Source organism: Benincasa hispida, chromosome 5 (assembly GCF_027475165.1).
Source record: "Benincasa hispida cultivar pf3 chromosome 5, pf3_genome.v1.1, whole genome shotgun sequence".
Classification (NCBI taxonomy): domain Eukaryota; kingdom Viridiplantae; phylum Streptophyta; class Magnoliopsida; order Cucurbitales; family Cucurbitaceae; genus Benincasa; species Benincasa hispida.
The window spans coordinates 68,992,230-69,064,318 of NC_143482.1; the positions used below are offsets into that span (position 1 = coordinate 68,992,230).

The 72,089-nt window shown below is 33.4% G+C and overlaps 3 protein-coding genes across 4 annotated transcripts in view; 1 reads left to right on the plus strand and 2 right to left on the minus strand.

The window, feature by feature from the left end:
* LOC120077945 (putative LRR receptor-like serine/threonine-protein kinase At1g56140) overlaps positions 1–89 on the minus strand; it is a 10,661-nt gene extending 10,572 nt beyond the window's left edge. For both annotated transcript variants that reach the window (XM_039032078.2, XM_090313915.1), the window contains exon 1: positions 1–89. This exon is cut by the window's left edge and continues 349 nt beyond it. The gene's annotated coding sequence lies outside the window, so the exon portion shown is untranslated.
* Positions 90–45,713: 45,624 nt separating this feature from the next.
* LOC120078131 (auxin-responsive protein SAUR71) lies at positions 45,714–46,557 on the plus strand. Its single transcript, XM_039032350.2, has one exon. The coding sequence runs from the start codon at positions 45,916–45,918 to the stop codon at positions 46,306–46,308; it is 393 nt and encodes a 130-aa protein (XP_038888278.1). The 5' UTR covers positions 45,714–45,915; the 3' UTR covers positions 46,309–46,557.
* A 4,484-nt stretch (positions 46,558–51,041) lies between these two features.
* LOC120078206 (binding protein) lies at positions 51,042–59,693 on the minus strand. Its single transcript, XM_039032432.2, has 14 exons — positions 59,473–59,693; positions 58,691–58,919; positions 58,349–58,518; positions 58,072–58,265; positions 57,113–57,321; positions 56,676–56,778; positions 56,239–56,402; positions 55,755–55,893; positions 54,683–54,859; positions 54,439–54,575; positions 53,483–53,806; positions 52,827–52,966; positions 52,641–52,738; positions 51,042–51,802 (listed from the first exon to the last, which is right to left on the minus strand). Exons 2-14 carry the CDS (start codon positions 58,858–58,860, stop codon positions 51,335–51,337), a joined length of 2,493 nt encoding a protein of 830 aa, XP_038888360.1. The 5' UTR covers positions 58,861–58,919; positions 59,473–59,693; the 3' UTR covers positions 51,042–51,334.
* Positions 59,694–72,089: the final 12,396 nt, after the last annotated feature.

Here is a 72,089-nt window from a genome sequence, read left to right on the forward strand (position 1 = left end):
ATCAAATGGCATTGGGAGAGGCAGGTGGCGAAGCAATTAAGCATATAAAAAAATGGAAGCCCATGTGGTCGAATTGAATTGAAACAGATAAACGTTAGCGTACAGTGATAGACGAGTATTGTTGGGTTGCAGGGAAGCTCCGTTAAAGCGCCGGCGGGGGCGGGGTTGACAATCAGAGCATAAAATTATGAACAAAGGAATGTTAAAGTAGAGAGTAGGTGAGGATTTGAGGGTTAAGTGTGAAAAGAGAATAAAGATTTAGTTTTACCTGTTGTTGATTGCGTTGACAATTCAAGGTTGGCGGCAGAAGTGGGTCGCCGTGGCCCCTGCTTTTATCCAACTGGGCTCTTTGCCGGCGGTTGTCAAAAACACAAGAATTCAACCTGACCAACGGCCACCTTTTTGCCTTTTGATCGTCCCCGTCTTCTCCGTACATAGAGATGGCCCAATCTTAAACAAACCCTTTGGCCCACTTCTCCATTTTTTTCTACTCCATAGCGGTCTCAATTTTACCAAAAATGGCCATAAAAATATCATTACAATGCTGATGTAAATAGATATTTTTGGAAAAATAATAAAAACAAAAATTCAAAAATAAACTAGTTTAGTAAATATACATTTTACGTTTTTAAAACTAAGTGAAAATTATATCATATTCAATTGCTTACTTATTTTTTATTTTTTATGTTTTTTTTTTATGAAATAATGAAAATATTGATTCATTGATGTCAATCTCACAAAAATGTGTAAATATTAATGAAAATATTTACATATTGATGAAAATTTGATTCCATGATCTTTACTCTTTTTTCTTTTGAAGTTGAAGTTTTTTTTTTATTTTATGCATTAAATAAACAAGATTGAAGGGCATTTGGATTTGTTATATGTCATTTTAATGTGTTATTTTTTTAGTATAATTAGGGCAAGAGAATTTTAATCATAAATCTCATAGTTACTAATACACATGCCAATTGAGCTAGGTTCGTTTTGGATATTTAGTTATGTATTCTTAAAAATGCTTAGTGCCAAAATATATAGTTTTACCATTTTCATTCAATTTTGATATGTAAAAGTGGCGTTTTGATTTTTTTTTCCAAAAAGTCATTTTCATTTTTAAAAAATTATAAAAAAAAATTAAAATAAAATAATCACGTGTTTGGTTACATTTTCTCAAGAATATTTTTATACACTAGTATGTTTCGTTTGCTATACACTCATACAGTGGCAGGGCTAGGAATTATATATAAGGCCACTAATTTATTACATTATAATTGCCCTCTACAAGTTTTCATGTTTTGAAATCGATCCTGACTTTTCACCTACTTTTGATTTGAATAGATAGCAACATATCAAAATGCAGCATCCTTTAAAATGTTATATTCTAACTAATTAGAATATTCACTTATCTAAGCTATTTTAAATCATCTTGACTTTGTACCAAAATTCTTAAGTGAAAAAATATAATTTCGAGGTTGATAAGGACCTTTTAGTAAATATGTTATATGAACTTGATCTCGAATATTATGATTATAATCAGAAATTTTGGAATTATAATCATAAACTTTGATTCTTAGATCATGATGTGTAGGTAGTTTTTCTAGATTAATTAGAATCCAAAACTTTTTTCTTCTTTGAAGATGATACCACCTCTATAGTCTCTATTTTTGTTTTTCTTAATATCTCTCCATATTAATTTTGAATTAACTTTACAAAAGTATTAATAATAAGAATAGTATATTCTATTATATAGATTTAAAGGCATAAAAACATAAAGTCTAAGAAGATTTTAAAACTTACTTGTTAAGTTTGCATATCTAAACGATTGACAGCAAATAATCTTCTTGCTTGAACTCTAAAATTAATTTTAAAATCCTATATGAGTAAATATGAATATAAAAATAACATGGAAACAAACAAAAACATATAAAGTGTAATGTAAATATAAATTATGTGAAAATAATCAACGATATCTTTTTAATATGTCACATTGTTTGACCTCCTTTATTATACTTTACATGAGTTGGGTTTTAAAAGCTCATTAGAGATGAAAGTTTTGGGTAAAAACTCATACAAATGTCCAAAATAAAATGTTGCAAGTAGTAAGAGTCAAACTCTTATATGTTGCCAACCAATCAACACTAAACACCAACAAGCCAACACTATTTTTGTTATTTTACTTGAACTGTTTTATATATATTAATATATATTACTTTATAATTTATATTAAAAATACAAAAGACGGATAAATTGAGAGGGGGCACATGCCCATCCCTACGTGGCTCTGCCCATACACTCAAAGTGCTTCCGTTATTATCAAAATACTATATAAATACTAAAAACTAATCATTTCAATTTTGTGTATAAAATATTTCACCAACTGGATTTTTTATTTTTTTTGTTATTTTTTTCGACTGAGTTGGTCATTTGAGTTAGTTGTTAGAGATAGGCGACGGACTTGGTCGCACATGTGGCCATGTCGTAGTTGGACGTCAGAGATGGTCATTATAATTTATCACCATTTATGGTCTTCATTGGAGTTAGTTGTTGAAGTTGATCCCCAAACCATGTTATCGATGTGAGGCAACAATAGTAACCAACAATGGTTATTGCTGGAGTTGGTCGTTGATGGATGGAGTCATGGGAAACGTTAGAGGGAGAGAGAGTTGGTTATTTTACCATTGAGTTGTAAATATTGTTAGTGTAGCAAAATGAATGTTAAAATAACATTTACCCCTATCTTCTTAACACATACCTCAAATGCTGAGTGAGTCAACCCATTCCAAATTAGAGCCCAAACAACCCTTAAATCTTCCTCATCCCCTTTTTTTCTAGAAACTTCATATTTATAGACATGAAATCTTTAGAGTCCAAATAAAAGGACTTTTCTAGGCTCTTCTTGCTTCTAAAACATCTTGGATAATTTATAAATTTAACCCTTATTTAGGTTGTAGAATTCCTTGGGGTGTAAAGAAATACTAGGATTTTGCTAGAGTCTTTCTTAGCTTTTGAAATATGTATTTACAATATATAAGATATAAAGGTAATCTTATACCTTATATATTGTAAATACATAAGATATTGCAAGAACAATCAGAAAGTAAAGAGAAAACTAAGATAGACAAAACACAAGGTTTGGTAAACTAGTTCGGTGAAATGCCACCTATGTCTGGGAGGCAATATGCTTGTAGAAAGATACCTTTACTAATATGAGTCAAATAATTACAATATTGTCTTTATCTGTAAACATATGGCAAACACAGTGACACACAAATAGCTCAACTCAATGAATGAACACTTAGACTCCCCTAAGTGTGAGTGTAAACCCCGAACCCTACTATCCCTACCTAAGTACGTTAACTATGGTTACAATGTTAAGTAGGTTTACTTATGAGGAATATTACATTGTAGGAAAAAGTTGAAGAATGAAGGAAAAGAAGAAGGCAAAACTCTAACTGTTTTGTTGAAATGCCTCGGGTAAACTTGTGAAGTTAGCCAAGAGTGCTTTTGGTAAGCCAAATTTTAAATCTTTATGAGATATATTGAGATTGGGATTTATGTTGAACAAGGGTGGAAGAATATTATTAATCATAATATGATTAGTATTATCTTGTTACTAAAGGTTGAATGGAAGTATGGAACTAAATAATTTTTTGATTATTTGAAAAAAAAAAAAAGAAGGAAAAGAGAAAAAGGTGCAAGTTGGTGGGAAGGTTTAAGTGGGATGAGAGATCACTCTTTTCCCATTTTTATTGCCAACATACCTCCTCCTCCAAATCAAAACAAGTGAGGATACATCGGCTAGGCATTGAATTGGAGAAGAAGAAGAAGGTTTAGGGTTGAGTGGGGTAGAATTTGAAGAAAAACTTGGGGAAATTCAAAGAAAAATTGAAGCTGGTCTGGAATTTGAGTAATATGGACAAGGTATGATGTTCGAAGGATAACAAGTTGTAGAGACCGAGATTCGAGCTGAATATTTGAGGTTAGTAAGTTAACTCATTTCTTAACAACTTTTTGAAGGATGCTTGAGCTAAATATGAAAGGAAATGGGTGAAATTCGAAGAAGAATTGAGGTTGGTCTGGAATTCGAGTAATCTTGGAAGGATAAGAATTTCGAAGAATAACAGGCTGTAGAGACTGAATCTGGAGTTGAAATTTTAAGATAAGATAGCTAACTCAATTATAAACAAGTTTGTAGAAGAAAGTTTCTTGAAATGAATTCTGGATTTCGAGTTATAAATTTTTTAATTTGAAACAAGAATTTGTTGCATAAGCAGACAACTGGTAGGGAAGATCAAGTAAATAGCTCACCCAAGGGAGTAAGAGCGAGATAAAGATGGTGTAAATCTAGTTGGTCACTCAAATTTCATTGATTTTCTGTCTAGTCTTGCTAGAATTTATGCTAAATCTCGCTAAGAATGAAAAATCTCGCTAGTTTGTGCCTAATCTCGCTAATTTTCATGCTAAGTCTCGTTTATAAGATGATCTCGCTAGTGATGATCTCCTTGGTGATAATCTCGCTAGTGATGATCTCATTGGTGAAGATCTCGCTAGTGATGATCTTCTTGGTGATGATCTCGCTAGTGACAATCTTGCTAGTGTTGGTCTCACTAGTGATGATCCCGCTAGTAAGGGTCTCGCTAGTAAGCAAACTATTTGAAGCATCTTGATGAGAATTCTAAGGAATCTAACAAGAAATTGCGTTGCTTAAGGCCAAAAGGAGCTAGAATAAGCCTATAAACTGTTAAGAGCCCAGACGAGTAGTGAGTGACTAAAATAAACTTAATTTTTTCAATGTTTTGTGCATAAAAGACCATGCGATTTCAATGATGTTTGATGATAAGTTTATACATTTTCAAGCATCCAAGTTTTATGAATTGTATAACATTTCTTCTCCAGCATGTGTATATTTTATCGCATGCCAAGGTTATATGTTAATTCATTATAAAAGCTAAGTATCTATGATGAAGCATGCGTTTTTAAGATAAAAGCTATGTTTCTACAAATTCCATGCTAAGGGCTATGATTGAATGATTCTTAATGTATATGTTTTTTCTTAAGCATGATATGTTTAGTAAGCTGGATACTGAAGGTATAGAAGGTATCCAAAAAGTATCTAAGGTGTTAACGGTACTTAGAAACTCCATGTACACGTAGGTAGTTCTAAATGAGAGGGCGAAGTATGGGTCTCCTAGGTCATATACCAGCAACCTAAGGCCAAAGTATGGTCTCTTGGCTGGATACAGAGGTTGGGAGCTAGAGCGATGTATGCTCATTCTCAACTAAGGTTTAATGATGTTTATTGATGTTTAATGAGTTTTTTTCTCAAAAGCTTGATACTATGACTATGTTCATGTTTTAAAGGAGGTTGCTTGAAATGTTTTCCAGTATGTTTACATGCCTTATATTAATGAAAAGCGTGGTATGTCCTGATTTCTAGTTGTCACTCACTGGACGAATAGCTCACAGTTTCTAAATATTTTTTTCTTTCCTTGGGTAGCAGTCAGATTCCTCGAGATTGATCCTGTTGCTACTTGCCACACAAGACCCAGTTAGTTGAAGAGAAACTAGGTTAACTATTGTATATATTGTAGGAAATCGAATTCGAGATTTTCATGAGCAACAAATTATAGATCATTCTAAATTATAATCATGAATGAATATTACAAATTACAGTCAAAACAGAAACATGCGGTTATACAATCAATACAGAAATTATAGCATAAACAGCTACAAATGAACAAGGAGAAATCTCTACGTACATTTGTAGACTCATCTTCACTCTCCTTGCTCACGAACGCTCAAACACAGTAACCTCAAACGCTCGAACACCACAACTGCAACACTGCACGAACACTTCGCGCTCATCCTCAGCGATCGCCTCAGTCACAAACTCTTCAGCAGCACAAACAGCCTCCACAGAACCTCGGCGGTGTCGAGTTGAGTATGACACCACCGAGAAGGCTACCTTGGTATTCTCGATGTGAGAATCCAGAGGGTGGGCTCTGTTCGGACTTGGATTGAGGCAAACGAAGGAGGAATGAACAATCGTGTACACAATTGGGCAAATGGGAGATGGCTGAAACCTATTGTATAGATCGATGCCCAATCGTTTAGCTAAAGCTAAGCGATCGTCTAGCAAAAGCTAAGCGATCGTTTAGCTCAGTGTCTATCGCCTACAAAACACACACGATCGTTTACTAAAACACGTTGTCACTTAGTAAATCCGTATTTACTTGATAAGTATCGTGAGTTTCTTTTTGCGAGAGAGAAAACTCAAAACAATTTTTAAACCTTTTGTCAAAACCTACTAAAATTAGGAAAATAATTTTCCTTTTATCTCACGGTTACTATGAACCACCAATAACCTCTCACTCAATTAATTATTAAAGAAAAAGATTTAATTATCCAATAATTAATATTATTATAAATATAAATGATAACTAACTTATCATACTATATTTATAACCTATAGTTTTAATATTTCATCTCATGAAACATATAAACCATAGTTCTTTTTCTATTCCATGGTACTTAATGTAAATCTCATTTACATCAATCCTCCACTAGATATATCTCATACATCATACCGATTATATCATATATAATCAAAATACCTCTTGTCAATTTGAACATTTCAAATCAACACCAAGAACTGATCCTCAACTGAATCCATTGAGCTACCAATGGGACCTTATGGACCTATAGCTTAAAGCTCCAACGATACATGAATAACTTACTAAACTCTTTAGTCACGAGATCCACCATCCGTTAACTGCCAGACACTCCACTAAAGATCGACAGTTGAACTCTTCTTACCACAGATATATTATGTATCCATCTTAACCAATCAAAAGTGCGACAACCCTTTACAGATCGCTCGTAAGTACAGCTGGACCAATAACCGTTATGCCCCTGTAGTTACATCTAACTCCTTAAGTACCACTGATCCCTCTAATGAACATAAGTCATATTCCTACTATGACTGAGTCCTCTCTTCTAAAAAGAAGCTGTGGCCACTATGTTCAAGCCCTGGAATCAGCCCTTAAGGGAACAATCTCTCTAATTATCCCTGCTTTGGGAAATGAGTGAATTCCATCTTATGGATTGAGTTCCCAACTCCCAGATCAGACAAAACCCCAAAATGGTAAGCATGTTGAGTTTGCAATTTGGCCACTCTCACCCATACTAATCAAAGGACCGCTCTCAAAGGCAGGAGTTCCCAAAATACTCAGGATTGAAGTCGTGTACCTATGGTCGTTTAAGTGAGATAAAAGTCTTTAGTATCAACGCCGTTATATACAGAGTCTAATCATCTCGTGGTCCAGGTCTTATACAAACTCTTTGTATAGGACACCCCCGCTCGTGTGTCTCCACATGAATGGTCAGGATCTACTATCTGTAGTAGTTTACAACACTTGCAAACCTCTACAAAGCGAGTCGTATCCGTAGTGTCACCAGGATCAGGTATCCTACCTTAATCCTTATACGACAAACCTATTTAGGTTATCACTTAAGTCATGATCGACTTTTATATCACATATACATGCTTAAGTTCACATAAGATAACCAAGGAGCTTTGTTTATTGGATATGAGTAAATGCCAAAATTAAATAACACTTATTTTATTCATCAAACAATGTGTATCTTTACAAAACAACGAGACTCTGGGAGAATCAGGACACCAATCCCAAGAATGTACACATGTTGTGAGAAGTGTCAGGGACATGTTAGTGAGGAATGTCAAGGACTTGTTAATATCGTTTTGGGCCCAACTGTAAATATTTTATCTGTGGATATTATGTTATGGTTTGTTAAGCATGTGATTGTATGGAAGTTAATGTTAAGCCTTCCTGATGTGGGCTAATTGTATAAGTTAATAATGTTTATCAGGTTGGCACTAAAGGAGTTAAGTAAGTAAGTAAAGGGAGTAAGTGCTGGCGATAAGGCTAGTAACTGCTACCGTCACATCTTCTTCCAGGATGAAAGGGTAATTTGGGAGACGATGTGACAGTGAGACCTTCTCCCAAGAAACTTTAGACTCTTTCTGAGTATGAGAATATTAGTAAGTATTAGTAAGCAATCACTTAGCCTCCCTTATGTGTGAGACCCTTTCTCAACTATAAACTTTCCACTTTCTTGTGAAAACCTCTTCACATGATTCTAAGTTAGAGAATCTCTGTCAACTAATGATGAAATCTTAGGCTCCCCCTAAGACCAAGAACAACCTTCTAACAAAACTCACTTCAACAATGATCACAAGTACAACTTCAAGATCAACGATGATTCTGAAGCACAATTCTCATGTTTGGCCACCACAAAAATAAAAATGTTCAAACAAAATACTAAAGAGCAGCAACCCTAGCAAGACAACAATTAGCTCTTAAAAGGGTACAATAAATAAGGTAATTAGACTCATTCATTATCTGTAGAGCTTAGATAAGGAAAGAATCTCATGAAAATAAGGTCAGAAGAAAAATAAATAAAGAAAAAAATAATTCATAGAATCAGTAACCCAAGAAACGTTTTGTAAGACTTTTTTGAGACAATCAACCAGCATTAATCACTCTTAAATACAAATACAACCCATTGTAAACATTAACAAGATAAATCTAGAGAAGATTATATATACACAAAACAAAGTATGGAAACAAATAGAGAAAATGCATGAAAGAAACTAATTCAAATTGTGTTCATGCAGTAATGTGGAAATAATAAATGAACTTCTACAAATAATAATAATAAATAAATAAATAACCAACCATTAACACACAATCTAAACCACTAGCTTTAACAAATCTTTGTAATCATCTCCTAAGTTATTATACCACATCTTTTCTAATTTGAACTCATTACACTAAGGGGGTGTTTGGCTCATCAACATGAGTTGAGTTGGTGTAATATACCAACTCATTGTTTGACCCACTAATTTTAAATATTGGTGGAGTTGAGTTGGTATATTTTACCAATTCACCTCAACTCTCCCTTCTTTCCATGTTTTCAATGGCTCCACCCATTGACTTGAAGGAAATCGGAAGCGAGATTTTCATGAGCAGCGGAAAAAGACTATTCCAAATCACAATCATGAATGAACAAGACATTTATAGTCGTCTTCAAATAAACGGTTATACAAATAAAATGCAGAAATTACAGCATGCACAATATAAATGCATAAAGAGCAAATTGTACAAATAATCGAAGAAACGTCTCCATGCTTCATTGCGCTACTGCTCGAATAATCAGCAACCACGAAAGCTCGATCTACACGATTGCAATACCGTAACGAACACAGCACGAACACTTCGCGCTCGTTCTCAACGATCTCCTCGGTCACGAACTCCTTCGCAACACGAACGACCTCCATAGCACCATGAACGACCTCCAGAAAACCTCGACGGTGTCAAGTTGAGTCTGACACCGCCAACAACGCTATCTTGGTATTCTTGGTGTGAGAATCCAGAGGTTGGGTTCTGTTCGGACTTGGTATGAGGCAGAGGAAGGAGGAAAATACCGATCGCGTACATGACTGGGCAAGTGGGAGATGGCGGAGACTTATCGTATAGGCTAATGCCCAATTATTTAGATAAAGCTAAGCGATCGTCTAGCAAAAGTTATGTGATCGTTTAACTCGGTCTGTCGCCTACAGACTATACACGATTGTTTACTTTAGGAAAGCGATCGTCTAGCAAAGCTATGCGATTGTTTAGCTTGACACTGCACGATCGTTTAGCTTGCCCAACCGTCGTTTAGTAAATCTGTATTTACTTGACGACCTCGTGAGTTTCTTTTACGCGGAGAGAAAACTTAAAACTTTTTCAATCTTTTGTAAAACTTCTTTTTAAAATAGGAAAACCATTTTCCTTTTAAACTCACGGTTACCCTGATTCAATAACTATCAACTACTTTGGTCATTTAAAAGAAAAAGAATTAATTATCCAATGATTAATATTATTATAAACATAAATGATAACCAACTTATCATACTATATTTATAACAATCATTTATTCATTTAGCTATCACTTAAGGCATGATCTAAACGATCCACTTGTATATTTCATCTCGTTTTGATAACTGATGATGGGCAAAAACTTAAGGTAATAGCAAAAGTTTCTACCCGTCATCAGTTATCACTTAAGGCATGATCCACTTGTATATCACATATACATGCTTAAGTTCACATAAGATAATCAAGGAACTTTGTTTATTGGATATGAGTAAATGTCAGAATTAAATAACAATTATTTTATTCATTGAACAATGTGTATCTTTAAAAAACAACGAGACTTCGGGAGAATTAGGACACCGATCCCAATATAACCACTGTCACACTTCGAGAACTAATTCCAGACTTCAACAACCACCTAATTTGATGACAACTCCGACAACCAACTTTGGGCTCCGACAACCACCTTTGATGAAAATTCCGGTGACGAAATTTGGACTCTAACAACCACCTCTGATGACAGCTCCGGCAACCAACTCTGAGCACCAACAACCTTCACGCGACCAACTCCGACAACCAATTCTGGCCTTCAACAACCACCTCTAGTGACTTAACTTCGACGACCACCTTCGCGCTACCAACTCCGACGACCAATTAGCTCCGATGACCAACTTCGACAACCACCTTCATAGGCTTCGACAACCAACTACAAACTTTGATGAAAATCACCTTTGATGATCACCTTTGAAACAGCAACTCCGACAACCAACTCGAGGCTTCGCCAACCACCTTCGATGACAAACTCCTATAACCAACTCTAGTATCACCTTCATGTGACTAACTTCGGGCTCACACATTCACCTCCGATTACAATCTCCAAAGAAAATCATCTTCGACGACAACTTTCACCGACCAACTTCGGGATTCGAAAACCACCTACGATGAAAAACTTAAAAAACGAACTCCAATACACCTTCATGCAACCAACTTTAGACTCCAACAACCACCTCCGACTACAAACTCCAGCAAATATCTTCTTTGATAATCAACTTCGAAACCATACTATTATAAGATTGATGACTGTTAAAGTATGTTGTAGGGTTGTCGATTATATATAAAAAAATATTATTTTATCAACATTAAGTGCAATGATTATACGTAATGAATTTACATATCAAATGAGCGTTAAGAATAAAGACGAAAATTATAAAATATAATTTTTTTTCCTAAAACATTTTTCAACAAGAATTAGTGAAAAATAGAGATTTATTATTTAATGATCCTCCAAATTTAGAGAAAATGAAAGTGAAACTGTTGAAGAAATGTGATGACATTCTATTGGTTGTTATGATGATGTGAGAGATATAATTAAAAAATTTATGACATACTAAAAATATAGAGCTAACAATAGGAAGAAGAAGAAGAAAATGAGAATGAAATTCATGGAGAAAAATTAGTTAGAATCAAAAGTTTTGATTTCACTTTAGTTTCTCATTTTATTTACCATATTTCTAAAGAAATGTAATAGGTTAATGGTTGTTAATGGCTCAAAAAAGAAAAAAATTATGAGAGTTTTTGAACTTAACTTAGATGGCCAAACAGAATAAACCAATCTGTAATTTAATATCCATCCACTGATACCGAGAGATCTAGATGTTGTCTCTGCCACCGAGAATAACCCGCTACAAAAAAGTCCAAAACAGTGCACTACCCCCTCTGACTGGCGAACCACGTAAACCCGCGGGTCTCTCTCACTGTCAACCTGCCGAACGAACCGCTCCTCAGACATGACCTTCCCAGACCGGACCGCAGGACACCCACGCTCGAACCCAACAGACACCCGCCGGAAACCGAGACCACCTGTCTCTCTGTCGATCTGGCCGGACGGAAACCAGTCGCCGCCTCCTGATCTGCAAACACCACCAGACGGCTGCTACAGACGGCTTTGATACCAGCGGCGTTTTCTTCTCGGACGGATTGCTCACCTCAGACGGCTGCGATCTATCTGCTCCCAGGCGGCTGCTCCTCACACTCAGGTGGCTACCGCATTTTACTTCAGCTCCCCTAGGTGGCTTCCGCGTTCCTCTGTCGGCTGCTCTCTCTTTCAGTCGGCCGCCTCTCTCTTTTCTTCAGTTCAGACGGCTACGATCTATCTGCTCCCAGGCGGCTGCTCCTCACACTCAGGCGGCTACCGCATTTTTTCCTTCAGCCAATTAGTCACACGATTTCCAACACTAAGCGGAGAAGAAATGAATAATTACCAAATTGTCATTTGCCTATAATTACAGTTGGACCTTTAATTTTTCAAAAATCCAATAAAACTCATTCAAATATCTTGTTATTTTCTACGAAAAGAAAGAAAAGTTTTAAAAATGAAAAGAAAAAAATATAATCTATATTTTATTCAAACAAAGATGGATAGAATTATTGAATAAAAAAAGTTTCAAAACAAAAATAGTAATCATAAAAACATATTATTTAAAGTTACCCAAACATATGAACTCAACTCTGTACCTCAAACAAAAACATATGAATTTAGATCAAATAACTTTGTACAAACAGAGACATATGAACTCCACAGATCCACATACAATGAATTTCAAACATCCTATCTCAATTCAACTCCTCAAATAGCCCATAAATAATACTAAATAACTGGCACTGACATTTATTGAAAAGGACTAATTTAAACTACTTTTCAAAATAAATTTGCGCTAACATTCAGCATCATTTATGTAGATTTACTTCTAAGTTCTTAGATAGCATAAAGTACTTTTAGTACTCCATCATCAAATACTTGCCTTAAACTTGTAAGTACTTTTTACATTATACAGCAATATGATCTAAATCATCATTGATTTCCTCCAATGTTTCAATTCCGAATCTCACTGTTTCATTCTTACTTCTTTTCTTTTCTTACTAACCTAATTTAACTACTTCAATATATTTACGATATTTTAATTAATTAATCAACAATATAAGTCATTTTCTTATTTTAAATATGTCTCATTTAGTAACCATTTGATTTTTTTATTTTTTATTTTTAAAAATTACGCCTATATAAAACTTCTTTCCCCCTCTAAATTTCTTAATTTATTATAAACTTTTTATCAATATTTACAAAAATCAAGCCAAATTTTGAAAACTATAAATGACAATATTTAAAATTTTGTTTTGTTTTTTAAATTTGATTAAGAATTCAACTCTTATACTTAAATATGTAAATCACTGTAAGAAATTGAAAGAAAATAGATTTGATTTTCAAAAACAAAAAACGAAATTATTATCAAACGGAGTTAAGTTCCATTTAGTAATTACATTCATTTAATAAGCTTGGATTAGTAAATATGAACTTAGCATATATTTTGATAGTTATTATTGATTTATTCTAATGAGAGAGTTAATTATATTGATTTTGGAAAATCAATATCTATTAGTTAGTTACCTAATATGCTAAATTCAAAATAAAATTACATATGAAAATGAAAAGCAAAGGAAGAAAGTTGGACAAAAGAAAAAGGTACAAAATATTATTATCTATGGGTATAAATTATACAAAAAAAAAAAAAAAAATACAAATATTTTCATGCCCATCTCTATAATTCTTATGCCAAATAAGAATATCATATCACATTATTTTTACCAATTTACATCTCTCGATTTCTTGTACCAAATAACTCTTCCTTAAAGACTATAAAATTAAGTATATCGTGGAGAACCCGCTATACATGTATTTGCCTTTATTTTTTTATTTGGGATGACAATCCATATCCAAACAACTTTTAAAATATAGAACTACTTTTCTATCTTCGTCATATCCTTGAATTGAGCTTTTATTTCTTTTATAGATAATAGATACAGCCTTTGATTTAAACTATTGGGTCCCATGATAGTTCCGCAATGATTATTTATATCATTAATATTGAGACATAAACATTACTTTATAATAATGCACGTTCACCTCATTCATAGTAGTGTCACATATATACTATCATTTTATCTTTACTATTTTTTAGATCAAGAGCTATTAGTTAAAAGAGTAAGGTAAATTGTCTGCATTTGTACAAGCATTCAAATATATCTAGATAACATGAAAATGTATGGTATAGTAGGAGGTTAAAGAAGGCACCTAATTTGAAGCTTCCTCTGTCCTTTTCCCTATGTAAATTTTGGGGGTTCATCTTCTTCTATGGTCATTGATGAGCACTATTTACTACATATTAGACTTGTATATCTTGTAATTGGGCTGTCAACATGAATGGATAACAAATAATTTTCTTAGTTCAACAATTGCGACTATCGAATTTTTAAGACGATAGTTTGTATCTTATTCACTGATTTATGTTCAAATTTGATAGTTAGTGGTTCTTTTGTTTAAGTTTTAAAATTTAACCATGTGGATGGTTCAACTAAAGATTCATAGTTGGTATTTCACCCAAAAGGAATTTTTGTTGTAGAGCCTACAAGCACTTTTGTTTTTTTCCTAGAGGGTATTCAGTTTAACTTTTCAAGTGTTTAATTTTGAAAATAAATCATTTTAGAAAAAAAAATGGAATGTTTGACAACCACTCAAAATAGCTTTCGAAATGTTTTCAAAATATATTTTTAAAAATTTTTTATCAAAAGAGTTTAAATAAAAATTATTTTTATTAAAAAAATATATTTTTTTTTTCTCTCGTCAATTCAAACAAGCCTTTAATTTACTTTCATCCCTCAATTTCAAAGTACTTCTAGCTCTAGTATGGTAAAAATAATAATACAAACTCATCGTATTTGGAAGTTATTGAAAAGTATTTTTTAAAAAGGACAAACACCTGAAGTGGCTTGATGGGAAAATACAAATAAAATACTCTTAATAGAGTACAAACAAACACCACACAATAAAAATCCTTTCGATAAAAAATAAATTTAAAAAAAAATATGCTTATTTCAAAAGCAAGCACATGCATCCAAAATACGAAAGAGATTAGAGAGATGTGTCCATCATGCAAGGTTGGACCCACAAATTTTCTTATAAGGAAGACTAAAATTTTATACTTCATTGATCATTTGATGTTTAACGTTTAATTTTGAAAAATAAAATTTATAGATATTGCTTTAGCTTCTAAATTTTTTATTTAGTCATATAATTTTGATAATATTTTCATAAACCAATCTAAATTTTAAAAATTAGAAAAATATAATTTTTTTTAAAAAAATTATGATTGGGTTAAGAATTCAACCCACCCTTAACATCTTTGCTTTCTAAAATTTTTTCAGTTGAATTCAAATAATTTAAATATAAATGTTACATATAATTTTTGGTAAAATAAAATAAACAATGGCCTCTTTCTTTCTCGTCTCTGCCCCTCTGCCCATGGCCAAGTGCGAAGATTGTGTGGTGGGCTACGGCCCACAAAGCCCAAGCTGAGAGCACCACACCAAGTCCAAACACCCCATAGTCAGTGCCGGCCCGCATGCCTGACTTAGGCCCACTCCCCCATATTTGTTTTACTTTCGTAAGAATTTTAAAATATGGTTATTCCAATAGTTGTTTTTCATAATGGAATATGGAATGAAAAATATTGTTATGTGAATTACAAGGCGACTAGAGTTTTAGTAGATGATATGATGGTTTTTGGAGATTTTGTGGGTTTAATAGAGAAGGAGATTTGTTTGAATGCATCTACTGCTTATATAGAACTATCAACTTTATTATATTTTGTTATGAATGAAGTTCAAAATGTAGTTTACATTTGAGAAGATAAGGATGTAGCTTGGTTTTTCACTTTAGTTAAGGAACACAATACAAGACATCCTTTGGTTGCTCATGTCACTGGTTCTTGTTTGGAAGTGTCTTCTAATGTTGTTTCTAGTGGAATTGAGAATTATTTGTCTGTTGTTTCTTCTTCTACACCTATGATAGATGATGGTGATTTCTGAGTGATTATGGATATATATATATATTGCTCGTGACTTGAAAGAAGAAGATGTGCTTGCTAGTAAAGAGATTTTAACAAATTGTTTTTACTTGATAGCAGTCAAGAAGAATTTTGAATTTAAGATTGTAAGATCAAATTCAAGAGCAATTGTGTTTCGATATGTTTGAGATGGTTGTCAATGGTATGTTAGGGCATCCTATTATAAGCGTAGTGTTTTATGGATACTTAAGAAGTTTATTGATATTCATGATTGTTCTATAAAAAGTGTTCAGACTTCTCATAGGAAAGCTTCCTCATCCTCAATAGCTAAATGTTTGAAAAATGATTTTAGATTTAATTCTTCTCATACCTCAACTCCTAATGATATTGTAAATAAAGTTCGTAAGGAATTTGGAGAAAATGTTAGCTAATATAAAGCATGGAGGACAAAAGAAGACATAATGAAATTTTGAAAGGTATACTTTGATTCCAAAGTTTTTGATGAAGTTAGAAGAAAGGAATCCATGTTTGTTTTCTTGTTTCTAACTTATTAACGGGTTGGATGATCTATCAGTGATAACTTCTATCTCGGGTAGGAGTCTATCACTAATAGCTTCCATCATTGATAACATGAAAATGATGGAAGCTACCGATGATAGATTCCAACCAGTGAGAAATTATTACTGATAGGCATCAATAAACTATATACCTTTTAAGAGCTTGTTTACTTGCTTATTTTCATGTTTATCTTATTTTAGGTACATCCACTGCATATGAAGCTGACACAATGGGTATTTTAAGTGTTGTTATTTGGCTATTAGAGTGTCAATTGAAAGTTGGAAGCATCATAGACCCAATTATATTGGTTGATGGCACGTTCTTGAAAGTATGTTAAGACTCTTTTGACGGCTTCAACAGTTGACGATAAGAATCAAATTTTTCCTCTTGCTTTTTGTATTGTTGATTCTGAAAATGATGCATCATGGAGATGGTTTTTTTAGCATCAAAAGAACAGTTTTGGTGAACGAGACAGATTAGTCTTTATTTCTTATCGACATTTTAGCATTCCAAAAGGTGTTATGAATGTTTTTCCAACTGCTAAGCATTGTGTTTGTCTACAACATCTTTTGCAAAATATGAAGTTGACTTATAAGGATTCTTTAATTGATGACATATATTATAGTTTTGCAAAATCTTATATAATAGATAAATTCGGATATTATATGAAATGGATGGAATCGATATATCCTACCATTTAGGAATATCTCAGTAAAGTTGGTTATGAGAAGTGGGCACGTGTGTATTCTAGGAGAAGAAGGTATAATATGATGACTACAAATATTTCATAGTGCTTGAATAATATTACGAAAGAGCTTAGAGAGTTCCCTGTTGCATCATGGAAAAGGTCAATTAATATTATCCATGAAGATTGTTTTGACTAATTGGCAGAGGCTGAGTTGCTAAAGCAACACAATCAGTCAAGAAGCTTCAAGGTACAAAATTAGCCATTAACGTAGATGATATCACTAATTCCAATTTATCAATGATAGCTTCTATCATTACTAACATATTATCAGTGATAGAAGCAATCATTGATATTTTTTATAAACATGCCATCAGGTAGTGATTCACTATCACTGACATCTTCATTTATCTTTTAGTTTTTAGTGATATGACATTAGTTTACATTGATAACTGTTGATCAGGTAGTTGATTATATTTTGTTTTTCAAGTTGATCCTATTAGTAATAAATAATATAAAGTAGTTGATGGAGACAAACAATTTGTGGTATATTTGGCCTCTAAATCATGTAATTGTCGTGTTTGGGATTTATGGAGATTCCATGTATTCATGCTTGTACTGTTATTCGTAGGCTAAATTTAGATATCTATGCTTTTGTGCCAGACTATTATCTTTCCATAAACTGTTACCAACCTATAAAGGATCATTTTATCCTATTATAAATCATTTTGACTGAAGCTCTATTGATGTTGATGTGAATATATTACCACTGATAGTTAAACGTCCAATTGGACACCCACGAAAACAAAGAATATTATCAATTGGTGAAAAGAAATGAAGCTTAAAGTGCAATCAATGTCATCATCATGGCCATAATTGTAGGACATGCAAATTGCCACCAGTTGTTTATGTTAGGGTTGATGCCCTAAAGTTTTGTGTCATGTAGTTTGTAAATAGTTTGTACGAATGCTTGTGTTGTATAATATATGATATTTACTTCACATCTTGTTTTTTGCTCAGTTGCATGTTTTATTTGCTTTACCACAAATCAATAAACATAAAATACCTGGTTATCTGTTTGTAACTTAAGCATGTATGTGGTGACATACAAGTGGATCATGTCTTGAGTGATAAACAAAATGGTCTGTAGTATATAGATATAGGAAGGAAACCTTATCCTGGTAATGCTACGGATGCGGCCCGCTTTGTGGAATGGTCACAAGTGTTGTGACTTGTCACAGATGGTCTGATCCTGATCATTCGTGTTGGGGACATGCGAGCGGGGGCGTCCTATACAAAGAGTTTGTATAAGACCTAACCACGAAGTATTAACGTCTCGTATATGACACCGTTCATGACAGAGACTTCACTTCACTAGGATGACCATAGGTAACATGACCTCAATCCTGAGTGAGTTGAGAACTTCTACCATTGAGAGCGATTCTTTGATTTATATGGGTGCGAGTGGCCAGGTCGCCGATTCAAACCTACCATTTTGGGGATTCGTCTGATTTGGGAGCTGGGAACTCAGCTACACAATGGAATTTACTCCTTCCCCGAGACAGAGGTATGTAGATAGATAGTTCCCTTAAGGGCTGATTCCAGGGCTTGAACGATGTGGCACCACACACATTCTTTTGGCCCGATAGGTGTTCACACATAGTTGAACTATGTTGTATTGTTCATTAGAGGAATCAATGGTACTTAAGGAGTGAGATATAACTACAGGGGAAAAATGTTAAATTGGCCCAGTTATACTTACGAGCATCTGTGAAGGGTCATCGTACTCATGATTGGTTATATCCGATGGACACAGAAATATATCTATGGTAAGAAGAGTTCAGCTGTTGATCTTTAGTGGAATACCTGACAGTTAACGGATGGTGGATCTCGTGGCTAAAAAGTTTAGTCAACTATTCACGAATCGTTGGAGCTTCGAGTCACAGGTCCATTAGGTCTCCTGGGTAGCTTGGATAAAGTCGAGAATCAGTGTTTGGGTCAGTTTAAAATGTTCAAATTGATAAGAGGAAGTTTGATTATATATGATATAATTGAACTGGTTAATAATATATGATATAATTAACTAAATATATGAGATACATTATTTTAGAGGAAATTAGATATAAATATGATTTATATCACATGGAGGAGAAATTACTATAGTAGATATGTGATATCAAACTATAGGGTAAGAATATAATATGATTATATTTATTAATAATTAATTGATTAATTATATGATAATTGGCCTAAAATTTCTCTCAGACGTGCGTTAGTGGGAGCAGTCGCTTCGGTTATGGTAAGCGAAGGATAAAATAAAAATTGATTTCATTTTACAAAGGTTCGGAAAAATTGGCATCGGTGTGAAAACGTAAACAATAGAATAATTGAGATCCTATACGATAGTCGCTCAGTGCCTAAACGATCGTGCACCTTGTGCCTAAACGATCACCCGCTAGTCCCTAAACAATCGCTTAGCTTTCCTAAATGATCGCATAGTGTGTCGTGTTTTCTAAACGATCTTCCACCTTTTACTAAACGATTGCTTAGTAAAAACTTACACGATCGTGTAGCTTCTTCTAAAAGATAAGCATTCAGCTATACGATAGCTCCTTTTCTCTCCCACTTGCTTATCATCTACACGATTTGCTCTTTCTCCAACCTCTACCAAACTCACCAAAGACCATACTTTAGGTTCTCACTCCGAGAAAACTAAGGGCTCCATTTTGGTGGTGTCACCCCCGCTGCTGTTCACTTGTTCATGATAGTTCGTGCTGTTGCAGACAACTTGTTTGCTAGGCGATAGAGATTACGTAGAGGTCTTACGTAGATTACGTAGAGGTCTTCAACTGGTATGAGAACTTTTTCCCTTCGTATTTTTATTGTTCGAAGCATGCCTTTAATTAATGTAAATTACATATCTGTTTGTTAGAATGTATATGTTGGTCACGGTGAAATCGGAAAGATCCGAATGCGTTCATGGATGCTCTTCGTTAAGAGATCCTTCAGTTTAATGATGTATAAGAAGCTTGTGAAGAAACCATGACTCAAATACCTCAACTAGTTTAGTTTATAACTAACTTTATCTTGTAACGGTCTGTTGGTATATGTTATAAATATCACTGATCAGAAAACAAAAACAGAGTAAGTTCATAATTTCTATTTTTTTGTAAACAAACAAGCTGTACGCAATCTTCTAAGTGAAAAGAACGTGAATCTTCTCGTGGACGTAGGCATCTTGGCCGAACCATGTAATCCTATGTGTTTCTTCTTCTTCTCTTTATCTACTTTGTTCGATCGACTTCAATCTTTCTGCAAATCGCGTGAATACAATCTTGTAATCAAATCGTATCGATTTCCAGAGTATCGAGTTCAATCGTGATTTTTTCTATGGAGTAGCATCGAGTCAGTCATTTTTGTTTTCAAGTTGCTTCGAGTAAAGATTAAGACTCATCGAGTAAAATCGAGTATCGATCAGTACTCATTGCGTTCCATGGAGCAAGAACAGAAACTCGTCATGGATAGAAGGAAATTCGCATCGAGTATCGAGTAGAAACTTATCGAGCATCAAGTATCTAGCATCGAGGATTTGACAAAGCGTTTCTCAGCCATTTCTTCATCATCTCAGTGTTGATCTTGAGTAATTGAGCCTAGAGAAGATTGAATAACCCAACAATTTGTGGTATTAAAGCATTTGAAGATCATCAAGGTCAACATTCTTGGAGCATCAAGATACTCAAGAAAACCATTCTCGATACTCGCTCAAGTCAATGATGGTTGTTGCTAGATTTGAAATAGAGAAGTTCGATAAAAAGGGTGATTTTGGTTTGTGGAAGGCCAAAATCAAAGCTATTATTGGACAATAGAGAGCTTATAAAGCCCTTTTAGACCCGTCGACTCTACCACCTACATTAACAGCTCAAGAAAGGGAAGTTATGGAACTTACAGCCTATGTAACTTTAGTTCTTAATCTCAGTGACAACATCTTGAGGCAGGTGATCGATCAAGACACGATCTACAAGATATGGGTCAAGCTGGAAGGTCTTTTTGCAACCAAGGATCTCCCCAACAAGATGTACCTAAGGGAAAAGTTTTCCACTTTTAAGATGGATTCTGGTAAACCGCTATCAGACAATCTGGATGAGTTTAAAAGGATAGTTTCTAAATTCAAGAGCCTTGGTGAAAAGATTGGCGATGAGAATGAAGCTTTTGTCTTGTTAAACTCTCTACCCGAAGCCTATAAGAAAGTACTGAATACCTTGAAATATAGCAGAGAGTTAGTTACCACTGATGCCATTATTTCAGCATTGAGAACTAGAGAGTTAGAGCTTCACTTAGTGAAAAAGGAGCAGCCTGGTGTAGAAGGGTTGTTTGTCAAGGGCAAGAACAAGTAGAATCAGTCTAAAGGGACTAAAAATCAGTCTGGTGAAGTGCATAAACCCAAAACCAAGCTAAGATATAATTATTGCAAAAAGAAAGGACAATTGATGAGGGATTGCTACAGCTTAAAATAGAAAAATCAGGAAAAAGAAAAGGATCAGAAAGGAAAACAACCAAAAGCTTCAGTGGTTGAAGGGTCCTACTTCTATTTTGACGTCTTAGCCTCTACTAAAATAAAACCAACAAAATAAGTCCTTTTAGGAAGCATGATTGGGTACTTGACTCTGATTGTACCTATCATATGACACCCTTCAGACCTTGGTTCAATACCTATAAGGATGTGGATGGAGAATCTGTGTACATGGGGAACAGTGAAGCCTGCAAAATCAAAGGGTTGGTTCAGTATCCTTAAAGCTAAAGGATGGATCAATCAAACTTCTTAGAAATGTGAGACATGTACCTTTACTCAAGAGAAATTTGATATCTCTGGGTATGCTTGACTTCATTGAGTGTGAGTGCAGAAGAGATAGAATCCTAGAGGTGATTAAGGATTCTAAGGTAGTATTGGTTGGTAAAAAGGTCAATGACCTCTATATAGTAAGAGAAGTAGAGATGATGACTAATGCCTACACGATTTCAATAGCAAGCTTGACAGAGGCAGACTTATAGCACAAAAGACTATCCCCTATCAATGTAAAAGGGATGCAAGCACTGTCTAAACAAGGTATACTGCCCAAAGGGATCAGTGAGCATCTTTCCTTCTGTGAACATTGTATTCTAGGGAATGCAACCACACAAAGTTTCACAAAATCTCAATATACCACTAAATACATTGAATTATGTTCATTTTGACCTATGGGGACCATCTCTTACACCAAGCCTTAGTGGCTCAACTCAAGATATTTTCTAACCTTTATAGATGACTTTTCTAGGAGGAGTTGGATATACTTTCTTAAAACTAAGGACCAAATGTTTGGGAAGTTTAAATAATGGAAAGCTATGATAGAAACTCAAACATCTAAAAGGTTAAAATACTTTAGAACCGACAATGTGCCTGAGTTTTGCAATAAATACTTTGACAAATACTATAGTGAGAATGGTATAACTAGGCATAGAATTGTAAGGTATACATCTCAACAGAATGAGGTTGCTGAGAGGTTAAATAGAATTATAATGGAAAGGGTCATATGTTTGTTTTTTTATGCTATCCTAAGTGAAAACTATTAGACAAAAGCTGCAGCCTACACAGTGTATACTTTGAATACTACCCTCACACATCTTTAGAGTTGTTTACCCCTAAGGAGAAGTGTACCAATCATCCTCCTAATCTAGACAACCTTAAGGTTTTGGGGAGTGTAACGTTCATCAAAATAAGGGAAAGTTGAAAGCCAGAGTAGTTAAATGCATATATGTAAGCTTCACAGAGGGTGTCAAAGGATATAAAATGTGGCATCCAGTAGAGAGAAAGTTCATAATTAGCAGAGACGTCACTTTTAGAGAATAGGAGATGTTTATGCAAAAGGAGAAAAGACTTGAGGATGAAGATGAGTCATCTACCATAGGAATTGAGGTGGAGTTACCTACTAAGTAACCAATAGAATCTAACCTACCTAGTGACACAGGAAAAGTTGAGGAAGATGCAGGGGAACAAGAGGAGACTGTAAATGAGCAGCCTGATTTGAGTTAGTATGTCTTAGTTGGGGATAGTCAAAGGAGAACCATTACCCCTCCAGCTAGATATACTAAAATGAACTATATGAATTTGATTCTAAATATTATTGTGGCTCCTACTAACTAAGAACCAACAACCTTTGAAGAAGCAACAAGTTGTGTTGATGCAAGGGATTGGATAGAAACTATGACTGAGGAAATGCATTAACTAAATGTGAATGACATTTGATCTTTAGTTCCTCTGCCTAAGGATTATAAACCAGTTGCCTTTAAATGGGTTTTCAAACTTAAGGAAGGTGTATCCTGTGATAAAATACCTAGGTATAAGGCAAGGTTAGTTGCAAAGGGGTTTACTCAAAAGGAAGGAATAGACTACTCAGAGATTTTCTCTCCACTTTCAAACAAACATCCATAAGACTTCTCTTATCCTTGGTTGCTCAAAATAACTTAGAATTGTATCAACTAGATGTGAAAACTGTCTTCCTTCATGGACATCTAGAAGAGATAATCTATTTGACGCAACCTAAGAGATTTTAAGTCAAAGGAAAATAAAATATCTATTGCTTACTCAACAAGTCAATCTATGGGATAAAACAATCACCTACATGCTGGTATAGAAGGTTCAATAACTATATTTCTAGCATTGGATTCAAAAGAGGTTCATTTGACATATTTGTTTATGTAAATACAGGTTCCTATAAGGACAAGGTTTACCTACTCATATATGTGGATGATATGTTAAAAGGTAGGTCCAAGGTGAAAGATCTCTATTTACAGAGGACCTTTGAGCGGGATCGGATCGTCTAAATCCCATTGTGGTTGAACGCATACATTTACAATCATACAAGAACAGATTATGCATATATCTCAAATTACAGCATGCTTTGAAATAAAAAACAAAGTATCAAGAGACTATACCTTTGAATAACCATTCTTCAAGTAAATCCATCGATCGAACTCGTTCACCAATGTGTCGAACAACTCGAACACTCCTCGAACAAGCTGCAAGCAAAAACTCGATCCTCAAACCAACAGGACACTCCCACTTGGTGACCTTGGTATTTTCGGTGTGTGCATCCAGGAGTGGTGGGCTCTGGTTAATTTTGGTTAGAGGGAAAAGTTTGGTGTGGAGGAGGAAGACGATCGAGAAGAAAATAACACTATCATGTAGACGATCAAGTCTATCGCATAGACAAACTTACTCGATTGTTTAGTCTCTTAAGTAATCGTGTAGATACTAGATTATTAATTCTTGTCTTTTTTTTTTTTTTTTTTTGGAATTCTGAAATCAAATTTCATTTATCCATTTTTGCCACAAAAACTAGATAACTACCCACTAAGGGTGCTTATGAAGAAAAAAGAATTTAATTATCAAATAATTAATAAATATAAGTAAATATGATAACTAACTTATCATATTATAGTTATAACATATAGTTTTAATATTGCATCATATACAATATATAAACCATAGTTCTTTTTCTCTATTTTATAGCATTTAATTTAAATCATATTTATATTGAATTTAATAACTATGAATCTTATTCATAGAAAATATATTTGAATCATATTCAAATATTAGTTCATCCAAATAAACAATAATGTATCAAATACATTATGTCAATTATATCATATATAATTGAATTAATTTAATTATATAATATATAGTCAAATCCCTCTTATTAATTTGAACATTTCAAAATAACGAAAAAATTGATTCTCAATTTAAATCCATTGAGCTACCAAGGGGACCTCATGGACCTGTAGCTTGAAGCTTCAATGGTACGTGAATAACTGATTAAACTCTTTAATCACATTATCTACCATCTATTAACTGTCGGACACTCCACTAAAGATTGACAGTTGCACTATTTGCACTACAGAAATATTTCTGTGTCCATTGGATATAATCAATCAACAGTACGATGACTCTTCACAAATCACTCGTAAGTACAGCTGGACCAAATTACCGTTTTGCCCCTATAGTTATATCTAACTTCTTAAGTACCATTGATTTCTCTAATGAACAATAGATCATATTCCCACTATGACTAAACCCCTCTCGAGCCAAGAGAGGGTGTGGCGCCACATTGTTCAAGACTCGAAATCAACCCTTAAGGGAGAAATTTATCTACTTACCCTTACTTCGGGGAAGGAGTGAATTTCTTCTTGCGTAGCTGAGTTCCCAACTCTCCAATCAAACGAATCCCCAAAATAGTAGGCTTGTTGAGTCGACAATCTAGCCGCTCTCACCCATGCAAATCAAAGGACCGCCTTCATAGGCAGTAGGATGGCAATGGGGCCGGGGCGGGTCGGGGATGCATTCCCCATCTCCGTCCTTGTGGGGATTTTTAATCCCTGTCCCCGCCCCATTCTCCATTTTGGGAGGCCAGGGAATCCCTGATCGGGGATTCGGGTCCCTGTACGGAAAAATCCCCGCCTTTTATTTTATTATTTTTATTATCTAAAATTAACTAAAATTAGTATTTATATTAAAATTGTAAATTTTATGTAATAAATTAGTATTATTTTACATATTTGTTCAAATTAACAATTAAAAAAATATTTTAATATTTTTTATTATAAAATTTATTACATTAGAAAATTAAAATTAAAAAATTAACTGAAACAGTAAAGCTACTGTTTCAGTAGTTTAATAATAGTAATAATAATAATAATAATTAGAAAAAAATTATAATTAAAAGTTTTGTTTCTGTTTGTTTTTCTAATTATTATTATTATTATTATTATTATTATTATTATTATATATGTTAATAATTAAAAAATTTGGGGCAGGGGTGAGTATCAGGGTCGGGGTCGGGGTCGGGGACGGGGTAGGGATCCCTTCCCCAGTCGATTTAAATCCTCAATTTGACCCCCATACCCGGTCAAACCGGGGATTCCCCGCCCCGATCGGATCGGGGACCCGACCCGTGGGGAATTTTTCCATCCCTAATAGGCAAGAGTTCACAACTCACTCAGGATTAAGGTCATATTACCTATGGTCATCCTAGTGAAATGAAAGTCTAAATTATAAATGACGTTATATAACAAGACTAAACATTTCATGGTCCGGTCTTATACAAGCTTCTTTATATAGAATATCTTCGCTCGCATGTCTAATACATGAATGATCAGGAGCAGATCATTTGTAGCACTTTACAACATTTGTAACACCTGCAAAGCGGGCCATACTCGTAGTGTCATCAAGATAAGGTACCCAACCTTACCCATATACTAATCCCTCTAATGAGCAATAAGTACCACTAATCCCTCTAATAAACAATAAGCCATAGTCCAACCATGAACAACCCCCTTTCGAGCCAAGAGAAAGTGTCGTATCACATTATTCAAGCCTCAAAATTAGTCCTTAACGGAACAATTTCTCTACTTACTCTAACTATCGAGAATAAGTGAATTCCTTCTCGTGTAGTTGCGTTCCTAGCTCTCCAATCAAATGAATCCCAAATGGTAGGCATATTGAGTCGGCGACACTGACCAATCTCACCCATGCAGATCAAAGGACCGCCTCAAGGCAGGAGTTCACAACTTACTCAAAATTCAAATAAAGTCACCTTTGGTCATCCTGGTGAAATGTAAGTCTCTTCTATCAATAGTGTTATATAGTGAGACTAGTCATTTCATGGTTCGATCTTATACAAACTCTTTGTATAGAACATCCCTAATCACATGTCTCCACATGAATGATCAAGATCAGATCATTTATAGTACTTTACGACAATTGTAACATCTATAAAGCAGGTCGTATTTATAGTGCCACCAGGATAAGGTACGTAGCCTTATTCATCAACTACAGACCATTTAGATTGTCTCTTAAACATGATCCACTTGTATATCTCCACATACATGTTTAAGTTACAGAAGACAATCTCGGATCTTAGTTTATTGGTTTTGTGGGTTAATGCTACTAGATGTCAAATAAAATACTACTTATTTTATTAAATAAATAAATTATTTGTACATTACAATTACAAGCTACATGACCCACGAGATTTAGGGCATCAACCTCAACAAGAAGCTATCATTGATAGCTTGAAATCAGTGATAGAAGCAATCACTGATAACATGCTAATGATAAATAAATAAATAACCATGATGAAAGACTTACACCAGTGGCTTTGAAGATATTGCTATTGATGTGTTGCCAATCTTGCAGTGCTTTCCATTGAACAATTCTTGGCCTATCACTTTTTATTCTTCTTGCAAGTCCAACCGTAGGGTTGGATAGTCTTGGCATCACCTCAAAATCCCAATAAACCAAGGCAGATGGAAATCCTTGAAGGAAAATTGAAGATGATTTGTTGATGGCACCCTTCTTAAAAAATTCTATGGTAAGTTCGAAAGACAACCTCCCCCATGGATAAGATCTAAATTTTTCTTCATCATCCAACATTTTTAGATGCTTCCATCTTACTTTATTAGGTTCTTGTGTAGGAATTAATAAGCTCTCTAAAAAATACAAGTTGGCAAGTTTGACTTTTAGATCAATGGGTATATTGGCATCAAAACTTAAAACATTAAAGGTAAGTTGAATCTCTCTCCTTACAATTTTTGTATTGGTCTTAAAAAAGAAGTTCCTAACTGTGTTGTCCATTGTTTCATTTTCACTATAAAAACCATCTAGAGGGTAGTGATCACAATTCAAACTTATTACTAAACAAAATTCTTTGAGGCAAAATTTTAAAATGTGTCCTTCTATATTAAAGGCCAAGATGTCTTGTTTTGTAGTTGTTCATTGCCTTCTAATGAGGTGTGATATGCGTTGGATGGGCACTCTTTTCATTTTCATGTCTAAAAAGTGCCCAAAAGGGTCTTCCCTAAATAGTTGGAGTGATAGCTCATCTAAAGTTCGTATGTTGAACAAGACTTCTAATGTTATAAAGAAGCATACTTTCGAGGGGTTTCTCCATTCAATTTAAGGAACAATCAATACATTTTACTGTTTATATAACAACATAAATATAAGAAACAAACAACTACAAATGTATAAATTGATAAAATATCATTAGATTGTGTACCTTGCACTTCTTAGGCTTTTTTTTCCGATGTTGATGTTGATCCTTCTAGTAATTTTCTCTTTCCTTTCTCCATTTATACTAAAAAGAAACAACACCAATATCACTTTATAAATATTGAAAACTAAAACTTATAAATATTGTTTCTACTTCTAAATTTCTTACGTAGTAATATAATTTTGTTCAGTATTTTTATAAACCAATCCAATTTTTCAAAACTAAAAGAAAAAGATGTAATTTAAAATATATATATATATGATTTGGCTAAGAATTCAATCCACCCTTAACATCCTTGCTTTCTAAAATTTTTTAGTTGAATTCAAATAATTTAAATATAAATGTTACATATAATTTTTGGTAAAATAAAATAAGGGCTGACAAGAGAAATGACAAATGTTAATGTTTTATTTGGAAAAATGACAAAAAAAATCAAAATTATAAAAATAGCAAAACGAAATTGTACAATAGAAAATACTAATTAGTAAATGAAAAAACTACCCTAAAACAACAAAACTAAATACAAATGAGAATGCAAAGATACACTATTTCAAAAACAATTCGAGTACCACAAATACACTTTATCTAAACAAGCTAGAACCACAATTACATAGTATCTAAAAATTTCAGAAGCAAAAATTAAAAATCACCTAATATGATCCTTAACGCTCCTGGTTGCCTATAGAATGCGTGTATGCGAGGGAGGACGACGACCAGGCAGTGGGAGTCATTAGAAACTTATGGATGTCCATAATGATGGACTTCCTTCAAGGTGAGAAAGAGCAAAGTTGATTGCACCAAAATTGTAATTGATAAGTGCGTATTTGAAAGAATTGCAACTTCAGGACGATGTGAAATATATTTGTGTTTGACATCAAACCAGTTATAGGAAGTTTCATCGTCTTCATTCCATGTGACCATTTTGCTCATAAGATATTCGATGGAATTCAAGAAATGGTTGTTGAACGAACGATCGCAGACATGAGATTGATAAGAAGAAAAATAGATTTTTGGGACGGCTAAGTGAAGAAGATGAAGAATATGAGATTTTGGGTTTTTTTGTTAATTTATAATAATAATAATAATAATAATAATAATAATAATAATAATAATAATAATAATAATAATAATGTTAATACTAGTAATAAACTGAAAAATATATATACGCACATGTTTCAAACATTTAGGAGGTGTTTGGCCCCAAGTTGGGTTGGGTTGGGTGGGTAAAAAAAAAAACCCACCCACTGTTTGGTTCATCAATTATTAAAGAGTTTTATTACCTCGTTATTCGTGCTAACTCACATTTTCACCACGTTATTCATATCAACTCTCCCAATCACTCTCATCCTATAATAATTACCAACTCAACTCAACTCTGCGCACCAAACGCACCCTTAAAGTTTAGTTTTCATTTATATGTTTGTTTTTAAGTACAACAAACCCTTTTTACGTGTTACTATATAAAAAATTGAAAACATCCAATATATATATATATATATATATATATAATATATATATATATATATATATATATATATATATAAAAGGTCAAATTAATTTGATAACAATATGTATAAAATAATGAAAAAATATTTAGATATATTTGAATTTGTAACAAACATTCAAACAAATGGAAAGTTAGTTAGATAAAATCAAATTTGATAATATAAGATAAATTCAAATATAAATTGAAGATTAAAATCAGGAAGTTTTTGTTTATCATGATTAATTCGATAAGTAGTTAGATAAAATCTAATTTGATAATTAAATATAAATTCAAATATAATTCGACGGAGAAAAATCTTAGCTTGTTTATTTACAATTGCACTGAATTCATAATTCTATTTTCACTTAAGCTTCAACAATTACACTGTATTTATAACTCCATCAACCATAAAACTCATGAAAGAAACTTAACTCGTTGTAGAGGCGTAGCAAAAACAGCAAGAATGCAAAAGTGAATATTTATTTGTTTGTCAAAAACACAAATTAGTGGTATAATAATATAATAAGATGATAATGAATAAATGGTGATTAAAGAAATACAAAAAAAGGATAAAATTTAAATGAAATGTATAGTTTGTTAAATGATAATATGTATAAAATATTAAGTAAAATCTTAATTAGAATTTTTAAAAAATTAATCCGAATTTAAAATAATAAAAAACCAAAAAAATAATGTAAAATATAAAGATATATTATAAATTAAAATTAAAATTAAAATAGTGATAAATAAATTAAAGATTGATTAATTTTGAATATTTTCGAAAAATGGTTAAATCAAATCAAAACAAATATGAAATGCCAATTCAAATTTTAAAATGGGAGAAAAATTTGTCACATTTATCTCTTGAATCCGTTATGTTGAAATTTCCTAACCGACGATTCCATTTACACTATATTTTTATACGCAGTCTCATAACATACGACTCCTTTTTACACTGTATTTCCATTGAGAATTTATACATGATATAACAATTACATAGTATTCGAAAAAAAATAATTAATCGACCATACCAAGGACACTTTGGATATTAAAAAAATATATGTCATGTGTACGATACATTTTTATCAAAAATCTTATTATTTTTATTTTTGGACAAAAATCAAAAGGTATCCCTCAATTTTGCTATTTCCTCTAATTTCCCGTAAAATAAACAATGACCTCTTTCTTTCTTCCCTCTGCCACTGTACCCATTGCCAATTGCGAAGATTGTGTGGTGGGCTACGGCCCACAAAGCCCAAGCTGAGAGCACCACACCAAGTCCAAGCACCCCATAGTCAGCGCCGGCCCGCACGCCTAACTTAGGCACACTCCCCCTATCCCATCCATATTATTTTATAGTAATCGCAGTTTTTTTTTTTTTTTTTTTTTGGGTTAGGTGTATAATAACATTTTAAAAATTATAAATACAGTCAAATTTATCAGTGATAGACTATATCGTTGATATACTTAAGCAACATAGTCTATCATCGATAGACTCCAATAGTAGAGTTGGCAATGGGACTGAGGCCAGGTGGGGGAGGGGGTTCCCCGTCCCCGTCCCCGTTGGGGGATTTTACCCCCATCTCGGCTTGAAGGCGGGGATTCCCCATTTTCCATTTTGTTTTCCATGAGGACTTTTTAAAAAAAAATCCCTAAAATTCTATTTGGTTTGGGTATGGACACTTTAGTTGGGCTTAAATTAAGCTAAATTAAAAACTAGGTTAAATGTAAAAAGTTGAATATCTAATATATATATATATATATATATATATATATATAACCTAATTAGGGCGGGGTCGGGGACAGCGACAGGGTGGGAATACCCTCCCCATTCTTGCCTCGTCCTCGATACGAGGATCCTAAAGGGGTCCTCGATTTGATCCCATCCTTGGTCAAATGGAAGATTCCCATCCCCGACAGGCAGGGCCCCGCGGAGAATTTTGCCAACCCTATCCAAGTGTTAGATCTAAATTTTTCTACATTTACAAATTCTTTTACATTGTACTATATCTGCTTATATTATAGACTTGATTGCTATATTTGTAATGGCTCCTATATTATATATAATATGAAGAAGATTAAATTATAATTTTAATTTTTTAACTTGCTTGTGTCTAAAAGGTCTTTTGAAATTTAAAAAGTGTCAAATTGATCTTTTAACTTTTATTTTATATTCGAAAGGACCCTCAACTATAAAAATGTCAAATAGATTCTTAAATTTTCAATTTTGTGTCTAATAGGTCTTGAATTTTGTTAAAATTATTTGTTATATTAAATATAAAATTGAATTTTATGTCTAATAAAAACTCAAACTTTCAATTTAATGTCTAACAAGTCAATGAATTTTAAGGAATAACACAATTCAGAGACCTACTGAACATAACATTGAAAGTTTACATATTGGACATTTTTTAATTTTCAAAGACTAAATAGAAACAAACTTTAAAGTTCAAAGACCTATTAAATTCTAAGGTTCAAGAGTTAAATATATACAAAGCTAAAAATTTAAGTCTCGTTTGATAATCATTTATGCCCCATTTGATAAGCATTTTTTTTTTTTTTTAAATTTTTGGTTTTTGAAAATTAAGCCTATTTTCTTCCCCATTTCTTACCATGATGTGCATAGTACAATTGTTGAATTCTTTGCCAAATTCCAAAAACAAAAATAAGTTTTTCAAAACTACTTTTTTTAGTTTTCAAATTTTGGCTTGGTTTTTTAAAACATTGGTAAAAGGTAGATAACAGAAGAAGAAATTTAGAGGTAGAAATAGTGTCTATAAACTTAATTTTCAAAACAAAAAATCAAATGGTTACCAAATGGGGTCTTAATTTTTTTGTTTTCAATTTTTAAAAATTATGCACGTTTTCTCTCAATTTCTTACTATGTTTCTCGTTTTTTCTAAATAAAAGAGTTGAATTAGGCCTAATAAAAAAAAAAAAAAAAACAAAAACAGGTTTCTAATTAAAACTATTTTTCTTAGATTTCAAAACGTAGCTAGATTTTTTAAAAATATTGATAGAAAGTAGATAATAAAAATAAAGAAATTTACTTGTAAAAATGGTATGTATAGGCTTAACTTTCAAAAATAAAAAAAAAATTACCAAATAGAGTTTAGACATTGAAATTATAACTAAGTTATTCCAAATCTGTTGTATCCGTACATATCAGCCTTGACTACATTAAAGACATGGGAGTTGATATACAGCTCAAGTGGGCTCTATTCTGTGCTATCTTTTAAAATACCTATCCATAGGATATTACTTCCTTTAACATAGAGTTTACACCAAACCTACTTCCTACAAATTTATGGGAAATTCAAGCTCCCAAATCCACATTGCTTCTTGTTAACATATTTACCAAATAGATTGATACGCTACGCTCGTTGTTTTATTATAACCAAAATATTTGGCCATTTTTCTGTTGAATTTAAGGGGAAATTTTGGGAGAGAATAAGCAAATTACAAAAGGCAGATTCAGAAGATTGCTACCACAGCCTTAAATTTCAGGTCCCAATTCCCAGCAACCAAACAAACTGGGTCCACCCTTTTCAGATATTTTCCTCCAAGAATTCAACAAATACCATAAATATACATACATTTAGACTTAAAAGATAAAAGAAATAAAATAATATTTTATTATTATTATTATTTTTTTTGGGTTCCAAATTTAATTAGTGTTGTGACTTGTGAGTTGGGCCCAAAGAGGATGAAAAATTGCCCCAAGCATTGAACTATCCTCCCCAATCTGCCCCCTTTACAAATTCCACTCCCAGTTTGCGTGTAATTGTTAATGAGCTTATCTACTTTGAACTCTCTTTTTCAAATGCTAAAATACATATACGTCAAATTTATGTGCCGGAATTCAATTCTATAAATCCATCAACAACTTGCTCATTTAAGTCCCACCACTCCCTTGACTGACGCCCCTTCTAGCTTTTCAACCCAACTAGCTATCCCCTTTTTTCTATTCCTTTGTTAGGTATTATACCGTATTTAACATAAATCTATTGAAAATATGATAAAAAAGTAAGGACAACTATCTTTATTGGTACGGAAAAGACGAATTCGAAGGAGATTGCGTTGTGTTTTGTCGTTGGTAGGCTGCTCTGGCAATGTGGATTTCCGGGTCATTATGGGCTGATTCTGCTCTGTAATGCCACTACCAAAATCCCCTCATACTTTATGCTTTTTATCTCTCAAAAAATCAAAATCGCAGCTGAGGTCATTTCCGTACCAAAGCCAAAACTTTATTTTATTTTATTATTTCTTTGTTTTTACTTTTTGAAATAACAGTCATGGCTTGGCTGCCCTGCCCACGTCCGAAAGCACAAGGCTTTTGGAATAATTGAATGGCCATTTTGATTTCTTCTTCTTTAGTAAAAGTGATGTTCATAAAAAAGAAAAGAATAAACTAGACTTTTCTTCGGCTCGGATAGCCACTATTGAACCATCCCATTTTTATTTCTTCCTCCTCGGTCCTCCCTAATTATGGTCTCTTTCGCCCTTTTTAGTTTTAGATAATATTGTTTTGCCCCACTTTCAATTTAAACTAGAAAATTATATAATAAACTAGCTTGTGCCTTACGTGTGCATGCGTGTGTTTTTTTTTTCTCCTATAAAGTTAATGACAAAAATAAAAAAACAGCAAGTATAAATTGATACTCAAACCGATTCATTTCTCAAGAAATAAAGAAGTTACAGTATCAAAGACAGTGACTTTAAGCCTAATTTAATGTTACAAGATGTGCATCATATTGACATAATCACTTTATCAACTTATGAAAACCGACCTGCTCAAATATTAGGAAATATGGATAAACACTCATTAATATTTTATTAAACAAATTTTCAGGAAAAAAAAATGTCAATGAAGAAAGGGAGATTAATTTGTGCATCAAATTGAAAATTCCCATCCCTATAAGTTGGGGATGGATTGAAAATAAATCAAAGGGGGCAAGAAGCAAATGGGGGCCACGGCGGGGTTAGAGTTAGACCAACTTGGCATATCATTCCGTACATTATCATCATCTTGAATGTATCTCATTGATGCTCCCAAGTGGCAAGAAAAGTACTCATTGTGAAAATAACATCGTCCACGATAGTTGGCATATACTCGTTTACTTGAAGTTGGGTGAGGGTTGTCTCATACAAGTCCCAAGCTCAAGAAAAATCGGACATTCCAAAAAAGATAGTCAAAACCATTAAAAATATATCAATTTGAAAATAATCGAACTACATTTGGACGCAATAGCTTCGAGCACCATAAACTACCATGTCATTAATTGAGTTACACATAATCAAAAGATGACATTATAAATAGCCTTCTTTGACGATCCCAAAGACAAAAAGTAAATAATCTTCAAAAGAGAGCTATGATTTTACTATTGTATGTCTAGCTAAACTATACTTTTATATTAATTTAGGCAGTGGAAAGTGGTAGACTCAACCCCACATCGATACAAAAATCTCCCACACAGGTTGACTCAAAAAGCAAGATGAAACCAAGAGAAACAAGTCGGAGGACAACCCATGACGACGAGAATGTGTGTGAGATCCACATGCAAACAAAGTTATTTGTTTAAATCTATATACCCCACTTATTATGTTCGATATAGCCAAATTCATTGGCTAATCTTAGTTTTATATTTGAAAATAAAAATACTAACCTTTCACTTTATTAATAAAAAAATGATAATAATAAACGGACTTTCATTGTTGAATAAGAATTGTTTAGAATGAAGAAATTTAATCAAATTCAAATAAGTTTGTTGAGGATCTCAATACCGGAAAAATCAAGAACCTCACAATTTTTATAAGATAGATGACTAGTTTTCTCATATTCATCCAATATGATTGAATGAAATGAAATTTAGAAAATAATTATGACTGAATTGGACCAACTCGTGAACAATTTTTTAATGTAAAACCTTAGCACATATAATATGTGAGTTGAGGTATGAGGAGTGGCAAAATTAGAAGTAGAGGGAAAGCAAAAGAAAAGGGAAAAAGGGGTGTGTGTGTGAGTGTTGTGTGGGACTTTGGAAGTGATTAAAGTTGGGGTGGGCGGCAGTTCGGTTGTGTTTTTTGTTATTTAAAATCTGTGAATGTGTTTGTACGGTGCTACGGAGTGGAGGGTTCCGTATATATTTGATAAGCAAGGAGGGGGAGAGACCAAAAGGTAAAACAGAGTAATGGGTAGTCCAATCCAATGCAATAATAACAAAACATTTAGGTTGAATTGAGATAAATCAATTCAAGATTGTTGTTATGAGGAAAACAAAAGGGATAAGATAGAGCGTAAAATGGAAATGGAGGATGTGGAAGAATACAAAAATACAGGCTGACATAAAGAATAGTTTTGATTGTGAAAATATTGAGAAATTAAAATATTATGACAACCGGGAGATGAGGGAAGCAATCCGTTTGAGAATATTAAAATGGAAAACACGGAGAGAGGAGGAGGAGAAGATTGAAATAGTTAAAAGGAAGGAGAAAAAACGCGTAGGTAGAAGAAAAATGAATAATGGAGAAGACAGTGAAGGAGGAAACGAAGAAGACTTGTCAAAAGAGACACAAGAATGCTGCTTGGGACACCCCTTTCCCCCTTCCCCCTCCCACCTTGTTTCCTCATCCAATTAATGTTCCTTATTCCTTTCCTTTCCTTTTTTTTGAAAAATAACATTATTAATAATTGATGAATGGCCGATCTTTCAAACAATCTTAACTCAAAAATTTAGGTGGATAGGATTACAATCAATTTAATTACGTCAATGTTTTAATAATAGCATTGAGGTCAAAGGTAATAGGCTGGTATTCCCTCCTTGAAAATCAAAGGTTCGATTTCACATCTATGTAATTATTCTATTTCAGCTACCCATGTTGTACCTGTACGAATTTAATCATTTAACACTCCCCTTTACTTATGGGCTTCAAATATGAAGAAGAGCCAAACAAGTATAAATCGATATAAATTAGGGAGGAAACAACGTTTGCAGGAGTTTGAACTTCTTTGATAACATATTAAATCACCAATCGACTTAAAAACTTAAGTTGATGATCAGTTGACTCAAAAGTCTAAGCTAAAAAACTTTAAATTGATGGGTGAAGGTAAATTGAATTACATATCATCCAACGATTCTTCGACGAATAGAATGAATAGTTAAAATGTGTATAAATTAAGAGCTATTAGTGTGTATTACCTTCCATGGACGGTTGAAATGGTTATATTCTCAATTATTGTCCTCGATCAATATTACAACTCATATTTCCTTATTTCTTTTCCTCCAAGAAAGAATGAATGAATGGCCAAGAAATTTCGTGTTCATTATGGGAACTGAGATTCCAAAATTTCAGAATTTTAAAAAGAGTGAAAATGGGAATAGGGGACTTTGGAGTGCATATTGAAGGGCACCGCCGTTGAGGCTTGGGCGCACACGGTAGGACGTAGGAGTGTAGGAAATAGGAATATTAATATTTAAATGCTAAACAGAAACACAACCGAGCGCCGCTCAGCCACTCCGGTCTCCGACAAACAAAGTCCCTCTGGCCTCTCCCACACGTCATGCCCCCACCCAAAGCCTACTACGCCCACCTTTTTTTTTTTCCTTTTTTTAATCAGATTCCCCCACTATGAATATTCAATATGCTATTCCTATGTATACTGTATCATTAATATACTTCTTTTATAATTTGGTTGGAAATGACTTTTGGACTTATGTCTATAGGAAAAATTAAGAGAGTGATAAGTTTTATCTCACATGGATAGATTTAAAATTGTTTGAAGGGTATAAATACCAAGAAATTCTATATGAGAATCCAAAATGTGTTGGTGGTAAAAGTATAACTTTTTTACCACACGCGCTGCTGCCGTACGGACGAGTTCAGGTAACTGCACTTACGCAAAAAAGAACTAAATTTTTATTACTTATCTTTTTAATTATTTGTGACCATTCGTTTCAGATCGTTCGTGTCCTCCTCCCCACTGCTATTTAACAACTCAATTTTCTTCTTCTATTTTCTTCTAAATTCTTCTTCTGTCCTAGGCATTCTTCTCATCGGTTCTAGTCCATTTTTCAAGGAGTGCACGTTTGAATTTGGAGACTGTGTTAACCTTAAAGAGCAACCGACATAACGATTAGTACCGAGGTCGCACCGTAATTGCTTTCAGAGCAGTGGTTTCTCCACGATGTAACTACCTTTCGTGACATCTGTTTTCTAACAATCTGAAAGCAATTATCCAGATGTTAATCTAGAATGGTAAGGTTCTCCTCGATTTGTCCAAGCTCAAACCACTGGACGAAACAAATTATCGTCGCTGGTCTAAAAAATTATTGATCTTCTTTGAGCAGCTGGATATTGATTACATCCTCATCACAAAAGTGCCTACTAATACCGAAAAGGTGACCACTATCTCTGATCCAGAATCCTCCAAATAGCCTCTTGATATTTTTTTATCAATCACAATAGTCCTGCACGATTAATCCTGATAAGTGATAAGTACGAGAAAGACAACAAAACAGTCTGTGGCCATTTGCTGAATCATATGACATATTCGATGTTCGATTTGTTCATGGTCCAAAAGTCAGCAAGGGTAATTTGGAGTATGTTGGATTCCTGATATGGAGGAGATGATATTAATCGTAAAAAGTACGTTGTTGGTAAATGACTACAATTTTAGATGATAGACGAGAAACCGATAGCAGAGCATATACATGAAAATGAAAATTTTATGGCCAACGTTTTGGCCGAGGGCATGAAAATGTGAGGTTCTCCAAGCAAATGTACTGCTTGAGAAAATTTTCCCATCCTGGAGCGACTACAAAAATCATCTAAAACACAAAAAGAAGGATCTCACACTCTAGGAGCTTATCAGTCACATGCGCACGGAAGAAGCCAATAGGCTAAAAGATAAGCTAATTTCTGGAAATCTAAATTCAGTTAATGTTAACTTGGTTGAATCTTTTGCTTTTAACAAAGATAGGTCCAACAATCATAAAAAAACAATTTGGAAAGAATAATTCTTCTCAGAAGAATGGATGTCACAAAACTGTTGGTGGGAAGATATAAAAGAAAAAATTAATTTGCTATGTCTGCAGAAAACCTGGGCACAAATCCTACCAATGCAGTCAAAGGAAAGGAAGGTCAAATCAACAACCCATACACACAAGCTAATTTTACTGAACAAGATGACGTAATTGCTGTTGTGGAAGTAAACTTAGTGGAAAACAAAATTGACTGAATACTTAACACCGGAGCTTCGAAACATTTTTGTTCAAACCAAGAGCTCTTCCATGATTACGAGGACATTACTGATGGAGAATGTGTGTTTATGGGCAACTCAACCATAACAGAAGTACTTAGAAATGTTGGGATTGATGCCCTAAATCTTGTGGGTCCTATAATTTGTAATTGTAATGTACAAACAATTTATTTATTTAATAAAATCTGAGGTATTTTATTTGAAATTTAGTAGCATGAATTGTAAAACCTGAACCCTAATTACTTCAAGTAAGAGTAAGTAATGTGATGTCTTCTAATGAACTAAATGAAGCCATGTCTTAGGAAAGGTAGAAGATGTAAGCAAGAAGAAATAAGCTCTTGGGTAGCTAAGTGTAAAAGTAGGACAAAACTCGGCTAGGCTAAGGAAGGTCATGCTTGATGATGGAATGCATAATAAGCATATGAATGAGACCATGCCATCTAATGAGGTATGGTGCTAAAGTAATATTGTGAGTGAAGTTAGCAAAAGGAAATTTGCTAAATCCTAGCCCTTCACCACCAATAGTGGGCCAAGTGGCACAAGGAGAGTTCATGCTGGATTTTGGGTGGTAATATAAGTAAGAAGGTTGAGTTCATTAGGTCGGTTTAGACAAATTACTTAAGCTATTTGTATAATTCTAGTGGTATTCGAAAGCTCTGTGTGTCTATTTTTTGTGGCTAAGTTGTTGAAAGGAAAACTTGCCAGAATAAGGCCGGAGGGGCAAAATAAAGATGAAGGGTTCGTTTCTCAGGTGAATCTAGGTCATCAGTGAAGAATTGAAGTTCCGGGACCAATTATGAAGCGTTTTGAGCTAAAAATTTGAGAAAATATTTTTAACTCAGTTATAAACAACCTTGTAGAATAAAACTTTTTAAGATGAGGCCTGAAAATTGGGTTATATAATTTTGAAGTTTGAACTAAAAATTGTTGAACAAGCAGGTAGCTACTTGAATGGGGGCCAATGATGAATTTTTGAATCTCTAGATTAAGCAACAAGAAATTTTGAGCTAAAATTTTAAGGTAATGTTGCTAACTCAATTCTAAACATATTTGTAGAAGGAAGTTTTTTCAAAAGATAGCTGAATTTTGAGTTATAAATTTTTGAAATTATAATAGAGAACTGTGCATAGGCATACAGCTGCTTGGGAAGAACAAGCAAACAGCTCACCGTGGAGATTATAGCGAGATTTTGTGGTGAGGATCTCGCTAATGAAGGAAATCTCGCTAATTTTGTGATGAGGATCTCACTCTAGAAGGGAATCTCGCTAGAAATTGGGCTGAATCTTGCTGGTAAGGTTAGTATCGCTAGGATGACAATTTTCCAGGAAAAGCTTGATCTCGTTCATAAGGATCTTGCTCTTGAGGAGGATCTCGCTAGTAAAGCTGTCTTTGTTGATGAAAGTTCCTTAGTAAATGAACTATTTGAGGTATCTTGCTAAGAATTCTGAGTAGTTTAACTGGGAATTATGTCTTTTCAGGCCAAGAAGAGCTAGGAGAGGCATATAACCCGTTAAGAGGCCAACGAACTGTGAGTGACTATGTGATGACTTACTGTTTTAATGATTTAAAAACTATGATTTCTTGAAGATATTTCCCATGCTAAGTGTTTAAATGGATTGCCAAGCAACATATTTGTGAAACTGTTTCTCATGTTAAGTAAAGCATGTTTTCCATGGAATTGGCATGATTTAGATATGTTATCTTATCCAAATACTATCAGTATGTTTAAGTAACTCCATTTTTATGATGAACCAGTATGATGGATGAACTAGTATGATGATTTGAGTACTAAGCCTTAGTGTTCAACTAAATGTTTATGACGGATACTGAAGGACAATGAGAAGGTATCCTTTCAACTAAATGTTTATGACTAGTTATATGATGGATACTAAAGGACAATGAGAAGGTATCCTTTCAACTAAATGTTTATGACTATTTATATGACAGATACTGAAGGACAATGAGAAGGTATCCTAGTCAAGTACCTAAGGTATGACGGTACTCAGTTATAACAACGTGCACGTAGGTAATACGACGTCGAGGGATTGAGCAAAAGGGTTCTCCTCGATCAAGGTTGACATTGAGGGTTAGATCTAATAGTTCACTCTCAACTAAGAATAAGGGCAGTCATATCTTTTCCTATGTTAGAAGGATAGTTTGGAATTGTTAATGCTTATGAATGTTTATCAACACATGATGTTACTAATGTATGAATTTTTCAAGTATGTTTTTCATATCTAACGCATGCTAATAGTTTTACAAGCTAGATCAACATGATTTAAGTCAAATTATTTTACAAAGTATGAAGCATGCGTTAGGGTTAAATCTAAGGTTGAATGAAGCTTAATGTACCTAAGATTGTCAAAGTACAAGCGTTGGTATTCCTAAATATAATGAAAAGGGATACTGAAGGTAGGGAAGGTATCCTAAAGAGTTTTCTATGCTATATTCGAGAACTTGATAGCTTAAGTGAGCCGGATACTGAAGATAAGGAAGGTATTTGAATAAATGTACCTAAGGTGTTGAAGGTATATAGAAAACTCCATGTGCCATAGGTAGTTCCAAATGAAAGACCGAAGTATGGGTCTCCTAGGCTATATACTAGCAAAGGGAGGTCAAAGTATGAGTCTCTTGGCCAATAACAAACGTTGGGAGCTAAAGCGATGTATGCTCGTTCTCAACTAAGGAATAATGATGTTTAATGGTGGTTTAAAGGTTTTATATACACGTTTTCTTGGTATACTTTAGTTTCAGTATTATGGTTTCAAGCTTCCGGTTTTGAGCATGAGATTTATATTAAGTCACTCACCGGGTTTCTAGCTCACGTTTTCAAATGCTTTCTTTCAGGTAGCGGTCAATTTCCAAAAGACTATTCTGCTACTGCTTTGCTACTCAAAGAAACAGGTTGAAGGAAGCGTAATTATAGACCTATCTATCTAGTGACTAGTATACTAGATGGGGTTCACTAAGTTGTACTATTCATGTATGAACAATGTTGCGAAACCCTGTAATGTAAATGTGTTAAGTTCCAAAGGTATGTAGAGACATACCCTCGTTAACTGGTTATATCCAATGAACATAGAAATATATATGTAGATCTATAGGTTATAAAGTCCTCTCCTCACAGTCCTTTAGGAAAAGGGAATGTTCTTTTAAAATTAATGTCACCCAACATAGGATTGCTCTAAACTAAGCACGCTTAACTTTGGAGTTCTTAAGATTGAGCCACCGAAAAGGAAGGTGTACCTTGTTGGTATAGGTAGTAACTTTCAATTCTTTTTAAGCCTTTCTTAACCATACTTTCATATCCTCAGGATCTCTCTCATTCAGATGTGATACCGGTTCATTCATGTACCCCTCCTGAATTTGGGTCGTTGCATTTTGTCCTTAAGTAATGTATTGTATGTACCTTCCTTATGTAGGAACTTGGTGTTTGGGAGTCTGTTGAATCGAGCTAGGCTTAAGGTTGTCTTAGAAGCTGACAAGATTGTCCTCACCAAAAATGGAGATTTTGTTGGTAAGGGATATCTTGCTGATTGTCTTTTTGTACTAAATATTGTCCCTGTTACAAATATGATGAAGGCAAGTGCTTATAATTATGCTTACATAGTTGAGTCTCTTGATATATGGCATGGTAGACTAGGTCATGTGAACATTGCATCAATTATGAAATTTAAGGTTTTAAAATTGATTAATGCATCTGAAACACATGAAATTAGTAAATGTCATGTTTGTGTAGAAACAAAGTTTATCAAGAAACCTTTTAAACTCATCACATCTAGAAGTACAGAATTACTAGAACTGATTCACTCTAATTTAGCTAATTTCAAAAACACCACAAGTAGAGGTGGAAAAATTACTACATTTCTTTTGTTGACGATTTTTCTAGATATACTAAAATCTATCTTTTAAAGACAAAAGATGAAGTTGGTAGTATGTTTTTGAAATATAAAGCAGAAGTAGAGAATCAATTAGATAAGAAGATTTAAAGGTTAAGATCAGATAAAAGTGGTGAATACAATGATAATACACTTAAAGAATTTTGTGAATCAAATGGCATTATTCATGAATTTACTGCACCTTATTCACCACAACAAAATTGTATAGCAGAACGTAAAAATAGAACTCTTGAGGAGATGATGAATGCTATGTTGTTAAGTTTTGGATAGTCTGATAACATGTGGGGGGAAATTGTGCTTTCTGCTTGTTTTATTCTTAATAGAGTATCTCAAAAGAAACTGGATAAGATACCTTACGAACTCTGGAAAAGATATGCACCTAATCTAGTAGGATCTAAAACTTTTGATTGTGTGTTTATTGGTTATGCACAAGATAGTGCTGCATACAGATTTATGTGCTTGAATGATAGATCTGTATGTGAATATAGGGATGCATAATTTTTTTAGCATATTTTTCCTTTGAAAATGGGAAATACTAAATCTGTTAGAGTGACCAATTGTGAGAATGATCTGTTTCTATACCTTCCTTATCTAATAGTATGCATGAAACAAGAAATAATATAGTTTCTAGTAATCTGTCTGACATTGTAGATGTTAACACCATAGATAGAATGCTTGATATAGAACCTAGAAGAAGTAAGAGACAAAGAACTGAGAAAAATTTTGGTCCTGATTTTTTAACTATTTTTTTTTTTAGATGTTAGTGCCGCCGCCGTCCGTCCAATTGGATGGTTTAACTTCACAAGTTAATAATAGATACTCAAATAATATAATCTTATGAGATATTTTTACTTTAGGTATATAAATGAAACTTGGTATTTATTTAGCATATCAACAAGTGAAAGCGAGCTGTATTTTTTTCTAAGAAAAAATAGTAATGCTTGGTTAAACCAATTAAAAGTGAAGTAATTTTAAAATTTTCAGAAAACAATTTTTTTTAAAAAAAATTCAAAGTATTTCATCTTTTTGGATCTCTATGTAATTAACTAATATAATGTTCTTCCGAAAGTATGAGTAGTAAAAGTACTACAAAAGTACTTTTTTATTTATTTAGAAAAGAAAAGAAAAGAAAAACGTCCTACACATGCCCACATCATCATCCACAATTCCACATTAGTATTGAGCATGATAAAGGTTAGTTGGTAAAGATTAGAGTGTGCAAACAAGTAGTTTAATATTTCACAGCAAAACTTTAATTTGAAGTTATATTTCAAATATGAATTAAAAATATCGATATTATGTTGTTTTTAGAAGGATTTTTAAATATAAAAAAATAAGAAATATTTATACCAAATAAAAAAAAATTAATCTTTTTATAGAAGTGGATAGAAATCTATCCGTAGAAGTTTATGAGTGATTTTTAAAATTATTTTTATAAATATTTTGGTATTTTTTGAAAATTTTCATTGTTTTTATATAATCATTAGTTTTTTATGTAGATAATATACAATTATTAGTTAGTTGTCGATCCAATAAATATCTGTTTAAATTCCTCAAATAAACATCTATTTTAATTCATACCTAATTACGTTGCTCTGCCCTTTTTCGAAAAAAAAAAGGTAAATATATGGACTTAATTATTAAGACCGTTAAAGAGATAAACCCACAATAATGTAGATTTTCTTTTTTCTTTGAAGAGACGTAATAATGTTGAATTATAAACATCTTTTAGGGATGAAAGAAAGAAAAAAGAGAGAGATGGTTAGTTTTGTCACCTAGTGTATCCTAAGCATAAAAAGAACACAAATACAGTTTTTTTTTTTTTTTTTTAATAAATGTATGTATATATTTCTTTAATATTATTACTCAATTTAGATTAATTAATATACTAGATATTTAAAAAAGAATTGCAATTAAAAAAAATTGAAAATGTAATAATCATTAGCAATAAACATTTGCATTTAAAGAATTATACCAATAACTCAATAAGTCAAAGGCTAAATTAGGAGCCTGTTATTTTAAATTGGTGGGTAACATATCTTTAAACTTTAACAAACACAAAATAAAATAAAATAAAAGCCTATAAAATATTGATTTTATATTTAATAAATCCTCAAATTAAAAAGAACTTATAATCAAATATCTATATAGATAAAAATCGAAAATTCAAATGACTTTTACAAGAAAAATGAATACTAACTCTTTTTAAATTATATATAAAAAATTAAAAATCTTAAAATAAGTGAAAAATGAGGATTTAAATTTTCAATATTGTGAAATGTAGTCCATGTCAATTACTACTAAATTATGCTCACTTTAACAAATTTTAAAACTTATGATATGCACATTTAACAAAATAAATACAAATGGACCATTTGAGGCAACGACTAAAAGTTGGTGGAGTGAGTTACGTGTCAAATATAATAGTAGTGTGTAGAACTACAATTAATTATAGTGAATATTATTTGAAGACCCAATTTATTATATTATTTACTATTTATTACAGTATTTACTATTTCTCGTTTTGCTCTTTTCTTTTGTTAGAATGTTTATTATTTTCTACTCAAACAAAAATAGTTTACACCTTAAACATAAACTATTTTTAACTAGACTAAAATAGTTTGTAGTCTAAATATTAACTATTATAATCCCACTGTCTATTATAATAGAATATACTAACCATTAACTATATTCAGCGCTCCCTAAATTTATAGTAGGGAGAAATCAAAGGCCAAAATAAATTTATACCATAAATATGGAAAAGTAATTGAAATAGAAAAGAAAACAAGAAATAATAAATAATAATGAGAGAGGGAAAGGGGAAGGTGGTGTGAGTGATTGTACCTGGCAAGTACTCTTACCTGTACCTCCCCACCCTCTCTTTTTCTTTTTATATATATTTATATTAATATTGTATTTAATTTTAAATTTTAATCTGGAAATTCCAAACTCACACCTCCCCTTCACTTCTATATATATTATTCCCATTCTTCTCCCAATCTTCAACCTCTCTTTCATCTTCTTCATACTAAACCACCAATTCACTCATCAAATTCATTCAAATCAAATCAAATCTCAATCTCTATTTCTTTTATCAATCATCATGAAGCAATTGATCCGCCGCCTTTCTCGTGTTGCCGATTCCTCTCAGTACTGTCTTCTCCGCTCCGACTCTCCCTCCGCCGCCGCCGCCGCCGCCACCAAACTTCGCCGTTCTCGGATCCTCCGTTCCGGCACCGTTCCGCAAGGCCACGTCCCCGTTTACGTCGGCGAAGAGATGGAACGTTTCGTCGTCAGCGCTCAACTCTTAAATCACCCTGTTTTCGTCGAGCTCCTCGATAAATCCGCTCAAGAGTACGGTTACGAACAGAAAGGCGTTCTACATATTCCTTGTCACGTTCTTCTCTTTGAGCGTGTTCTTGAAGCTCTCAGACTCGGTGATTACGATTCTCGCCATCTTCAAGATCTTCTTTCCAATCTCTCTCTCCAGTCATAAACGGACCTTTTTCTTTTTCCTCTCTTGTATTTTTTTTCAGAGAGATTGTTTTTCTTTTTATTTTTCTTTTTTAAATTTTTCTGTATATAGGTTTCTTTTCTGATTTTGGTTTCTCGTAGACGATTAGTATATCAAAGAGAGTGATCCAGGACAAGAATTTTTTAGCTTCTTTTTTCTCCTTCCGATGTAAATCGATAAGGATATTACTACATTTTCTCTGTTATGGAGACAACTTCTTCTTCACCGAAATTTGATTATCAATCTCTGAATTTCACTTTTTCTGAATCGTAACGGTGATGAATTCGATTTAGGATCTTACGTTCTAATTCTGACCACAACGTAAATGGTTATTCTCATAGATTTTCAGTTTTCATTGCCTCGAATCGAGAACATCCAAGATCTTATTCCACCATTTATGGCAATAACAATCAAACAAAGGGAAAGAAAGCAGCGAGAGAAGTAGTAACTCGTTAAAATTACGGGAGAAGGAAGTCCAATCTCGCCGGAGAATTAGGGATTCTTCTTGATAAATCAGCAGCACTATCATCGGAAATAGAAGCGAGAAGTTACCTGATTATTCGGCCGGCGGCGTTTGTAGAGATCCGACGAGATCGAAGATCGGAGATATCGACCGGTCGGTCATGTCCTTTAGAAATGGAATTTGAATTTTTTTTTCCCCAATTTAAATTTACATCCTTTTATGAATTATTTGTCATCAGAATCTAAAAGAATATTATGTTTCTAAATTTTTCATTATGATGAGTTAAGACGATAAAATGTAATTAATGTTAAATATGACCTAATTTATTAATAGAAAATGATATTTGCAAACGCATCATGAAATCATAAGTCTATAAGGATTTGGTATTTATTAGCTGTAGTGGCAAAATTCACTTAATCATGCCAGATCACCTTTCACCTACCACTATTACTATGCAAGCCTTTATTCACTTAATATATGATTAGTATCTTAACCAATATAATCATAATTTCTATTTCATTTACATATCTGTCCATCTCAATTTAATTCAGTAGATGAGTTACGAGCTTGAGTTTAGTCAAATTTTGGAGACCCATCCTCATAAATATATCAAGCAATTTTCATTCCAACATTTGTTGAGTTAAAATAGAAAAAAAAAATGCTTTAAATAACTTGATAGAGGTGTTCAAAAAATTCGATGACCCGATCAACCTAACTCAACCCATGCGGTTTGGATTCGGGTTATCAAGATTGGGTTGGATTCAAATAAACGAAAATTTTGTGGATTGGATTGGTTCATGGAACCAACACGAACTTATGGTTAACTTTAATATTTTTCTTAACTTATGATCCAATTGTATATACATATATTTGTTTTAAATTTTTTTTGATAATTTATTCTCCAATAACACTTAAAAATAGTTTTTTTTAGCATTTTGGAAAGAAAAATTCATTAGATAAATTGAAATTATGTTTAAATATTAATTCAATATATGAAAATAATTAAAATCAATTTTTTTCCATATTAACATCTTACTTCGTTTTATAACATAAATCTAAATAAATAACCTGGTTAACCCGAACCAGCCCAACTCGAATGTTTCATGGTTGGATTGGGTTGGTTCATTTTTTAATATAGGTTATTTGGGTTTAAAAAATTAATAAACCGAACAATTGGATTACGTTTAAAAAATCTTTCAATTCAATTCAACCCAATCCACAAACGTCCTTATAGCTTGATATTGTTGTGATGTAATTAGAGGAATTAGAAGTATTTAAAAAAAAAAAAATGGTTGGTATAAGAAAAGAAATGAGAATCTTGGTAATCACAATTATTGTTGGTGTGAGTTGAAAAATGTCGTTTTATGTGTCAACTTTAATGACTTGAACAGAAAAAGATTAAAGAAGAAAGAAATGTATTACTCCTAAATCACTAATATTGAGACATAAGAATCTCTTTTCTTCACCAATTTTTATTTCCAAAATTATTAAAGATAAATAAATTATATATATATATATAAATTATTTTTGTGGTGGGACGGAGGATCGTCCTTTTCAATATGTTTTTGAGTGGTGGTTTGATCGCCCATCTCACTTTTTTTTTTAATATTTCAAAACAAAACAAAACAAAAATATATATTATGCATCTTCTAATTGTAATTATTGTGCTAAACTTAATCATTAATGCATCTAATGGCCCAATCTGTAAAATTATACCCATAATTATTAGTAATTCAATTCTTCATCCAATAAAGATAAGCAATATATATCCACAATTTCCCTTTGCCATTCATTGGACAAATGTGATCCCAAAACTCATATACACTCTCCAATAGCACCCATCACATGGAACATTGATTTTTTTTATATATATATATATATATATTTCTCTCTCTCTCTATTTAATCAATTATTAAATATATTTTTTAATTTGGGACTTTGATGTATTAATTTCAGGAGGGTTTAATGTGGTATGATATATAAATTAAATAATAATCAGTTTCTCGAATCCAGCGTGTCAGATTCAAATTCAGCCATGTAATTGGGATTAACAACTAAGTAATTATCTAAATCTTAGCTTCTTCACATTTTTTCTACTAATACAACTCATGTTCTTAGAGTTGACTCTAAACGTTTTAAATTCTTAGTCTGACCCAATTAGCAACAATAGTGCTTTTTTTTTTTTTTTTTTTTTCTCTCTCTCTTGTTTTCTTACTTCTAATAATTATAATCATTGAAGGTTATCTTTTCATACTTAGAATTATGATTAATTTCATTACATCGAATATTATTAGCCACATTTTCCCATCCTTCATCAGAATGTGGATTTCCTTAATTAAGATAAGGTTTTTATTATTATTTTTTTCTCATCATATGTTAGTTAGAGAGAAGATGGATACATTGCCAATGTAGTTTAATTTCAGTTATCACATGATATGAATAATCATAGAGCTTATATTATTAATGTCATATGTTTTAATCATACAACATGCCCAAATTAGGCCCAATCACCACTTATTGTTTATGAACCCATATGTTAATCAAAGAGCCAAGCATATGGCTTCATTCATTTGATCGTATCTAGTATTTGTTTAATTTCAGTGAAAGCTTTAATGGGTCAAAACTATAGGATGTGTTTATTATATATAATTCAAAGATAGTCATCTATATTTATATTATATGCTAAGCATTCACACACATACATATAAATTTATCAAGAATATAACAACTTGTAATATGTGTATATATAATGATTAATTGAGGTCAATATTAAGAATTTTTTTTAGGAAAAAAACCTTGCATATTATTCTCTGCATTCACACATAATCACAAATACAAGTATTTATTAAATATGATGGATTAAAGAATAAGCAAAAGAATAAGGAAAATGAATTAATTGGATGAGAAGTCACATCTATTGTAAGAAAAAATAATGTATAGTAAGGGCATTATTAGGGGCAGAAATAATGTAAGCGTGCTTAGGTTCCAAACAAGTCACGTTACAAGCAAAGGGAATTAAGAGAGAGAAAGAGAGAAATGATTGGAAGCCACCAAAGTGGATTATAAAATATATATAATTCATATGCCAAAATATTATATGTTGAAATTATAATGAGGAAAAAAAACTGCCAATAAGATGACGGATACTTATTTATAATAGTTTGAAAGTGAAATCCCTTGATTTGCGCTGTTATATCACATGGTGGGTGTACTATGGTTTCGTTTTTTTCTCGTCTCTTCTTTTACTTAGTTTCTCAATATTCGTTCATCATTATTATCGTCTAAACGCTATAAAAAAAAAACCAATTCTTTATGGACTAAAACAGGATTCTTGATTATTTTGAAACTTGGAGGATTTGGACCTTTTATAGAATGAGGTTTAATGTAAACCCCGAGTTTATGAATAAGCAAAGATCACTCACTCTTAGAAGTATGCTGTCTAAGTTGCAGGGAATGTCGAAGCCACTAGGTGCTGAATCTAAATTCCGAATACTAGAATTGGAGCATTATATCTAAATTTTTGTTGACCACATTCAAGCACAAGAAATGGGAGGATTTGTTCGTAGTATCATTTTAGCACAAAGACTGGTAACTTTGTTACTCATTATTTGGCAAATCATGTTAAGGTATACGAACATTTTAGGCGTTTGGATGGAAGACACCCGTCATAGGTAATAGTTATTTGTATCTAAATTCCTTTGCCTTTTAGCTTCATATGCACTAAAAGAAATTAATGCAATTTTTTCTTTTTTGAGAAATTAAAAAAAATGAATGTATTTTGGGTTCATCGATTTCGAGAAACTGAAGGTATTTATGCTGAGGAAAATCTTAATACTTAAACAGTGAAACAATCTTCCAAGATCCGAGAGAAGAGGCAGATACTACAGAGAAGCCCCATGTGGATTCTGAAGAGACTCACATGCCTTACATTTATTTTCTTTCATTTATTTATAGATTTATGATTTTTTTTTTCAAAGGGAAAAAATGTTCAATATTATAATTAAAATTAAAGTTGAGAATTGATTGACATTGTTGTTGGTTAGACGATCTATTTATTGAGTTGTGCGTTTGCCTGGAGACAAATCATTTGAAGACTCCATGCTATATAAAACTCTGACGACTCTTCTTTCCAAAAATAAAAAAAAATCTATTCCTTGACGACTCTTATTTTTTATTGGTTGTCATCTACAAGGACCCAACAGTATATCACCCCTATTATAATTAAATAGATTAAGTATGAGCACCAACCCGATATCTAAACGTTCAAATCTTCATATCTCGACTTTGTTGTACTAGAAAAGAAAAAGTAATGATAATAATTTATGAAATACAATTCCAAATAATCATAGGTAAGTCAAGTTCTTCATTCTTCAGCAGCTCAAACTGAAGCTCCAATGATTGTTTCTTGCGTGTGTGAGATTTATGGAACTTTCTGCTTTCAGAACCAACCGCCCTATGTTTTCTCTCGACTTAATTGTCAGAAAATGAGACTACAAAAACTATCAAAAATTTTTGGACGGTAAAAATAACTTCCATAAAATTAAACTAAACATTCCTAGACCTTTTAGTTTTTCTCTTTTGCCTTTTGTATTCTTCATATAGCTGCAAAGACAAAGTAGTGCGGTCTAATTCAGCCCTCAACCTTTCATTGTCTTTGATGTCCCGGAGAAGAAAGAATCTTGTTGAGAGTTTCTCCTTCACTTCATTTTCATCGATGGCACTGCACGTATCGAGAGTGGACTGGGAAGATTCAGTAGCTCTTTTCCTCTTGTTAACTTTTCGGGCGTTAAATTGTGGTTTGAAAGACTCCTGTTCCAACGACAAGTCTTTGAATGCTTGTTGGGGAGAAACAGTGGATATATATACTTGATTTTGAGCACTAGTCATGGTTGATATGCTAGAAGCCATCGTTGAGACAGCTGGATGATAATGCTTCCACAGAAGATCAAGTTCCCAAAGGACAGAAGCAAGAGCGCCACTCAAATTTGGATCAGAGGCATATGGCTGATATTTCTGCATATCAAGTTAGTAAAAATTAGTTCATCTCATTCCTCCTTTCAGTGGGGTCGTGATGGGAAGAATACTGTTTTCTGTGGCCTCGTACCAAATCATTACATGTAAATTATATCAAAGGCCTGTAAGTCTATTTCCAATGAATTTTTAAGTGCTTAAAAATTAAAAGCGCAAACTACTTTTTAGTTCTAGAATTATGAAGAATAGGTGTGCTTCTTCTAAGTTTTCAAAATATATCTTTTTAGTCCTTGAGTTTTTTTAGAATTGGTGCATTTGGTCCCCGAGTTTTCAAAATGTACCTTTTTCGACTTTTTTTTTTTTTTTTTCTTAAGAATAGGTTTAAAGAATCCATACTATTTTTTATTTTCATTTCATATAGGTATATGAAATTTTGAAGTATAAAAATATGTAATTTAATTTCTAATTTAAAATAATAAAAAAAATAATGTACAGACCTTTTAAACTTATTTTTAAAAACTCGTGGACTACATAGCTACATTTTGAAAACTTAGGGACCAAATAAACCTATTCTAAAAAAACTCGAAGACTAAAAAGGTATGTTTTGAAAACTTGGGAGCCAAACGCACATATTCTTTAAAACTCGAGGACTAAGAAGGTAAATTTCCCAAATTAAAAATACTTTTCTAAGATCTTAAAATGTTGTTCCAAACAGGTTTGACAGAAATGCTACGTTCTTTGGTGGTTTTTTTTCCCTCATGTTCATGATATATGGGGGAGAGATATAATCATGCAAACTTGAGCAGCACAATGCAAGTTTCATCATAGAAAGGTTGGTGTTACAAAAAGTTATCATATATCTCAATAGTTATAATATTACCGCAATAGAGCCAGATACTGAACCTCCACCAGCATCGTTTTCCAAAAGGTTGCGGCACTTGACATTTTTCTGAAGAAGATGCCTTACGGTGACCAAGGCTGTAAATAGACATACATATCCGAGGTTAATAAAAATCATTATAATGTTTTAAATAATAAAAAGGAATTCATAAGCTTCTTAGTATACCTGCCAGCGACTCTGCAGATCCAAAGCATAATGCGAAAGTAGCCAAACGCTTAATAAATGCAGCTGCCTTTTGCATGTCATGCTGTCTATCATCGCACAACATTATCTTCAATGCTTCAGCTAACAATCCACCTTGATCTCTGTGAGTGACACTTGAATGTTACCCATTCGAAAAATAATAAAAATAAAACAAAAAAAGATAGCAGATAAGAAGTAGAAACTATAAACATTAATACTAAGGCCCACCCTTACATGATATCCAGGGAACAGGGAATTAAAATTGTTTCATAACAAGGACCCCAGGGCAAGGTCCACCAGACTGGACATAAATGGACTTGGCCTTAAAAGTATAATCAAATTTGTTGTAGTTTACATGCGAATAAGCAAGTAATGTCTGAGAATTCTTGAACAGTTGAAAGCATTAATGCATAAGGATAGTAGTTTCATCCGGGTTCATATAACGATTGGATGCCTTAATGATGAATCCCAGTAGAATATCAGAGAATTTTCAGAAGATTAGGTTATCAGAGAACTTGTTGTAATCAAGATCATAAATATCAAAACAAATCCTTGGAGGAAAACAAATGCATTAACGAGGCTTGCTTTGAGAAAATCATCAACAAATTTAGCATTTTATTTTAGAGTTCGACACTAACCTCCCAGGCCTGTACTCGAGTACAATATTGTATAGCTGGACAAAGAAGTCCTGAAGATCAACATTCAAAGCATCAAGGTTTTTCCTCATTACTTTAAATGCCACGATGCAACACTGAAGACGCTCAGACACAGTCAAACATTGTGACTGTTTCTCAGAAGAATTGTCACCACCAGAAGCAAGCCTTTTCAAATAATTCATAAGATCTCCCATGAAATCTATATCAATGAGATGCGAGAATTTTCCCAACCCATTCAAACATGGAGCAAGCAGAGGATGGGATCCAGATGGGCTAGTAGTAGATGGAGTACTACTTGCTTCAGGCCTTCATAATAAATGAAAGATGCATGGTTCAGCAGTCTGAGTTGCGGAAGATGAAAAGTGCAATGGAAAACAATTGAAATTCATGAACACAAAAAACACGAATATACCAAAGCTTTCATTAATCAAGATGTCTGTGGTCTAATTTAAAATTTCAAACTTAAGACAGTTCAAGCAGACCAGGGTCCCTACACCAACCTCCAGCCAAAGACTCGAGGGAGCCACCCTACTGGGGCAAATAATAATCAATCGAACTTTTAAAATCAGTTTCCTGTTAGCATTAAGCTTAAGAAAAAGGAGCTGAACTGAAACAAACAAATGGTTTGGTTTGCTCTTGTTGAGTTCTGTATCCTTTATCAGAAAAAATAGAACACCTATTTTTATCCATGTTTTGAGTAATTGAAAATTTTTGTTCAGCTCAAAAACAAAAAGTTCCGATATAGATGCATTAAATGATTAATAATTATTTTAGTTAAACTGAAGTATAGTTAAATGAATATTAAAATAGGTTTCATGCAATCTTGTTCCCTCTCGTACATGCACAAGCACATCAAAGTACTTGGCAATTTTTCTGAAAGACTGAATTGTTCAAAGAAAACACAAACAACGTCCACCCTTTATACAATAATAACTTACCTAGCAGTTAATGACTGCATTGTATGCCTTAAAATTCGGAAATATGTTTCAAACATGGCAGAAAGTGTATCAGACTGCATCTCTCTTTGCTTCATTACATCTGGAGCAAGAGAAGCAGCCCTGTAATCAGCAGCAACCTATAAGAAACATCACAAACATTCATCAATTACCAACTAAAAAGATACCAAAACAAAAGAGAAAGGGGCGGGGGGCGGCGTGGTGGAATAATAGGTAACAATAATACCTCTTCGGTAAACTTCGTCCTCATACTCTGTCTTCCATCATTGCCATCATTCCCTTGCAAATGACTTGATTCCTCACGATTCTTTACTTTCCTGTGTTTTTTGTTCTTTACTTTACTATGCTCGTCTTGCTTTTCTGCTTTTCTCAGGTCCTCGTCAAATGTTAGATGTACAAAAGGCTGGTAGAAGTTGCAAACAGGGAACTTTGAGTGGGAAAGGCTAAACAAAAATAAATGAAAACTGCAGTTCAAAGTTTCATTTCAACAACAAATATCTGCGTGCGTGCCTTGCAATGACAATTGAAATTTTAAAATAATTTAACATCCGGCAACTACTCATGGTAGGTGGTGTTGTCAAGCACATTTGATCCTTGTGTAATCAAACCAGACATAATTCCATCTATCTATATAAGTTCATCTATGAAAGACATTGACGACAACGGACCCAAATTGTAGCTGAGCCACAGCTAATTTAACTTATGTCATCCCAACCTTGATTGAAGCATCTTCCATTTAGTCTTTCTTCAGGTGCAGTGTGCCATAAACTTTAGAAGTTACTACAAGAAACAGAACTCCATATTTCATGGCCATATCATGCACACACAGAATTTAATCAATGCTTCAAAAGTGAAATCTGTAAAGGTAGCCTCAAGACCATCTCTTGGAGAAACTATCTAATTTTCCCTTCTCTCGAGCAGGTGGATAATTTTCCCTTTCTTGAGTAGGTGAACATATGCAATGAGGTGGTATGAGGAAGAAGTTTTAATATAAATTTTTTAAAGAAAAAAAGAAAGTGAAATTGCATAAAATGGATCACCATGAGTCACAATACATTAAAACAAAAATAATAATAATAATAAATTTAAATAAATAAATAAAATAGCCTAAGAGAAAGGGAGATCTAAGAAGTGGATGTCTACATTTTGAAAATACAGTAATATATATTACTTTTTCTAACAATTACATGAGCAGTAATAATTTGGCTTCAATGTGTTCTTATCAATGCATAAACTTCTATAAGAAAGCATGGGCTTCACGTGCTTCCAGAAAAAGGTGCAAGAATGAGAATTCAAACCTCGATGGAATCAGGATGCAATTGGCAGTCGTGAGATTTCACATGATCAGCAATCAACCGGACAGCCTCCATGGTCGCTTCACCGCCATGCTTTCCCCCATTGATAAATAAAGATTTAATAGCACCACAACAAAGTTTTCTGTCAATCCACAAATATCAATAGAACATAAAGGTTAAAGCATGTCCTAGGGAGAGAAAAAAATTAAAAGAAAACAAAACAAAAAAATAAAACAAGACCCTGTATCCCAATATAGCCAAGGATAAGAACACACAATGTAGATTATCAGAACTCAAGAACAGAAAAGATGTTCAAACTAAGAACGCACAAGTTTACAATTTCAAGAAGAAATGAACCGTTATGATGTGAAAAGTAAAAGATTTAAAACAGTTGATGCTGGAATGAATATACAACTTCTTGCTCAATATTGATGCATGAGAAGGAAGAAAAAACTCAGACAAGAGAACAGCTGCTTTAAAGGCTAACCTTACAACATCATCAGGGGAGCTTATGTTTTTAACAACGACACCTAACAATGTCTCTCGAAAGTTGAAGTGGGGAACTGCATCAAGCAATGTACATATACAGCGAATAACAACATGCTGAAATGACGGCAATTTTTCTAATGACATCAGCTTCTGCAGGTATCCCTGCAAATATTAACAGATGGCAAAAGTAAGATTAAAAATACCTAAAAGGAAACCATCTTACAGTCAAAAAGGTGCACTTCAGAAATAATATCATACAGTGATCTAATCACACGCCAAAAGTGAACCAAATGACTTAATTGAGTCAAGCAAGGTAGAGTTGTAAACATTTTCACTGATTTTGATTTCAGAAAGTGTTCTACTGAATATTTCCAATTTCCAGCACCATTAGAAGACAATACTCCATGGAAAGATGAAATAAATCGGAGCACAAACCTTATAAACAGTAAGAAGAGAAGACTCATAGTACCGCATTTTCTTGACATCCTTGGACACTTTAATTTCTAGCTCCTTTTCTGTTGGAAGCCGAATCCGATAACTGTATATGCATTCCATAACAGAGTATAAAAATATACAAATTTTATAATTAAAAAATTTAGAATCAAAATAATAAACAAATGTGACACTATATAAGTTAAAATTTTAATTGTCTACCTATAATTAATATTATGTTATTCATTATAATGATGTATCATTACGGAATAACTTATTAGCATGGAATGAAATTAGATGATTTTTCCTTCTTCATTACAGAAAATAATAAAAAATAATAATTAAAAAATATAAAAAGCAAACAATGCAACTAAGACAATCAAAACATATATATTATGTGCTATTAAAAAGAAGAAGACGAATAAGAATCAACATCAAACCCGGGTATAATGTCTTTAAAAACAGCCAACAATGATAGAAGTCCAAGTTTCACGATTGCTTGATCATTATCCTTAGCAATCTGCAGCATCTCCTTCAGAGATTTAATATTGGAATTTGGGTCTGCCAGCAACGCAATGCCAAGCTCCGCAAGTTTCTGCTTCTTACTTTCAAATGTCTTTTCAGCAGTAAGATCTTCTACCACTTCGGCCTACACAGAGAAATATTTAACAAAACAAACATATGAGATCAAGAAAGTAGTTTTGAGGTCTAGAAGGAGATTAATGACAAATGCAACGATCAAACATATAACTATTGAAAGGAAAACTCATACGAAACCAGCACATTAACCAGTGTACATGAATCCTACACGGTTGCTCCTAATTGCTAGTGCAACAAATACTGATACAACATTTTGTCCTTCAAGAACAGAAAGAAAATTAAAGAAACTGTAATGTTCAATCTGAAGAGGACATAAACTAGTCTATTAAAATATCAAATGATAGATGGAATTCGTTGGTAAGGATATCCCCCTGATCAAGTCTAGAGCTACTTATTACTATTCTCATAGGAACTTCCGTTTATTTTTCATTACTAGCAATTGTGGCTCCGTCTAAATGATTATTTATCAGTAGCTATGTGTTTGGTGCGGTCATGGTTTTTTGTGGCTACTTTTGTTTATTTCAACTTAGTAAAAGTTGGTTTTCAGTTTAAAACAGACCCAGGAATAGGATGTTATACGAACATTTTCCTACTGAATTAAGAGCCTATAGGAAAAGCAGGCAGAAACCAAGGGTTCTTGTGTCTGCTTCTACAAAAACTACATGACTACATGATAGACAGCATGACAAACCCAACAAGTTCAGTTAATTTCCACCTCTTTTTCATAACAAAAACAACTAACACCATTTCATGGGACGGTGCTATAAAGAAGAAGGAAAGTGAAATTGTGGAAGAATACCAAAACTGCAGCTTGTGAAGTTGGTTGAACTTCTTCAGCTTGAGTTACATCCTCTTGTTTCTTGGCAATCTTCTTAATTTTCTTTTGCTTTGCCCTCCTTTCTGCTTTAGTTAACTTCAATACACCATTATCTACCTGGTCCTCTTCTGTTGCCTCTTCATTCCCACCATTTTCAGGTGCATCGGATAGTTTTGCTGCATCAAGTATGTAGGAAGAGAGTGAATATACTAAATGAAGCAAGCAGTAGAAAGAGACAAAGGAGACAAGTAAGCTATACATGTTCGGTAGTAGAGTTTCCCATCAAGTGTTTTGACAGGAAGAGCATCCACGCGATCAACTTGGAGCTTATTTTCCTCCTCCTGTTTCTCCACTGGCTTCTTCCGCAGACGCTTCTCGTATAAAACCTCCAAAGCATCTTCTTCAACATTAGCAACACGCGTAACATGCCTTCGGAAACAATAAATTGAAGTGTTCAATAGATAATTTAGAGCACCTAAGTAATCTTCTTAGCGGATGTCCTAAGGAGCACAGAAACTCTAATTTCCATTTTTCACTCTCTTGGAAGGAGCCAATAAGAAAACACTATTCCAAAAGTAGCTTATTGAGATTGAATACGAACTTGGTTATGGATTTAGTGTCTAGACGGGAAACAGAGACGGCATAGTCTTGATTCTCCTTAACAAACTCCAAGTCCTCATCGGAGACCTCAATTTCTTCCTCGGTGACCTCTGGTGGAAGCTCCGGCGGTAGAATTACCTTGTGTTTCTCGTTATTACGTTTCCTCCCCATAGCCAAGGCAGAATGAAAGCCGCCTTGGAGTGGTGAGAGATTAACCCTGTTTGGAATTCCTGAATTTGGAAGGATTTCAATTCAGTTCACATGTTTGGATCAGAAAAGAGGCAAGAAATTTGAAATCAGTTTTGATTTTTTTTTTTTTTTTTTAAAGAGAAAAAAATTCCAAAAAGAAAATTCGGTCCAAATAGGTCAGATTTTACGGTATTTTTATTTATGCTAAGCCAGTTCGTATGCAAACGCCATTCTATACCAATTCATATGCAAACGCCTCCCAATAACAATGCACCCCATTCGGTCGAACTCAAATCTCCCGGTTACCTTTCTATTTTGTTCGTCCATTCTACTTTGTTGGGTTTTATTTTAATTGATAGGAATAGTTAGAATCATTCCAAATACAGCATTTCAATTGCAACAAGTAAATCGACCAAACTACAAGTTAGTTTGTTTCTTCTTTTTCCTTCGTCCATAGGCATGCCATTCAGGCGATGGTCCGCTGGTGGCGGCGGCAACGGGCATGACGCCGGCGGTGGTGTGAGCTGTTGGGCGGAGCTGCAAACAGGAAGATGAGAGAGAGAGAGAGAGAGAGAGACGTCAAAGGTTCCTTACCGGCGTCCCAACTACTGACCGAAGAAGAACACGACGGCGACGCGAGGGCTTCACGGAGAGAACGACAGCTGGCGGCGCGAGCTGGTCGACGGAGGTGGGTGGCGTCGTGGATTGCGAAGAAAATCGAGCATTAGAGGGAGAAGGAGGGTTTAAACAAATTAAAAGAAGGTTTTCTCTTCTTTTTTTTTTTTTTAAATAAAAAGCAAAACCTAATTGACTTTGGTCAAACATAGGACACCATCTTCATGTCTAAATTCTCACCGAGTTCGTTTTAGGGGTAATTTGTATTGATGGCCCTATTTAGGGTCCACTCGAAATTTGACCGTCGTGATGTATCACGTCATGAATTTACCATTTTAAACTTTTTTTTCTTCTTCTTCATTCCTCCTTCATCCTCTCTTTTGCATCATTTTTTTTTTCGTTTTTTCTACTTTTCTTCTTATTTTATTTTTTTTTTCATTTTTGACGATTTCTTTTGTTTCACTACCCTCTAGGCGATTTTTCTTTTTTCTTCTCCAACAATATATGTTTATGTCGCCTTATTTTTTTTGTTTTTCTCTCTTTATTCTTCGTTCTGCATTTTTTTCTCACAGAGAAAAGTTGCAGGTGTGTCTGATGAAGAACAAGACGAATGAGAGATGAGCCGGAGCGGGAGTGAGAAAATGAGAGGAAGAATCTAAACAAATGAAAAGAAAAATGGGAGAAAAAATTGTTATCGTGTCTTGTGAGGATCAAGACAATGGAGCGAGAAGCGGGAGCGGGAGTGAGGAGTTAACAACAGGCCCTCGCATACGTTTTGAGGTCAAATGGGTACTTTCAAATGTTTTCACATGCTGATGACGTCAGCAGAAGGCCAATTCCGAGCGTTTTTAAAAGTGAGGCCAAATTTCAAGTTGTAAATTCTCCATCATTTTAGTATGTCCAATGAACTGAATTGGGATAAATCCTCAAATAATCCTACTTATGATAAACATGCTTTATAAATGCAAAATTAGAGGTCCTTCTGGGATCTTACAAACACTCACAAATAAGGTTAACTATACAAATGATTCTAACTAGGCGTATCTAGTGTTAAGGTTGATGTCTCGAATCTCGTGGTTTCATAGTTTGTAAATTATTTGTACAAATGATTTTTTTAAAAATAAAATAAAGTGTTATTTTATTTGACATTTAGTTACATTAACCCAAAACCAATAAACTATGATCCTAGGTTATTTAGTGTATCTTAAACATATATGTGGTGACATACAAGTGGATCATGTTTAGGTAATAACTTAAAAGGTTTGTAGTAGATGGATAAAGTTGGGTACTTTATCCCAGTGACACTACGTATACGGTTCACTTTATAATTATTATAATTGTTGTAAAGGGTTATAAATGATTTGATCCTGTTCATTCTCGTGGAGACATGTGAGTAGGGGTATCCTGTACAAAGAGTTTGTATAAGATCGGACCACGAAATTATTAATCTCTTTTTATAACACCGTTACTTGAAGAGACTTATATTTCACTATGATGGCCACAGATGACTTAACCTTAATCCTGAGTGAGTTATGAACTCTTCCTGCCTATGAGGGTGGTCCTTTGTGTTGGGGTTGATGCCCTAAATCTCATGGGTTCTATAGTTTGTAATTGTATTATATAAATAGTTTATTTATTTAGTAAAATTTGAGGTATTTTATTCAACATTTAGTACCATTAACCTACAAAACCAACAAACAAACATCTAAGATTATCTTTTGTAGCTTAAACATATATGTAGAGACATACAAGTGGATTATGGTTAAGTGATAACCAGAACGGTCTGTAGTAAATGGATAGGACTGGGTACCTTATCTTGGTGACACTACGAATACGACCCACTTTGTAGATGTTACAATTGTTGTAAAGTATTACAGACGATCTGATCCTGATCATTCATGTAGAGACATGTGAGCGAGAGTGTTCTACACTAAAGGGATTGTATAAGACTGGACCACGAAATGAACTCCTAGCTATGAAGGCGGTTCTTTGATTTGCATGGGTGAGAGTGGCCAGATCGCTAACTTAATAAGTCTACCATTTTGGGGATTCGTCTGATTGGGGAGCTGGAAACGTAGCTACATAAGATGAAATTCACTCCTTCCTCAACGTCGGGGTAAGTAAACAAATTTCTCCCTTAAGGGCTGATTTCGGGGGCTTGAACAATGTCACGTCACATCCTCACCTGCCCTGAGAGGGGTTTGATCATAGTTGGACCATGACTTATTGTTCATTAAAGGGATCAGTGATACTTAAGGAGTTAGATGTAACTACAAGGGCAAAACGATAATTTTGGCCTAGCTGTACTTACAAGCAATTTGTGAAGGATCATTGCACTGTTGACTGGTTATATCCAATGGACATAGAAATATATCTGTAGTGTGAAGAGTGCAACTATCGGTCTATAGTGGAATGATCGACAATTAATGGAAGTTGGATAATTTAATTAAAGAAGTTCAATTAATTATCCAAGTACCATTAGAGTTTCAAGCTATAGGTTCATAAGGTCCCCTTTGTAGCTCAATTGAGATTATTAAGAATTAATTTTGAATTAATTTAAATTGTTCAAATTAATCAACATGATTAATTATATGTGATATAATTAATTTAAATTAATTTTATGTGATATAATTAACATAATGTATTTGATACATTATAATATTAAGTTTTATTTAAGAGGAAATAAATATTTAAATTTGATTCAAGTATTATTTCTATGAATTTGATTAATATAAAAATTATGAGTTAAATTTAATAGAAATTTGATTCATATTAAATACTAGTGGTTTTATGAGAGAATAATAACCTTATGTTATATTTGATATAATACAAAATTAGATATATACATATGTTAATTGTTGATATATGTATGATTATATATATTGATGTTTTTTATTTGAAAATAAAATGGGACGGGAGTTATGTAACTCCCTCCACCCTCTCTCTCATTTAATTTCGTGAAAGTGGTTCACGATAGATTCAGTTTTTTGGAAGACGTTTTCTTTTCCTCTTTTTCTAGGTTATCTTCTTCACAAAAGTAAGTGACAGAGATCTATCCCAAAAAGAAGAAAAAGAAATTCTCTTCTTTCATCTAAAATAACTCTCACTCTCCCAAAATCATCAGAGCCCACACACTCCTGAGGATTCTCATATCCTATAGTGAACACAGAATGCTCTCTTTGGTATTGTCCATTTGAAGAAATTTCTGTATTTTGGAGATCGAGATTCAAAGAGAAGGGTAAGTGACCGGATCGAGAGGAATTTTTCGTGAAGAAGTGATTCTTCAAGAGGTTAGTAACCCAAAGAATGCATAATAAGGTTATGAATTTTATCATTCTGTGTAAATTAAAAATTGGGAAACGATCTTTGCTTCCATCTAGGATTTTTACAAACCTTCCTGTGGTATTAGAGCGACGTTTTTGGTTCTCAATTTTTAAATTTTTGGAATTAAAATTTGTTTATGGTGGGTACTGCATTTTTTTATGCATCCATATTGATGAATGTTGGTTGTGCAATTTATGGATGTTTTTATCAGGATTGGTCTATAGATTTACTGCTTTCTTTACAAATTGGTTTGTAAGGGTCCGGTGTTTTGGGCATATTTATGGAATCGAGTCAGTATTTGTTATGTCCTATGTCATTCGTGATTGTTCCGATGAAGTTCTAGAGAAAACGATACCCAAATTGGAGCAAAGATGGTGTAAATCGTTATTGTATAGTAGGCGACTATACAACAACATCATAACGATGTGCCCCAGTGTTGCGACGCTGCGAAGAGGTGAACATAGAATTTTTTTATAGCGTCACAACACTAGGGAACAATGTTGGGACGCTCCGAGACAGAAAATTCACGTGGTTCAGTCGCGATTCGACCGGTTCACGTGCATTTTATGGGTTCGAGCAGTTCGTGGCTTGACTCACCTATTTTGGTCTGGTTCAGTTGCTTATTTTATGTAATAATTAGTTTTCTAATTAATTAAATTAATATAAAAGTTATATTAATTTAATTAATTGTTTAGGAGTCCAATCCCGATCCATTTATTGCTATTTAAATTATGCATTTGATGTATGGTTTATATATATATATATATATATTTATATATCATAATGTATGCCATATAGAATATCCCACCATAGATTATGCATTTAATCATGTATCATAAGTATTATAAATTTATAATATGGTTGCATGATTTAATTTTATAGCCTGCTCATGCATCATATAATATAAATGTTATAATATATAATGCATGCATTAATGACATTATCATACATAATTTATATTATAATTGTTATAATATTTAATAAGCATATTTGGATGAATGTCATTATTAATTACTTTAATATATAAATGTTATGTATGTTGAGTAATGGAATGGAAATTACATAAAGCATGTCATTATTTTAGGTAATTTTATAATTGTTATAATTTTCCTAAGTATGGTTTTGAATGCAATGTATAGTTTTAATTTATTTCAAGATTTTATAATTTCTATGGTGACATGAAATTAGAAATTAAAATCAACAATAAAAAATTGCATGCAAACTTAGGTTAAAATTATTTTTAAATAGCTTAAAATATGATTCACATAGACCTAAGTTCACAATATTTCTAATATGATTAAAAAATAGTTTAATCTTTTTAATCAGTTTAATAGGATTAAATTATTTTTTAATAAAAGATTAAAGTTATAGCAAATGTATATATAAGGGACATTTGTTTAAGGCCAATTCTGTCTAGGTTGGGTTATTTAAGCGGATGGAAACGGAACACCCCTACCTGGGAACTGACTTGGAAAGTGAATTGGATAGATTGGCTACAAGCATGCAATTGTTGATTAAAAGTTTATTAAAATGTTTAATAAATATTAATCAAAATCATTTAACTATCCAAAGTAAATGTTATTTTTGGGCAAAATTAAACAATCACTTAGTAAAAATAAGTAGCCGTATTTTTTCTAAGTTAAGTTAACCCTAGGTAAAATACTCAGTGGGAGGAAAATGGGTATACGATACTTCATTGTTCTTTTCACGTTTCTCCTCATAGTTCACACTGTGAGACCTATACTTGGCCTTGAGGCACCTTTGCTTGTGTCCCCCTACGGATGGTGTTTGTATAGGTCAATTCTGGAAATAGTGTTTATAGTAAGTGGAAGCAGGACGTGTGTCAACACATACCACGGTCTCTCTTATTAGTTTGTAGTAAATTTTCATGCTCGGCCTCGAGGTACCTTTTTTTGTGCCCTTCTCGGATGGCATTTGCATGACTCTTTACTCAAACTCCATATATGGATAAAGTTGTTTTAGTTTTTTCCCCAATTGATTTTTTTCTTATGGTTGGCTCATCGAGACGGGACTTTAAGATCTAAAATGAGGAGTTACACTTAAAGAAAATGTTAAGCTAGTTAACAATTTATAGACCGAATACTGGTGACTAATAAATACAAGAACAAATAGTTGTTTTGTTTATTGGTTGAGATGGTCTCATTTTAGTGAAAGGGTACATGTCACTCTATGGTGACTTATACCTTGCCTCACTGAAACATCATTGCAAGATAGATGTCACATAGGGTGCATTAAATTATTTTGCTAAATTTGATTGGTTTTTCCAAAATGGATAATGCATGGATTACTAATATAAATAAATTGCATATTTCAACAATATTATCAATATGACTTATCGTCGTCGACAAATTAACCAGCGATAATTACATCACATGAAAAAATACAATCAATATAGTTCTGATCATCGATAACTTACGATTTATCCTGGTGGAGGAATGTCCTCCAGTCCCAACTCCAAATGCCACTCGAAACGTTCAGGAGGCATACAAACGCTAGGTACAGGCAAATGAAAAGGCCCAAGTATATATCTTGGCAAGTTTTTCCGAGGTCTTGACCAAGAAGCATGAGCCCATGCTCACTGTCCGTGAGATTATGAAGTTTCTGAGAGGAATGTTCGGACAACCTTTGCTCAGCCTAAGCATAACGCTTTTAAATTCATCTTCAATACCCGTATGCAAGAGAGGACCTCTATTCGAGAACACGTTCTGAACATTATGGTCCACTTTAATGTGGCGGAGATGAATGGGTCCGTTATTAATGAGGTCAGTCAGGTTAGCTTCATCCTGAAAACTTTACCTGAAACTTTACATAAAAGTTTCCTACAATTCCGTAGCAATGCTGTTATGAATAGGATTGACTACAACCTGACCACCTTGCTTAACGAGCTACAGAATTTCTAATCCTTGATGAAAGTCAAGGAAGAGAAGGGTGAGGCAAATGTTGCCTCATCCTCCAAAAAGTTCTACAGAGATTCAACCTCTGGAACTAAGTTTGTGCCTTCCTTTTCCGACACCAAAAAGTGGAAGAAGAATAAAGGTGGAAAGGGGAAGGCTAACCCACCAGTTGATGCCCAAATGGGCAAGAAGGCCAAGGCTACAAAGGAAATATATTTTCATTGCAACCATGAGGGACATTAGAGAAGGAATTGTCCCAAATATTTGGCAGAAAAGAAGAAAGCCAAACAAGGTAAATACATTTTGCTTGTATTGGAGACTAGTTTAGTGGATAATGATGATTCGACCTGGATAATAAATCAGGCGTCACTAACCACATTTGTTCTTCATTTTAGGGAATTGATTCCTGGCAGCAGCCGACACCTGGTGAGATGACGATGAGTATAGGAACTGGGCACGTTGTCTCTGCGAGGGCAATGGGAGGACTCCGGCTTACTTTACAGAAAATTTATATTTTGTTAGAAAATGCATATGTAGTTTCTGACTTAATGAGGAACTTAATTTCTGTAAAGTGTCTTATTGAACAAAATTATACTTTATCTTTTTTTTTTTTTTTTTTTTTTTTTTTTTTTGTAAATAAAGTGTTTATTTATAAAAATGGTATTAATATTTGTTCTACTAAACTGGAGGATAATCTATATGTGCTAAGATCGTTAGCAACTAAAGCTCTCCTAAATATTTAAAATTGCGGTAACTCAGAATAAAAGACAGAAAATTTCTCCTAAAGCAAATGTCTATCTTTGGAACCTAAGATTATGACACATGAATCTCAATAGGATTGAGAGACTGGTTAAGAATGGACTTCCAACTGAGTTTGAAAAAAATTCTTTATCTATATGTGAGTCATGCCTTGAAGAAAAAATGACTAAAAGATCTTTTACTGGAAAGGTCACAGAACAAAAAAACCCTCAGAGCTTGTACATTCAGACCTCTATGGTTCGATGAATGTTAAGGAAAGAGGAGGGTTTGAATATTTCATCACTTTTACTGATGATTATTCTAGATATGGGTATGTTTATTTAATGCAACATAAGTCTGAAGCCCTTGAAAAGTTCAAGGAGTACAAGGCTGAAGTTGAAAATACATTAAATAAAACAATGAAAACATTTCAATTAATCGAGGTGGAGAGTATACAGAATGAAATTCCAAGACTATTTGATAGAACATGGAATTGTATCTCAATTCTCAACAGCTGGTACACCTCAATATAATGGTGTATCAGAAAGGAGAAATTGAACCTTATTGGATATGGTTCGGTCTATGATGAGTTATGCTTCCTTACCTGACTCATTTTGGGGATATGCAATACAAACTGCAACTTATATTTTGAACTGCGTTCCATCCAAGAGTGTTACTCGAACACCTTTGGAATTATGAAATGGTTGTAAAGGTAGTTTACACCATTTTAGGATATGGGTTGCCCATCACATGTACTTGAGGAAAATCCTAAGAAATTGGAACCTCATTCAAAATTGTGCCTATTTGTAGATTACCCCAAAGGAATGAGAGGTAGTTACTTCTATGATCATAAAGATAATAAAGTGTTTGTGTCAACAAATACTACATTTTAGAAGAGGACCACATAAGGGAGCATAAGCCTTGTAGTAAGATAGTGTTAAGTGAACTTTCTAGTGAAACTACTAAACCTTCAACAAGAGTTGTTGAAGTTGGTTCATCTAGTAGGTCGCATCTACCTCAGACATTGAGGGATCCTCGACATAATGGGAGGATTGCGAACCCGCCTATTCGTTATATGAGTTTAACAGAAACTCTTGCTATCGTAGTGAACGGTGATGTTGAGGATCCATTTTCTTACAAGAAGGCAATGGAAGATGTTGAAAAAGATGAGTGGATCAAAGCTATGGATATCGAAATGGAGTCTATGTACTTCAGTTCAGTTTGGGATCTTGTAGATCAATCTGATGAGGTAAAACCTATGGTTACTAATGAATCTACAAGAGAAAACGGGGTGCTAATGGGAAGGTGCAAACCTTTTAGGCTAGACTTGTGGCAAAAGATTATACCCAAGTTAAGGGAGTTGACTATGAGGAGACTTTCTCATATGTTGCCATGTTGAAGTCTATCCCTGGATACTCCTGTCCATTGCCTCATATTATGACTATGAGATTTGGAAAATGGATGTCAAGATTGCTTTTCTGAATGACTATCTTGAGGAGACCATATATATGGAGCAACCTGAGGGATTCATAACCCAAGGTCAAAAGTAAAAGGTCTGCAAGCTTAATCAGTCGATTTATGGATTGAAATAAGTTTCTCGATCTTGGAATATAAGATTTGATACTGTGATTAAATCTTATGACTTTGATCATAATGTTTATGAGTCTTATGTTTATAAGAGAATCATTAACAGTTTAGTAGCTTTTCTTGTGTTGTATATAGACGATATCCTACTCATTGGGAATGATGTAGGTCTACTGGCTAAAATTAAAGATTGGCTAGCGACACAATTCCAAATGAAAGATTTTGGAGAGGTGCAATTTGTTCCAGACATTAAAAAATTTATGGATCGAAAGAATAAAACAATGGCCCTATCTCAGGCATCATACATTGACAAGATGCTTGTCAAGTTTTTGATGTAGAACTCTAAGAAAGGTTTTCTCCCTTCCAGGCATTGAGTTATTTTGTCTAAGGAACAATGTCCTGAGACACCTCAAGAGGTTGAGGAAATGAGACGGATCCCCTATACATTGGCTGTTTGTAGCCTGATGTATGCGATGTTATGTACTAGATCGGACATCTGCTATGCAGTGGGGATAGTCAATAGATATCAGTCTAATCCAGGATTTGATCGCTAGACCGTTGTTAAAAATATCTTCAAGTATCTTCAGAGAACGAGTGACTACATGCTCGTGTTATTGGGTTTTATGTCCTAAAACTCGTGGTTTGTAAACAAGTAAACTTATTCTGTTATCAATAAGGATGTTATTGAGGTTTATTCAATAAAGTTGTTATTGAATGTATAAATTACTCATTTCATTTTAGAAAGAACCTAAATCCAATAAACTAAGATCCATGGCTATTACATGAGTACTTTATGTGAAGACATAAGAGTGAATCAAGTTGAATAGATAGCCAAAATGGTCTATAGTATACGGATAAGGTTGGGTACCTTATTCTGGAGACTTATTGGATGCGACTGACTTTGTATTTAGTACAAACGATGTGATCCTAAATCGTTCATGTGGAGACATGCGAGTGGGGGTGTCTTATACAAAGAGTTTGTATAAGACTAGACCAAGAAATAAGTCACTCTTACCTTATAACATTGTTTGCTGTTTAAGACTGATTATTTCAAAGTGATGACCTAGGTAACTTGACCTTAATCATGAGTTAACTATGAATCCCTGTTTATTTGGGATTATCCTTAGATTTACATGGGTTAAAGTTGGCCCAACAATGTCGGCTGAATAAGCCTCCCATTTTAGGAGTAAGACTGGGTAGATAGTTGGGAACATAGGATGCAAAACAGAATTCACTCCTACCCGCTTTTAAGGATAGTAGAAAGATTGTTCTCTTAAGTGTTGATTTCGAGTCTCGAACAAGGGGTCCGACCCTCTCATTGGCCTGAGAAGGACTCGGTTTGGTGATTGAATCACAAACTAATTGCTCATTAAAGGATCAATGGGACTTAAGGAACAAGATGTAATCTCGGGGGTAAAACAACTTTTGACCCAGAACAATCTGTGAAAGGTTGACTTACTAATCATGGTTATATCGAGTGGACAGAAATATATCTACAGTGAGGGGAGTACAACTATTAGGCTTTAGTGGAATGACAGGGTAGTTAACGAATGTTGATTAATTCGGTTAAAACATTTAGCCAATTAATCTCGAATCGTTGAAGCCTATGGTTTGCAGGTCCATTAGGTCCCCCTACTAGCTCACAAACGGATCAAAACTTAGAACAACGTAATGAGAAAATTTGAAATGTTCATATTCAAATTAGGGAAATTATTAATTATATGTGATATAATTAAACATTTAATTATCAAATTAAACAAAATTGGAGAATTGAAGAATATTTAAATATGATTTAAATATTAATTATATGAATAAAGATTCATATTTGGTATAGGTATTTTATTAATTTAATATTTGATATTATATTAAATTAATTTAATTAATTAAAAATTAATTTTAGGATTAATAATTTGTCCATTTTATTTCTGAAATTAGATTTAAAAAATTATTATTTTTTATTTAAATCCAATTTTAATTTTGTAAATTGGATTTCAAGATTGAAAAATTGATTTTAATTAAAAATAATTAATATTAAAAAATGGAAAATTAAGGGTTAGTGAATTTTTCCCACTTAACCCACAATGTAACACCTAAATTCCACTTTTGTAAAATATGTTTGGTGTCAATTTGTTGAGCAATTAGATTGCATGACTAAGCTGATCGAAACCACAAGCTTTTAGCTGGATTTGACATGCAATTTTTGAAAATTTGCTAAGATTTTGAATGAAGAAGGTGTTCTTCAACTTTTGGTTACTAAAGAAAAAATTTCTCCTTTTTCCCAAAAAATTCAACTCGTTTTGGTTTCCACAATCCAAAATGAGGTCCTAAAGAATAGTAGGGAAGATCAAGTGGTAGTTTACAACTTGTTAAAGAGTAGAATTCAAGCTGGATTTGAAGGATTGAAGAGTTCTTCAAAGGTAATCTCAACAACCCCATTTCTTAGTTATGAACATGCTTGCTTGGTTCTAAAATTGATAGAATTAGAGTGCTTAAAATCCTAATTGCTTCCGCATATTGAATGTTAACACCAACAACTGGTATCAGAGCATGATTTAAGCATTCAATTCATGTTAACTTTAGCTTGGTGGGTTTTTTCATAAGTTGTATGAAAGTGGGTGCTGATATGGATAATTTCAATTTTGGCATTAGATTTCTCTCCAATTCAGAAGTAATTTTTGTAATTGACTATCTGTTTATGGGCCTTAATGTGTGCTTAAGTGTCTATAAATTTATTAGAGTCAATAGAGTTGTAATTAGGTTGTAATTGAAGAAAGAAGGAAGCAAGCTCAGCAGCAGAAAAAAGTTTTTTGAAGTTATTACCTTGCAGCATTGCAACGTTGTTCATCATACAGCCCAGACCTAGTTTATGACCCATTGACCCGTCTTGTGAGCTTCGCATCTTATGAAGTTTGAATCGTCTTGTGAGCTTCAAACATCCTGTGCACTTCAGCCATCCTGTGAAAACTCCAGTCGTCTCGTGAAGTTCGAGCCATCTCGTGAGCTTCAGACGTCTTCTGCACTCCAACCATCCCATGAAACTCCAACCGTCCCGTGAAGTTTTTTTCGTCTCGTAAAGTTGCGTTTCAGTCGTCTTGTGAAGCTCCAGCCATCTCCTGACTCATCAGATCGCGTGCGCCAGCTGCTCCATCCGATCGCCCGCTCAGCTGAAAATGGCTCAGTCGGTCCAGATGGTATGGACCAGTCCGGTTCGACTGGTTTGACCAGTTTTGATCGATTTTTGTCGGTTTTTGAAGTCTTGGAGCTGGTTCAAGGGTTTTTCAAGCAGTTTGTGCAGTCTTGTAGTGGTTTAAACTTGTTTACCAATTATTATTGTAATAATTTAGGTTGTTCACTTACTTAGAATGCAAACTAGTCCATATTAGTGTGTGTTTAATTATTTATGCATTATGAATGTATGTTATAATTAAATAAATCTTGTATGTGCATATAGTATGCCATGTAGATTTAAAATCCCACCATAGGAAGCATGTACCATGCATTGAAAGTATGTTATAAATGGTTATAATATATAATATGCATGTGTTAGGGTTTCATGTTTTAATATAAAGTGTAATATTAAATTTTGAAATGCTTGATGAATGTTATGGATTGAAAGTATGCCTATATTTTATAAAGTGTTATAAAATGAATTAGATATTTAAAATCCATAACAAAGATAAGATGTATGCCCACCTAGGATTAACAAATAACAACCTGTTTTAATAGTTAAAATAGTTTGTTATCTTGTAAAATTTTGGTTACAAACTCACGTGGGCTAAAATCTCGTCTAAGGCTGGAGGTACTTAAGTTGACGGTTTACGAAACAACTGTTACCTGGGGATTTTAGCCGGTTCTTGAGTGTTGTTAACCCGATTTTATGAGCATGCGTGAGCGATGCGAGGTAATAAAATGGTTTATCACTTAGATGTCGTAGGTTAAATCCAAATATAAACATTACACTTGGATAATCACCTAAACTTAGGTTATTTATTATCCAAAATATACCTAAGTAAATATTTACCAAAAACAAATAGA

What these genes read in the sequence shown, in the direction of transcription:
- LOC120078131 (XM_039032350.2), top strand. Translation starts at nt 45,916, where the DNA reads ATGAAGCAATTGATCCGCCGCCTTTCTCGTGTTGCCGATTCCTCTCAG.
- LOC120078206 (XM_039032432.2), bottom strand. Translation starts at nt 58,860, where the DNA reads ATGGGGAGGAAACGTAATAACGAGAAACACAAGGTAATTCTACCGCCG. An exon ending in TCCCCTGATGATGTTGTAAG is followed by an intron (nt 55,894 to 56,238) that starts GTTAGCCTTTAA and finishes GTGGATTGACAG; the next exon opens with AAAACTTTGTTGTGGTGCTA. An exon ending in ATCTGCAGAGTCGCTGGCAG is followed by an intron (nt 52,739 to 52,826) that starts GTATACTAAGAA and finishes GTCTATTTACAG; the next exon opens with CCTTGGTCACCGTAAGGCAT.